This window comes from Pteropus medius, unplaced genomic scaffold, assembly GCF_902729225.1.
Source record: "Pteropus medius unplaced genomic scaffold, Ma_sr-lr_union100, whole genome shotgun sequence".
Classification (NCBI taxonomy): Eukaryota; Metazoa; Chordata; class Mammalia; order Chiroptera; family Pteropodidae; genus Pteropus; species Pteropus medius.
The window spans coordinates 67,719-135,579 of NW_024350919.1; the positions used below are offsets into that span (position 1 = coordinate 67,719).

Below are 67,861 nucleotides of genomic sequence, written 5' to 3' on the forward strand. Positions count from 1 at the left end.
TCTCGGCACCCAAGAGGCCCGGCCTCCACCGCAGCCCCACACTTCCCGCCTAGGAGAAGGAGGCCGCCACGCGCTCTGTGACTCCTGCTGGGCCGAGGCGCTGGCTGTGGGGTTCTGGGCTGTGGGGTGGGGACCCGTCATGGCAGACATGGCCAGTCTCCACAGGGAGCTTCCACCAATGGGCCGTGGGCCCTGCTTGGACGGCCACTCAGGGCTACAGGCCCCATAGGAACCAGACTGCACGCTGCCTGCAGCGCCCACCCTGCTGGCCTCGCTACACTCGGCACTCCCGGCCTCATCCTGACCACACCCACCGGGGGGCGCCGTGCCTGTTCCCCATTCCACCAACGGCTTCGAGAGATTCAGTGCCTTCCCCAAGCCACACAGCCAGGACAGGTGCTGCAATCAGCCTGACCCCGGGGCTGGCGCTCCTATACCTATGCCCGGCTGCTGAGTGGCTGCGGACAGGCCATCGCAGCCCTCTGAGCCTCAGTTTCCTCTCCTGTCCCAGAGCGCCAAGGACGCCAGGACGATGGAGTGCAAGCGCCAGCTTGGCCGGCACCAACGGGCCATGGCAGCCAGCTCCGTGCTCACACTCTGGTCTAGATGGTGCTGAGAAGGAATTTCCTAGCGACATTAACATTAACTTGGAAAGACTTAGATCACAGTGTGGGTGGGCCTCACTCGATCCGTCGAAGGCCTGAAGAGTAAAGACTGCGGTCCCCTGAGGCGGAAGGCGGAGTCCGTGTCCACACAGCTTTCCAGCTCCAGCTGCAGCCCCAACGCCTCCCTGGGCTCAGGCCCGCTCTGCAGAGTTTGGAGCTGCTGGCCCCCCGCAATCACATGAGGCAGCCAGCTGCTCAAATGAATCCGTTTCTGCATGCACACACGCGCGCACGCGCACACTCACACACGCATGTGTGCACACATGCACTCATGCACACACGTACACATGCACAGACACTTGCACACGTGTGTGCACATGTACACACGCCCACTCATGCACACACGAGTGCACACATGCACAGACACTTGCACACTCACGCACACACACTTGCACACGTGTGTGCACGTGCACTCATGCACAAGCGCGCACATGCACAGACACTTGTGCATGTGTGCGCACATGCACAGACACACAGCGCGCTCGTGCACACACATGTGCGTGCACACATGCACATGTGCACACATGCATGCACAGACACATGCACACGTGCACACACATGCACATGTGCACTCACTCACACGTACTCATACCATGTGTCTTGTTGCTCTGTTTCTTGGGAGGACCCTGACTCCGGGCTCAGGGAAACTCACTGGAGGTGTTTTTCATGGCCTGGGAGAGGAGGGGGCGGCCGCACCGCAGCTTCCTGCTCTGTGGCTCCAGAGGCCGCGAGGGCTCCACTGCATGCCACCCCACACCCCATGAGAGCCCTGGGTGGTGGCATCACACCTTCCCCAGAACCCGGATGACCCACATGACACCCTTCTCAGACCTAGGCCGTGTGAATTTTGTGCTGAGTGGGGACCCGCGTGAGGGGCTCGTTCAGAAGCTGGGCTCTGCCACCTGCTCCCTGACTCTCCCCAGCTCTGCCACTGGGCTGCTGGGAGGGGCAGTGGCCTAAACACCCTCAGCTTTCAGAGGTGGGGGCTCTGGGCCAAAGCAGAAAGGCCAGCCTAGGGCACAGGTGGCGCAGTTCCAGTCATTGGCTGTGCCTGCCAAGCCTTGACTCACCTGTGCCACCATGTCACCAAGACACCCACTTGCCAGCGATGGAAGCGACTGGAAACCACCAGCTTTGTCAAGGGCTGCTGCTCCGCCCACAGCCCGCCCTGCCCAGGAGAAAAGGGCTGGAGGGCTCTCTCCTGCCCCTGGGGGAACCCAGTGGCACCCCTCGCCCTTCCGCTGGCCGCCCGTGGGGCTCTGAGTGAGGCAGCTGGAGCCAAAAGCAGACTCCCAGCTTGGTGGGAAGCCCACGTCCAGGGACGAGGCCCAGCCCCAGCGGCCAGGGCAGTCACCAGTGGCCCGCATTGTCTGGGAAAAACGGGGTCTCAAGACCACAGGGCCTACCGAGACGTGGGGCCCCCGCCCCACCTCCCTTGGCAAGGCGGGGTTCAGCAGACGCCCTCCACCGGGACCCAGCAGACGCCCTCCACCGGGACCCAGCCCACGGGCACAGGTAGGGCCTGGGGTATGACGACGACAAATCCAACACCTCGTTTTAGGTGCAGCTTGTGCAAAAAAAGCAGTGAGCACCCTGACTGGGCCCACCTGGGCGGGGGTCACCTGGATGTCGCCAAGACACTGAAGGCCTCCCTGGAGCTGGGGGTTCTTAGCACGGCCAGGCCCCTGTCCTCTGGGCGGACACAAGTGTTATTAACCCCTTGCAGGCAGTGTCCTCATCTGTGAAACGAGCACGCCACCCCGTGACATCGCCCCCGGCGGACGCTCACAGAGTGACGGCTGTGCACAGAGGTGAGCCCCCTGGACTCGTTTCGCGGAGCTGGCCCGGGCCTGCACCATGCGGCTTCACCGCAGGCTCGTCACCACCCCGTCCACCACCCCGTCCACGGGCAGGCATCTGTCTGCAGCTCCGTTCCCTGTGGAGCTCGGCCTGGGCCTGAGCTGGGTCTATGGACCGCCGGCCAGCCGGACATGGACCCCGCGGCCCACACGCGCCCCTACATCTCCGCCCCAGGGAAGTAGGTTTTGAACTCTAATTATAGAGCCAGCGGGAGTTTAAAGCCCCTAACCCCCCTGGCCAGGCCCGGCCCCCCATTTCAGAGGAGGCAGGCTCCTGCGACACTCTCCCAGGGTGGGACGTGTGGATGGACAGCGGGCACATCCTCCACAGGGTGCTGGGCAGTCCCACCCCACGAAAGCTCCAGGTAACAGCTGTGCCCTGCTCCAGGCCTCTCCTCGCGGGCGAGCTGACAGCTGCAGGGCGGGGAGGCCCACCCGGACTCCTGTGGAGACGTGTCTGGTCACCCAGCTGCTCGCCTATTTCACTCACTGGCTAGAAAGACAAACGGCGTGTGGGGGCTGAGGTGACGCACTCCTAACGTGGCAGACCTGAGCCTTAACCTCACAGAAAGCCACGAGGCCTGGGCCAGCCCCTGGAGGCCCAGTGGCTGCAGAGTCCAGCCTGTGGTCCTGCTCAGGATGTGGCACTGAGGTGTGGGCTCAGCCCCTGCTGGGCGGGGCAGGGGCCGCACTGACGGACCCCCCAGCACTTCTCAGCAGCTGTTTCCTGCTGACCCCCAGCATCCGGCCTCCCCACTGGCCTCACTATACGCTGGATGCTGGACGGATGAGGCCCGGGAGGTCTCGCTGTCCCTCCCCCTTCACCCCCTGGGCTCAGAAGAGGGGCTTTCTGGGCACGGCCAGGTGCAGGGGGACCTGCCAGGCACAGCACTAGTGGTCCCAACACACGCACGCACACACACACACACACACACACATGCACACACACATGCACACGCGCACACACTCACTCACCGGGTCAGGGGAAGAGGACGGGGAGGCGAGGTGCCAGGGGGAGGTGGGCTGGACCAGGAGATAGCCGTGCGTGGGTGGTCTCGGTGGACCCCAGGCTGCAATCCCCCTGCTCCCAGGAGACCTTGAGACAGGCCTGGCCGTGAGAGGTTTAGGTCGCACACCTGATGCCTGTCCCCTAATTCTCTCCATCACCCAGTGCTTCCCCGGCCTCAGGCCTGAGCTCGTGAACCTTCAAGAACCCAGGAGAAGCAACAGACACCACCAGGAAAATGGACCGTGTACACACACACCTCACACATATTTACATACACACCACACATCCCTCACACACACACACACACACACACACACTAAACATACACACTCACACTCAGACACACACATATGCAGACTCTGCCAGGGGCAGACCGGCCCGGGCAGCTCTGGGGGCATGAGGAGAGGAGGGCCTCCTCGGGCAGAAAGAGGAAGGCACAGCTGGCCAGGCCCCCGCTACACCCATCGCGGCCGGCCCCGCCCAAACCCCCCGCGCTCGACAGCTGCGGGGACGGCTTGCCGACCCTCCAGCCTCCTCCTGGCTCTACCGGGCCTAGCGGCCACATGTCAGAGGCTCGGTAAGTGTTTGTGGGAGGCCCTAGACCTGGAAGCCGAGGCCCGGGGTCTATGCCACGTCCTCTGCCACTCCGGGCTCCGGTCCCCTGAGTTATGGATACTCCCATTATGCCATGCAGATCTCCCCTCGGTGGGCACAGCGCGCCCCTCACTGGGCCTCGGGAGAACGGGGCCTGGAGTGGACGACCCCAGGCTAGGGAAGTGGACCAGGGCCACCAGGGCCACAAGGGCCCTTAAGAAAGGAGGCAGCCACTCCCCAGGGAAGAGCCACAGAAACTTGTTCCCATTAGAAAGGCCAGCGTGGGCACAGGAGCCCCGGCCACTCACCATGCTTGACAGCCTGAGACCGCGGCAGGGGCGTCCGGCTGAGCTGACAGGGGCTTCTGCCCACTCTTCACCGGGCTGGGTCTGTGGCATGTCTGGGATGACACTGGCCCTCCGAGCCCTTGATGGTGAAGACACGATGCTTCCTGCTGTAAGGCGCACGGCAAGGGAGGAAGTAGTTACGAGTGGGTGATTGCACCACACGTGGCCCGGCAGCCCCAGCACTCCGCTCTACACGGACTCCCGAGGGGGTATGTCAGAGGGACACCTGGACCAGCCAGATGGGGTCCCACCATTCACTGTGCATGCCACAGCGAGAAGCAGAGCTGAGTGAACCGCTAGGAAGGGGGGCCCACGGCGACCCTGAGGGACTCACCCACATGCCAAGGGGGTGGCTGTGCCAGGGAACGGGGACTCATGGAGGGAGTGCCCGAGAGATGAGACCGGCCTTCAGCCTGATCGCCCGGACGGTGGAATGCACCCATCAGAGAAGCAGCAAACAGGGACCCTGGGGGCACGCACTCCTTCGTGGAGATGGAAAGGAGCAGAGGCCAACGGCTGGAGAGTGGGCTCGGGGCCGGCTCGGGGCAGGGAGCTGGGAGACCTGCAGGTGCCCATCAGCCCTGTGACCACGGGTGGCCTGGAGAGAGGAGGGCAGCCGGCAGAGGACACAGACCACGGAAGTGCCGGACCCCAGGCAGGACCCAGATGGAGTCCCGTGTGCCCTCAGGAAGGGGTGGGCCTGCAGCGAGGTCCCCCCTGTCCTGCCGCAGCACAGGAAAGGTAGCGAGGACGACAGGGAGAGGGGACGAGGGGGACAGGGGGACACTGCGCAGGTCGCATTTTAAAAGACTTAAGAGCCTTCTCCACCAGCCACATCATGGACTGCACGACATCGCTGTTACTTTTCTAGGTGTGACAAAGGTTTTCCGATTATGTTTAAGAGTCCCCAACCTTTAGAGTTACCTGTGGAGACACTGCAGTTGACATGGTATAACATTTCTGGTTTGGTCCAAGGACTGGCAGGTGGGGGTTAGGCGGGGAAGCGAGCAGGGCTGTGGATGAAACACCATCGGCCTTGAGCTGACCGTTGACGAAGCTGATGTTGGGGTGTTTGGACCAATTAAACTGTTCTGTGCACTTTCGTATACGCCCAAAATTTTCTGTAGTGAAAAAAAAAATGTTTAACTTTGAAAAGAAGTATAAAGGTGTTTAATGGGTATAGAGTTTCAGATTTGCAGGATGAGAAAGTTCTAGAGACTGGTTGCACAACAATGTGAGTGTCCTTGATACTGAACTGTACACTTTAAATAATAAGGATGGTCATTTATTTTATGTGTATTTTGTCACCATTCAAGAAAAAAGAAGTGTAAAAACGCTGTCTATCAGATGACCTGTTAGGGGAGACACAGGCTGGGGGCTGGGGCGGGGGCGGGGGCAGGGCAGGAGGACGGAGGCCAGAAAGCGGTGTGAGGCTCGGGGTGGGATGCTGGGAAAAACCTTCCCCACTTCAGCCAGGGAACTCCATTGGCCGTCTCCCAGAGTCCTTCGGAGCCGTGACCGCATCCTCGCCCGGCCTGACACTGAGATGCCCGCCCAGGGGCCTCCAGAACATGACGAGGCCTCCCCCAGAGCATCCCCCAGGTGTGGGGGTGCAGGGGCAGATGGGTGCAAGCGGAGGGCAGGAAGAGATGTGAGGGCGGCCGCTTCCTTCTCCTCGCTGTCCTGACGCTGGCCGGGCACCCCCAGCCCCGCCCTCATCCAGCCACGTCCCCACGACAGACAGCCTGAGACCCCAGAAGGGGCTCCTGTGTGACGGTCTGAAGAGGTGTCGTCATGGTAGGGAATGTGAGGCGAGGGGTCCCAGACGCACTTGACAGAGACTCCGGGGCAGGGGCTGCAGAGGTCACTGATGCCGGGGTGCCGGTCAGGGCTCTGGCCCTGCAGCCCAGGATGCTGTATGGGTGACCGAGCGAGGGGTCACCCATCCATCACTGGAGGGGCCTGGGGTCTGCCCCCAACAGGAGGCATTCAGTGAAAGCACTGCCCATCACTTGTCACCCAGAAGGAGAAAGCGATCTCACCCTAGGTGGCTCAAGGGCATCCGGGTGAAGGCGAGGCCGCTCTCTGCTCCCGGCTCTTCCCGGGCTCCCAGCTCCCCTCTCCCCCTCTCGCCCCCGGCCTCTGCCAGCTCCCCAGCACCCCAGCCCTCGTCTTCTCCCGACCCTCCCCCATCCTTTCTTTTTTTTTTAAATTTCTTTCTTCTCTGTAACTTCCGTGTACAGTGTTAATTCAGCTGTTGCTCCTATGTGGGAGGCAGGGTAGGAGGAGCTGTCAGAGGCAGCGGTGGGGGCGCAGGGGAGGCAGGTGGCTCTGCTGGGGGTGGGGAACAGAGCAGGAAACAGTGCCAGCCCGCCATCGGTGCTCCAAATAGCACTTTCTCGGCCACCCCCTGCAAATCCACAAGGTAGGCAGAAAGCCACCAGGGCCTGGGCGACAGAGGTCCCTAAGTGTAACCCAGGCCACAGGGGCAGCCAGGTGACCTAGAAGGGACGGATGAGATGCCGGAGGCCTGGGAGTTTCCAGCCGCCACCGTCCTGAATGCCCGCCTGGGCGCCCGGCCCCAGCTCCCACCAGCCACTACCCACACTTCACGCAGCTTCCTCTTTGCCTTCCGCTTTCTGGCTTCCGCCTCCACGGCAGGGAGCCGAAGGTGGTGCGTTCCCACCTCCCTGACCCACCCAAAGGAAGGCATCGGGCACCCCGGGAGACCGGGGGCTGGGGGCTGGCCTTGGACCTGAGCGGGGGTCGGTCCCTGGCCCTCATCAAAACTGGCTTGACCATGTGGAAGGTCACACTGAAAAGCCTCTTACAGACCCAGTCAGCGGGAGGAAGACGGCCTTTAAGTCCAAAGGGGATTCGTGAGCAGAAGTCAACTCCAGGAAGCTATGGAGGGGACTCAACGACCTCAGACTGGTCCACCCTGCTGGGCTGACCTCAGACTGGTCCACCCTGCTGGGCCACGCACAGCCCTGCCCGAGAGAGAAGCCACGGAACACGAGTCAAACGCCAGACCAGACACGGCTGCGGGGGCGGGGCAGGGGGTGGGGTGGGACCCATGCCTGCTCCCCAGGACGGAGAGGCCGATCCCTCCGCACACCGCGAAGGCCAGGCTGGCTCGCGGGACCCTGGCAGGTCAGCGGGGCCACCTAGCCCCGCCTCAGCCTCCTCTGGGCCATTCCCCCGGCACTTATCCAATGGGCATTTCCCGCTGGATTCCTGGTCATAGCAGTGCTGGACGTTGAGGGCCGCTCGGGCGATGGCTGCGCACTGAAGTCTGAGCCCCCTCTGTCAGAGCAGGTGTGCCCTTCCGACCCCAGGTTGCAGGGCGCGGTTTCTACGGGTGCTTTCTAAGCTGCTCTTGCCCCAGGGGCCTGGCTGGGGGTCAGAAGGCAGACGCTAGGACGGAGCTCACCAGGAGCGGTGGCACCCTGACCACTCCAGGCCCCTTTCTTTCTCTGCGCCCCAGTTTCCCTCCCTCCCACTCCCATCTTGAGAGGAAAAACGAGGACACGTGAAAAGATCCTGCCAAGCAGGTGCCAGAAATGTAAACATGTAAATAGAAAGAACGAGACGAGGTCACAGCTATCACGGAGTCTGGATCAAATCACAGACTTTCTCTGTTCCTCTCTCCCTCTCCCTCTCTCTGTCTCTGTCTCTGTCTCTGTCTCTGTCTCTGTCTCTGTCTCTCTCTCTCTCTCTCTCTCTGTCCTTTCCTTCCTCCATCCCTTCCTTTTGAGGGGAGGGTCTATGTCTAAGCTCACAGAGAAATTTCTTCTCATTGAATCTTCTGCTTCTACCTTTTAACTTTCAAACCTGGAGGAACGAGTTTTCCCACATCGGGCTCTTCCCGAGTCAGAATCGGATTCCCCCCACTTCCTCCCACAAACGCGGTCCTGAGCCCCGCCCCCCGCCTTCTCTGAGCGCTGAGAGCATAAGGTGGGAAGGCCAGGCGAGGCCTGGGCGCCAAGGCCTCCCGGGAGCGGGGAGGACCTGCCTGCCCACCGCAGCAGCAGGTTGGCTTGGGGCAGGCTGGGACTGCGGAGGAGAGCCTGAGAGATGCTCCGCGCATCGCTCCCCGCCTCCGCCCTGGCGAGGTCCACAGAGAGCCCACCCTTTCAACCTCCCTGTCCCTCACCCGCCTCATCCCTGAACACGCCTGTGTTGTCCCACTCAACAGACGACTCTGAAGCCTTTCCTACCCCCCCCTCCCACGTTTCCCTCCTGGAGGGTCTACCCAAATGCTGTGTCCCCGGGCCCAAGCTGAATTAGCAGATGGATCTGAGCCCGGGCTGTGCTGTGTAGTCTGGGAGAAGACGCAACCTTTTTCCACACTTAGGGACAACAAATATGGTTAAACCGGCTGCCTGTAGCAGGCAGCCAGCAGGCTGGCCCCTGCCACCAGCTTGACCCCACACTCGCGCTATCTTCGTGCCTGGCCCCTCCGATATGCACGGCCCAGCCACACCTCCCCCCCCCCCCCCCCCCCCCCCCCAAACCCAGGCTCCCATAGACCCGTGCACTGCGGGCATCTCTGAGCAATGGGATCAAAGGAGTTTTAACATTCAAAATAATTTTCTGTATTTTCTGAATCATCTACTACAGCCACGGATCAGTTCTACAATTACAAAAGGTGTTGCCATAAATCAAGTTAATCAAACACAAAACCAAACCAAATGGACCCAAACCCCAGAATCCCGCACAGTAAGGAGCTGGGAGAGCGTTGGGAGGACAGGAAAGAAACGCAGCCCAAGGAGGGGCGTGGGGCTCTGGGGCAGCCCCAGGACAGCGCACGGCCCGGTCACCCAGGACCCCGTGGAGACAGCCCATTAGGGCCTCGCCCCTGCCTTCCGCGGGCGGGCCGAGCGCAACCTCGGCTTAGGCAATCTCCTCCCAAGGCCTCGGCCCCGCCCGGCCCACTTCCCCCGGATCTCCCCGCGACGCCCCCACCATCGTGAGTCTGACGCATCGTTTTACCCGAAGAGTTTACTAATTCGGGGACTCCACACCCCCAAATGGTTTGCAGCTGCGCGGAGATGTGCAGGTTGGGTCCGTGCGCACTGTCCCAGGTGCCAAGGAAGCAACGTCTATGCCGGATTTTGGGAAATTTCTCTCACTTACGCAGGAGATTCGCAGGTGCCAAAAGGCCCCGTAGAGACCCAAGCAACCACTTTAAACCGCGGATGTCCCTGAACCAGCCAAAGGTCAAAGTCTTGGGGACGGAGGTGACTACTGGCCCAGCGGGCCAGGTCCCTGCTGCCAGAGCCCAGGGTCGCCAGGCCCAAGCCTCCTCCCTTGGGCAGTGCGATGAAGGCACGTGCGTCCAGGTGCCCATGCGCGCAAGAGGCGCGGCGACCGGCATCCCCCGCGGCCTGCATCCCCGCCCGCAGCCCCACCGGGTTTGGAGAAGCTGCGGGGGCGCCCGGGGCAGGCCGGCGGGGCTAGGCGCCTGCCTCTGTCTTCCTACCGGTGCGGGGGGATGGAGCCCACTGGGCGCTGAGGCTCTGGCGCGTCTCGCTGCGCCCTGAGGCAGGCGCCTCTTTCCCACGGTTGCTTTTTCTGAAAGCGCTGGAGGGGCCCTAAGAACAGGAGTGGGAGCCACCGCCCTTCCCCATGGCCCCCGGAACCGGGAGCCGGCAGGAAGGGCTGGGGCAGACTCAGGACTTGGAGCCTGCGGGACTCAGGCACCCCGAGGCCAGTGCTCTGAGCCTCCGCCTGCCGGGGGCGCACTGCACAGTGGCCACACCAACATTGCGACACCCAACCCGGATACCTGAACTGTCCACCTTTGCCCCTATCTACTCTGGGGTCCTGGACTCCCCTGAGCACGTGCTACCAGGTGTCTCTGGTGTTCCCCCTGTGAGCCCTCAAAGACCCCAAGGTAGAGGTGAGGAGATTGAGCCTCCGAAGTGCCTGCCTTGCCCAAGTCACATCCAAGGCTGGCCACCTCCCTGGGGACTGTGATCAGGGCCCCCCACCCAGAAATGAAGCTGGACTCAGGCCGGGCAGGGGCTGGGAGGAGAGGGGACTGGGGAGAGGGCTGATAGGATGCGTTCCCTGGGCTGAGGAAGGCTCATCTAAGCCGGGTTCAGGAGGCTCAGCGTGGCAGGGGTAGGGGGGCGGCTGGCGGCTGACCTCCATGACCAGTCTAGGAAAGCAAGCCTGCCGCCGGAAGCGCGGACGCCTGCGGGATTAGAGCTTTGGACCCGGGCCAGGCAGGGCTGGGATGCGGCGGGCCCTGGGGCTCCAGGTGCAGGGACGGTCTCTGGGGGCGCTGGGAGGAGCCCCCGTCCACTGTTCGCAGGTCGCCATCTGCTCTAATGCACATCCCGGGGGATTGGGTACCCAGAGCGCAGAGCCTGGCGCTTCACTAGGAAGTCCTGTTGGGGGGCCCCAGGATGGGGTGGAAGGCAATGTGCGGCGAGGGTGTTTGCTCATCCCGGAAGCCATCCTTCCCCCACTGTGCCAGACCCTGGGACCCGTGCGCTGAGGTCTTCCTGTGGCTCCCATGTGGGCTGGGCCGAGCGATGGCTGGACGTACTCGGGTTCCAGGAGAAGCACGCTCGCCGGAATCCTCCGTGCAGCCTGCGTCTGCCTTGTCCCCAGCCAGGCAGAGTAGCCTAGAGCGCCCTCGCTATCCGTGAGCGCCCTCCAGCGACAAAAGATTGAGCCAGAGGGAAAACGAAGAACTACCGTGAGCAGCCTCAGCCAGGTGTGGACGCCAGGGACCACTAGGCAGAGAGGTCTGGCGGGGAGTCGGATTGCGCAGACGACAGACCAAGGTGTGGTAAAGCGCCTGGAAGGCCAAGCGCCTGAGGGAGGAGGTCCAGGGAGGTCAAAGCCTGGGGGCATTTTCAGGGAGATCGCGGCCTGCGGGCCCCTCAGAGAGGCAGGGTGCTGTGGGGCGGGGGGCGGTCCACACTGGCCGGGGGCGGAGCCAGAGGCAGGGAGAAAGGAAGGAGACCAGGGCGGGAGCCCGGTGGGTCGTGGGATTTGGGGGAGCTGAACGGGGCCGTTGGGGTGGATGTGACAGAGAACCAAGGAAGATGACACCTCGATTTTGGGCCAGGGCAGCTACGAGGGGGACGGGGCCATTTCTCCTGAAGGGGACTATCTCACTGGGACACGGGGGCAGATGGGAGCAAGATTCCTTTCTGAGATCCCGAGAAACTCACTGGTGGAGAAGGCAAGAGACCCGCTGACGGAGGAGTCAGTAGCAGGGTGTGGCTTGGACGGGAGGCCGTGAGGGGGACGAGAAGAGGGACGCAGAGAGGGTGGCCCCGGGCTTCTATGAAGTTAAGACAGACCCGCTTTGAGGTAGTTGCACAGTCTCTTCCTTTTATTGAGACAGCGCTGACCGCACAGAGAGGCAAAGATAAACCCCGAAAAGGAGGCTGCCCTGCGGGCCCCTGGAGCTGCCGAGCTGCTGACATCACTGGCTGGGTCAGGCAGGGGACCCTGTGTCCCCCCCACCACTGCCAGGAGCCAAGCCGGGCTCCCTGCCACGGACGGCTCAGGAAAGGACGCAGAGGACACAGTGTGTTAAAGATCGGGTCTGCGCTGCTGGGCCGGGGGAGCTGCCTCTGGAATGCTCCCTGGTGTTTCTGCGTGGGCTGCGGGGGGACGTCCTCGGTGCCGGCTGAGCTTTGTCTGTGCGCCTGCGCGCTGTGCCCGAGCCTCGCCCGGCACTTGCACCTGTAGGAATTACCTCTGCAGTCTCGTTCTGTCTCGACATGCTGTTTCCTCTGATAACTCGTTGGAACCAGGCTTCTCTCACTTCTGTTGACACCACCTTAAGTCGTAGGTGCCACCAGATGGGTGGGGTCACGACTGGGGAGCAGGCACAGCATTCTTCATATTCCAGAAAGGCTACCTGCTAGGCCGATATCCTTTCTGCCCAGAGGTTCCACCAGTCCAGCTCCCAGCCTGGCCAGAGGTCCGCTGAAGGAGGCTGAGCTCTCCTTCAGGGCACCGACCACGGGTGGCCGCTCTGGAATGGAGTGCCTCACCCGGAGGTAGCTTCTGGAGTTCTTCCAGGAACATTTCTCTCTGGCCTCAGCCTGCATCTGCGCTGTGACTTGGCCCCTCCTACATTCTGGCCTGTTGTTTAGGGTCCTACATCATCTACAACTGTCCCTGTCCATGTTTGATATTCTAGAACTGGACAGGCCAGCTTCTGCAACCCCAAAATGACCTGTGACAATCAGAGTAGGGTATCGTCTTGCCATAGTGGGGGTCTACCGTCCAGGCCGAGCACCTGTTCATCCTTCCTGAGAAGTGGCACCCAGCTCTGTGTGGGGCCGGCTATTCCCGTCTGCAGCTCATGTCCTGTGGGTGGGTTTCCACTGGGCTCCCGGACAGTGCTGAGTCCTGAGTGCTGTCCCCCAGGGCCTCTCCGATGTGGGGGAAGGGGAGGTGTATCCCCTGTCCTGGCTGAGCCTGGATTCCTGTATGGCTCCTTGGGACATGGTGTCGCACACAGCCAGCTTGTTTTCCCGAATGTGCCTCTTGGGGCTGGTTGCACGGGAGCCTAGAGGCAAACTGCAGAGATCGGAAGAGCAGAGCTTGCTCGGGTCCTGGTCCTGCAGCTTCCCAGCATGCAACCCACCCCGGCAAGTTATTCCACCGGTCGTTTCTCAATCAAACGGGCCAATGAACCCAATTTCAAGGCGTTGTTTTGAAGAGTTAAGTGAAATAACTGTTAAAAAAAAATGGACACAAAGTAAAGGTTCGAGCACAGTTAATAAAACAAATGGACTCGCTCAGCCAAGAGTTGTTGGGCCTCCCCTTCGGCTCAACCACGTTCAGTGTCAGCTCTGTCATTGCAGACAGGACACCCCTTCTCATAGCACTAGGCCCACTGTCCCAGTTCTCCAATCTTTCTCTCCCCCAGAGCCCGTATGAAAGGCGCATGTGTGGTGTGACAAATACAATCGTGTGTTTTCACGAAACTGGGCCTCATCCAGCACCATATTCATCATTCTCCAAATCTTCGGGCGGAGGGCGCAGCTGGCTGCCTGGATGCCAGCAAGCAGCCCACACCTTTCCCGAGAGGCGGGGCCAGGAACGCGGCCCCGCCCCGCCGCGACGCATTCTCTGTGGCCCCGCCCCTCCGCCGGAACTGCCCGCCCCACCCCCGCGCGCCTGCGCAGTCACCGCCCGGAGGTTCGCGGAACCCCGCCGCTCGAGCCACAGTTTCCACCCGGCCCTCAGAGCGCGGTTCCCGCTTCCGGCAGGCCCCTTCCGTGCGCCCCGCGGGCCGGCCGTGGGTCTCCAGCCGGGACATGGGGAAAGTGAGGGGGCTGCGGGCCCGCGTGCACCAGGCTGCGGTGAGGCCCACCGGGCAGGCCGCGCCCATTCCCGCGCCTCCGGCCCGGGAGGCGGCCCCGCTGCAGGCCTTGTCCGGCGGAGTCGGGGAGAAGGTGAGTAGGGTGCGCGGGCGGCCGGGGTGCGGCGCCGCCTCGGGGCTCCCGGTGGGCTCGGCCCTGCTCCGGTCCTTGCCGAGCTCCCAGGAAAGGAAGTTCCCCAGGTTACAGAAAAAGCAAAGAGCGAACTGGAAAGGGACCCTGCGCCAGGTGGCAGTCACCCCTGCCCCATCTCCCCCACCTCTCAGCGGCCACTGGTCTACTTTCTGCCTGTAGTCTGGACATTTCACGCCCGGAGTCATGTCGCTGTGGTCTTTGCGTTGGGTTGCTTGGACTTCTCATAACGTCTCTGACGTTCATCCAGATTGTGTACTATGTGAGCAGGTCAGTGGTTTTTATGGCAGAATAGTGCTCTACGGCGTGGATAAGCCACGTTTTGTGGAACGAGGGCCAGGCCCTTCAGCTTCCCTGGAGGCATTTAGTGGCGTGTGTAACCAGGGGGCTAGCACGCAGCAGCAGCCAAGGCCCCGTCGGTCCATGGGACCATGCCTTTGGTTCAGTGATGCTCGTGGGAACAGCCACGTTTATTGAGCGCTTGCTATGTGCCAGGCACTTTACATCTTCCCAACAGCCCTAACCTTCATGGTGCAGGTGAAATAAATTACCCAGGACACACAGCTGCTGATGGCGGAGTCGGTGTTCTAACACAGGATTTGGCACAGCGTTCCGGCTTTCATGCAAACGATCGAGAGATCATTAACATGCCCTAAACTTCACCCACGTAACGTGTAACATTCAGTGGGTATTTTTTTAGTATATTCACAGAGTTGTGCAACTATTACTACAAATACAAGAACATTTTCATCATCCCCAAAAGAAATGCCATACTTATTATCAGTCATTCAGGCAAACACAAACCTGATAGATTTCCGTGTTCTGGACATTTTTATAAATGGAATCATTCAACATGCGGCCTTTGTCTCGGTTCTTTTACTTGGCATGTTTCTGAGGTTCCTCCTTATTGCATTGTTTCTGTCGCGTCATTTCTTTGTCGTCTTCGTGTTTGTGGCGGAAGAACCTTCCATTGTGTGAGAATACCACCCCACACCACATTTTGTGTATCCATTCTTAGGCTGATGGGCAGTGAGGCTGTTTCTCTTGGAGGAGATCCCTGAACAGCTTTTCCTGTTGAGGCTGTGACCGATGGCTCTTTCCCATGGAGGGTTCTTCTGCGGGGGGCGTACTTGACCGTACTTGCCGTCAGGTGGGCACTAGGCGCAGCTCCCCCGGGCCTAGCCGCTCCATTTCAGTGAAGTTTCCCTTTATTAATTTTCACATCTGCCAGGTTGTTCTGTAAGCTTTATTCTGTTCATTTTCCTGTCACGCTCTGTTCTTTTTCTTCTGCAATCGGCATCCTCTCTATTGGTCTTTCTTTAAATTTGCTGATTGTTTTCTCTGCCAGCTCAAATCTGGTTCTGAACCTCTCAAGTGAAATTATTCATTTCGATCATAGTACTTTTTGACCCCAGAATCTTATTTTGTTTTAGTAGTTTCTCTCTCCTGACATTCCATTTGATGAACCATCATGACACCTTCCAGCAGTTCCGTAGACACGATGCCTTTTCATTCTGGGGCCATATTGAAAATGGCTGCCTTGAAGTCTCACGAAGTCCAGCGTGTGGGCCCCTCAAAAGCAGCTACTGCTGCCTAGGTCACACGTTCCTGTTTCTTTGTGTGCGTCACACTCTTGTCGTGGGACATTGCACATCACGGGCCGTGCGTTGTGGCACCTGGGGCTGCTGGTGGTTTCCCAGGGCATTTTCCTGGTGTGCTGGGCTGGCGGTGAACTTACCACGTGAAATCTATGCTACTCGCCCGCCAGCGTGCAGTCTTCATCTTGCTCGTGTCTGCCACTGTGCCCTTGTTGACATGGGTTTGACCGGGTTCCCCCACCGCCCCAGCTTTTATTCCCTGTTCTGCCCAGGCCAGGCGGGATTTCCCACAGCAGCTAAAATCCTGCCAGAGTCAAGACTGCAGATCAACGTACAAGCAAACAACCCGCATTGCATGAGAGTCAGCGGGAAGAATAAACATCATAATTAGACTGCTGGGAAGTCAGAAAATAGAATTATTAGAGACTACAAAGTACGTGTGTCTAAAGTATGAAAAATATGAAGGGACCAAATGGGAGAAAGGAACAAAAGATGAGGCAGATTTGGAGGAAAAGAAGCAATAAATATTCTTTTCTTTCAAAGAATAGTCATTGAACTTTAACACAGAACGGACCGGTCAACGGAACTCTGATTTCTAGTCACGTAATGACACTGTACTTTGTAGAAATTCAGTGTGACATCGCCTCGCGTATTAAGCTGTGAGTGGAAAAGTAACGCGGTGCAGTGACCCTGTGCGAAACGCCTGAGGCAGCGGACGGGAGCGGAGGCTCAGTGCGCACGGACTCGCCCGCGGGCCCTGGGCTTCCCCGGCCTGGAGGTGTCGGCTGAGGCGGCCTTCCCGCCCAGCCCAGCGCCCTTAGGCTCCCGCACCGCTCGCGTGTGAGTTCCCTGAGGCCTCTTGTGTACTGACCACCTGTCCCTGGAGGTCCCTGAGAGCCAGGGCTTCTCCCGGAGGTCTCTGCCAGGCGCTCCGGGCGGTGCACTCAGCCCGGCACCTTCCTGGCACCCAGACTAGTTTCTGTATCACCCGGGTCCTGTCAGTGTGTGACTTCTCTGGGGGTGGGTCCTGCGGTCCCTCCCTCCCGAGGCCCCTGCTCTGGAGCCGCTCGGCCTGGGGGGCGGGTTCTGGGTGAGCACAGTGGGGTAGGTGGTGGGGTAGGCAGAGCGACTCCGACGGCTGTGGAGACCTTGATGTGGGGAAAGGACCTGGGAGAGACAGGGCTGCGGTGGCAGAGGGGCGTGCGGCGGGAGAGGGAGCGCCGTGGGAGTAGGGAGAGGCGGGCTCGGGGGGCCCTGAATCGGGTCTCAGAGGGCCCTTCAGCCGGAGCCGCCCGCCTGTCGATTTGGGGCCGACGGGAAGGTGCCGCCTCGGAGCCCCGGGGTTTTGGGGAGCGAGGGTGGCTTCCCCAGACCTGTTCCGTGGACAGGCCGGGCCTCCGCGCCGCGTGACGGGCCCCGCAGTACACGCCGAAGCTGCAGACGAGTGTTTGGGGCCCCGTCTCTCCCGTCCGTAGGAGCGGGCTTTCGTGAGCGCCGACCTCTTCGCCAGGACCAAGATCGAGCCCGGCGCCCTGGTGCAGACGCTGGACCTGGACGCGGCGAGCGGCACGTCCGCCGGGAGAGGTGAGCGTGAGCGCGAGTGCGGCGGGCCCCTGGGCCTGCGTGTTCACGGCGCCGGTGCCGACCTGTCTGAGCCGCTGGTGCGCACGGGCCAGAGCAAGGCTCAGTGCCCTGCATGCTTTTGGAAGGTCATTGTTCACGGGAAAAGTCAAAGATTTACTCAGATGGGAAGAAGGCCGTGAAGAAATCCCACGTGCCCGTCGCCGCCTCCGACACGCACCGCAGCTGCCGGCACACGGCGTTCCCTCGTGAATGCCACTGTGTATTTCCATGGCTTTCAGCAGAAAAGCGTGCCCGCGACGCCGTCCCCACGCCAAACACGAGCGGCCATCCGTCACCAAACACGGTGCACACTCTTTCACCGCCTTGTGCGGCGTCGCGGCCCCTCCGGCCGTCCCCGGGCGCGTGGTGGGGAGGGCACTGGCTGGCTGCCTCCTCGTCACGTCTTTGTCACGTTCCCCAACCCAGCCCAGCCCTTGGCCAGAGCTCCCGGCCAGCTGGCTCCCTCAAGCTGGGGCACCCCAGCACGCTGTCTGCAGACAGGCCTCAGTCTGGTCCTGTGGGCTAGCGCTGGGGTGGCAGGCAGGCCGTGTGTCCTCGTTGAGGCGCTCGGGCCTCTGGCGGGGCCATCGGCGCCAGTCCCCTTGCGACCGTGTTCCAGCTGGCGCTTGCGTCCGCAGGTCTAATGCTCCCGCACGTGTCCGTCTCAGAGCCGCAAGCAGCTGTCCGGTGCTGCAGCGCCGTCTCTGTGGTCCCGCGCTTCTCTGGGGACTCGACCCGCAGACTTTTCTTAATTATCTTCTCGGCTAACGAAGTGGCATCTGTGATTTCAGGACCACTTTCCGGGTTTCCATGCCCAGTTTGTACACAGCTCCTAGAGCTGTGAGTGGCTGTCTGACAGCCGCGACCTTCATCGAGCGTCTCCTGTTTCCGCGTCCGCTGTGGCTCTTCATTAGGTCGCTGCAGGGGGCCCTCGCCGTCTCCTGGCCACTGTGTGTGGCCACTGTGTGCGCGTTGAAAGCACAGGGAGCACACACGCCTCCCTGCCCTCCCAGGTGCCCGACGAGGAAGCTGCGAACAGAAAAGCAGTTTATTAACGTGTGTGGCGCCGGCCACGCGGGAGAAGCTGCAGCGATGAGACTCTCCAAGGGGCGGTGGGAACCTGGTCTCTGCAGTGTCCTAGCCACGAGCAGTGCGCCCGGCGGCTCCAGGGAGCCACCTGGCGGCCGGCGAGTGGTGGAAGGTGTCGTGCAGGCCCATCCCACGCCGGCCTCCCACGCCAGCTGCCCTGGCCTTCGCTGGCCCGGGGGCTCCTGGCCGTGCTCCTTCCTGAGCAGTGTCTTCGGCAGTCAGTGTGATCAAAGGTTTCCTGTGTTTGGGGCCGTTCCGGTCACCTTCCTTAACCGCAGACGGGTGCTTTACGGGTGATAGATGTTAGTTCTTTGACGCGTCGTGCAAAAGTCCTCATGTTTTCAGTGTGCTGAGTGAGGTACGCCCCAGAGAGCTGACGAAGGCTGCCTTCCCTGCCTGCCAGCCCGGGGCCTCTGCTTCCCACTGCCCCTGCTGGTCGTGGGGCTGAGTTTGTCTTTGGCCCTGGGACAGGCTCTGCCCTGTTGGTCCGGGTTGGCATGCTGCCCTGCCTCCTGGTGGTGCATCTGCCAGGAAGGAGAAGCCATCTGTGTTGCAGCAGGTGTCCCGAGCAGTTTGGGGAGTGGAGGGGACAGAGCGTTAGTCTGCAGTCACAGGACCGATGTTGGAGCCCCAGTGCTGTGCTTTGTTGGCTGCTGGATTTGGGGCATCTATGTCACTTTCCAGGACTGTTAGTTCCTCATGCCTTAGTGAGCCTGCCATCTGCTGGGTGAGTGTGCCATCTGCTGGGCAGGTGTGCCACTTGGTTCTGCCTCACGCCCTCCTGGGCTCCTTCAGCCGTGCTGGCCGGTGGCACTCCTGTGTCAGGAGCTAGCCCACTTTGTCCCCTTTCACAGACAAGGACGTGGTGCATCGTAGGGTCTGGCCCCTCCCTTTGCTGAGCTCAGGGCTGCAAGGCCCCTACTTGGGAGTGGGGGGCCATCAGGCTTCCCTCTGGCACCACTGGGTGGTTCCCTGGACAGCGTCACAGCGTCCCCCTTTCGTGCCCCCTGCACAGAGAGGGTGAGGCTGTGCACCACCGCAGGGTGAGCCCAGGCCCACACCAGCATCGCTGGGGCCCGTCTCAGACCTGCTGAGCCCGTTTTCACCCACCCGGGGATCTCAGATGTGGGCGTCATCTGCTCTCGTCTCTGTGCAGACCGTGGAGCCCACACTGGTCCCGGGTTCTGAGCTGTGGTCCGCCAGGCCTTCCTGGTCTCCAGATCCGGCCCTGCAGCCGCTGCAGCTCCTGCGGGCAGCCCTCTGCACTCCCGGGGAGCAGGCGTCTGTGTCGTGGCCTCTCCCCTCCCCCCGCCTCCTCCAGCAACGCTTCCGTTTAGGCCTGCGGCCTGACTCCCGACTGGCCAGTGCCTGGATCCCGCAGGAGGACAGTGGGCCTTGTGGTCCCAGACCTGAGCTGGGGCTGTGGCCCGGGGCAGGTGCAGGTCATGTGGAAAGTGGCATCCGATGACTCAGCCGCACTCAGCGACCTGCTGGGCCGTGAAGGCGAGGGCGTCTGTCTGCCTGGATTAGCACAGACACATCCGTCCTTCTGAGTCCTCACCCTTGGTTGAGTCACAAATAGAACTGCCCTCCGTGTCTCTGCCACTGTGCTGCTGCCGTGCTGCTGGGGTGCCCCCAGGGAGGCTGAGCCCGCTCAGGGGAGTGGGGCCTAGCTGTGGGTCTAGCACCTGCTGGATCATCTGCTGTGTCCTCCCACGGGCTCATGGGCACTGCCCTCCCCCACTCATTCCCGTGTCGCCAGCACGAGCAGGGAGCGGGCCCGTGTGACCCTGGGTGGCTGCGCTGCGGCGTCTTTCCTGGATTTCTGCACAGAGCTTTTGGAGCCCTGAGGCTGGGGGCCCAGTCTGCCCTTTGCTGCCTGCGCTCCTCAGGCCCACCTGATTCTAGGCAGGGGCCAGGCTTCCCGTGTGGGCCCCATTGGGCTCTGCCTGATAGGCTGAAGTGCAGTGCTAGAGACCCCCATCCCCACCCCCCTGCCCCCCTGCAGACGACCCCCACCCACCCTGCCCTCCCTCTGCAGATGCCCCCACCCGCCCTGCTCCCAGACCCGCACCCCACCCGACCCCACCCGCCCGGCTCCTGCCGCTGAGGATCTGCTACTGTGGGTCCCTCAGAAACGCCTCCTGAGAGGTGCAGGTGCGGGGCCTCCCAGCAGAGGGCGGCAGAGCTGCGTCCCCTTCTGGCCGAGCCCAGATGGGAGAGGTGGGTCCTAGTCCGGAGAGGAAGGCCGCTCTCCCCGCTCTTCAGGGGTCAGGGGTTTTCCGTAAAGCCAACTCGAAGACTCTTCCCGTCTGTCTTCCAGCCCTGAGTCAGTCACAGGGCAGACTCCTCTGCACCACGTCCCTCTCTCGCCTCCACCCTGCCCCCAGCCGTGAGAGGGGGACCGAGGAATGGGGGGGCGTGCCTCAGGATGCACCACTTGGTGATGCCTGCAGCCGCGTTGGGTCCCCTGAGGACAGCGGGGGTGGGGTGGCGTTCCCGATGTGGGAGCTGTGTGCTGTCCGTGGTGGAGGCGGTCGCAGGCTGCTGGCTGAGAGCTCCTGGCATGTCCCCTGGGCACCCGCCGTGGGGAGTAGGTCCTGGGCGGTAGTGCCTCCGCCAGGCCCTGGGAGGGGCGCCCACAGCCTCTGGGGCCATCTGGCCCACGGGGCCTGAAGTCCCGCGTGCTTGGCCGAGTGCAGGACAGGAGGCGTGGGCCTCCACTCTGGGTGTCTGGCAGCTGGGGTGCTGCTGAGCCCCCATGCTGTGGCTCTGGCCCTGCGGTGACATGGGGGACCCGCAGGTGGGCTGTTTTCACCTGGTCTCTGTGGAGCCGGGTCTCTTTAACGCACAGGCAGGGAAGGGCGAGGTCAAGGAGGCAGCCTGGGAGGACCCTGCTGGGCGTTTGAGAGGGAAGGGTTGGGGCAAGGTGTGTGGCTCGGGGCGTGGGGCTGGGTCGTGGGTCCCGGCCCTGCCTCGGCGAGGGAGTGGCCTGTGTCCCACTCTGCCTGCTCTGGGAGGTCGACGTGAGCGCACCTTGTGCTGTGCGTGAATTCCGTCCTCATTTCGGGACAGGATAAGCCGCAGCCGCTCCGTTCCAGCATGTCCTTCCTGGCTCTGGACAGTGGTATGTGGAGGACCTGGCCCGCGGCCTGTGGGCACGTGTGGGGACACATGCGCGTACACTGCTGGGAGAGAGGCTGCATGGCCGACCTGGTGTGCCCAGGAGCCCGTGCTCACAGTGCCCCGGAGTTGTCCACAGGTGCCTCGATCCTGTCCCTTCTGTGGTAGCCAGGGAGCTGACAGGAGTCATCCCCCATGGTGCAGGGGTGGGGCCCCAGGCCCTGGACCACCTGCCGAGGGCGGGGAGCATGGAAGCCCGGCCCTGCGCCCCCATCGGGCCCCCCTTCCCCTCCCTCCGTGGGAGCTGCTCCGCCCCCGCTCCACCCCCTCATTGGTTGCTGGGGCTGGTGGGGCCGCCCTGCTTCGGGGTGCAGTTCTGGAGAGCGCCCTGGGGCGCAGAACAGAAACCGCAGCCGCCCCCAGCGCCGAGGGCAGACCGTGGTGGTCTGTCGGTGGCCACGGGCCCTTAGGTTCGGACCGCATCCTCGGGCCGCGCCCAGCACCTTGGAGTGTGTCTCCCAGCGCGTCGTGGAGAGGCCTTCGTCGACAGAGGGCAGCTTGGGCACCCGAGCCTGGTGGCGTGCTCTGGAGGACACGGTGACGTGGGCGCGGGCCCTGTGATCCCACCAGGTGTCCTCCGGCACGCCGTCTGATTAGGGCAGTTTGTCCCCGCTGTGTTTATATCTTGGGGTTTGTAAACGGCCACCCAGTGACAAAGGTACCGTGTGACGAGTGAAGAAAACTTGGGAAACAGAACGGCGGGGCGCAGTGCCTGGAGCCACGCCCCTCCCAGGTGACGTCTGTTTCCGGGGGCCGTGCCCAGGCGGCAGTGCCGGCCTCCTGTGTTCTAGCCGCTTCTCCGGCTGCCTGGGGCTGGGCCGTCCCCTTCCCCTGGGGTGTCCCCGTGCAGCTCGCCCACCGTCGGCTCCGAGGGCGTGCTGCACCCCCTGAGCTGATCCCCAGCACTGCGTCCTCGTGAGTACGGCGGGAGCATGCCCTTCTCGTGGGCGTTGGCAGAAGAGGGTCCCACGTGGCCCGTTTACAGGGAGGCGAGGCTCAGGCCCGGCGGGTGGCGGGGAGCACAGTGCTCTGTCATTTGAGAGACTGGGTGGGTTGGTCAGCTCGATGGTCAGCTCAGCCGTGACACCGCAGACTAGGGGCTCAAGCCACAGACATTGTCCCCCCAGTTCTGGAGGCTGGTGTCAAGGTCACGGTGTGGCCAGATTGTTCCTCCCGAGGCCTCGCTCCTCGGGGTGCAGATGCCGTCTTCACCCTCCGTCCCCACGTGGTCGTCCCTCTGTTCGTGTCCTGATCTCTCACAAGGACACTGGTTGGATTCATCGGATTAGGGCCACCCTAACACCCTCGTTTCAACTTAATTACCTCATGAGAGACCCCCACCTCTATGCTTGCCACATTGTGAGGTGCTGGGATTAGGGCTTCAGCACCCGAATTTGGGGTGCAGAGGTCAGCCGGGCACAGTGGAGGGGTGCAGACAGGCTGTGGGGTGAGGACAGGCTCACGAGGGAGGGGAGGCCACAGACCTGGGCCGGGTGGACTCACCGTGGCCAGCCAGTGCTGGGGGCGTGGGACGGGAGCTGATGGCGAGCAGGGCGGGCACCGAGAGGGTGGGCGGGGTGGCCTGTGTTTCAGGGACGGAGGTGTCTTGGAATGCGTTGTACCCCACGTCCTGGTGGGGCAGGCGCGGTGGAAACGAGCGGGTGTTCTCGGTACCCCGGCAGAGGCAGTGCTGTGGCGCGGGGCTGCCCTGGCTGACCCCGGACTCGCTGGCCCCGTGGCCGTGGGTCCGCCCGCACAGAGGAGTTCAGCGTGGAGCCCGTGAGCCTCGGCTCCAGCGTGCCTGCGCCTGGGCCCGCGAGCTTCCCCCCCAGCCCTGGCTCCTCTCGCGTCCTTTGTGAGTGGTGCGGCCCTCGGCCCCGGTTATGCAGCCGCCTCCTGCTGGTCACCCCAGGGCCGGCCTGGGGCGTGCGTGTCGGAAGCCTGCCTGGGCAGCCGTGGGAAGTGCCAGGCTGTGGCCTCGGGGCTGCCACAGGGGCCCGCGGCTCCATCTTCACCTGGGGGCCGAGGGGCCGGGCCGGGCCTCGCACCGAGGCACAGCGTGAAGGTGGGCGTGGGCGAGGGCTCCAGGCTTTCGCTCCACTCACCTCCGGGGCCCGTCGTGTGCTCTGTCCTCCACTCGCCCACGGGGCCCGTCGTGTGCTCTGTCCTCCACTCACCTCCGGGGCCCGTCGTGTGCTCTGTCCTCTAGTCACCCACGGGGCCTGTCGTGTGCTCTGTCCTCAGGTGCGCAGGCGAAGGCTGTTTTGCCCAAGAAGGAGAAGCTGAAGCTGCGCCGTGAGAGGTGGCTGCACAGTGAGTTCACCCCGCGTCCCCCGGGCGGCGGCTTCCCGGCCTCTGTCCATCTCGCTGCGCCACGGCGAGGGCCGGGGAGCCACGCTCGCGCTGCCTGACCCCTACGATTAGTGTTCTGCCTTCTGTCCCTTTTCGGCTATTTTTAAGGGAATGATTAATACCTTGTTTTTGCCTTCTTCAGGTCTGTTTGAGTTGCTTATTTAGCTCTTTTATTTTTATGTTTTGTTGAGGAGTGAAAGGCTATAAATCACCCTCTGAGTGTTGCTTTAGTTACCATCTCCCAAGTTGATTTTACTTAAGTTTTTATCGTGAAAAATTTCATACAGAAAAGTAGGAGGGAACACCCTTTCACCTATTACCTGGATTTGACAGTGGACACTTTCCGTCACATACCTGTATACCTGTCCCTTCCTGTCGGCCCGCCCACCCCACCCCCGTTTTATCGACGCATTCCACAGGAAGCTGCAGATGTCAGTACACCTCCTCCCTACACCTTCTCCCAAACAGTTCTGCCGGAGTGTCTTTTTTGTTTTTATTTTGAAGTAAACTTTACATACAATGAAATGCAGGTCTCGAGTGTGCCATGCAGCGATTTATGACAAGTGCACACACCCGTGCAACCAAAGTCCCTTTCACCATGCAGCTCACCGTCCCAGGCACTCCCGCGAGCGCCCAGAGGTAGGCGCTGTCGGGTCGGTCCGGGTCCCAGAGTAGGCTCGCTCCTGCACGGCAGGTGTCGGTCACGGAGGGCGTGCGCTTTCTGGGTTCCTTGAACTCCCCCGTGCTCCTGTGGCCCCGCGCTTCTGTTGCTGAGAAGCGTTTCTTTATATGGACATGGAGCTTGGTGCCCAGTTCCCTGCTGACGGACACCTGGTCTTTTTTCTCTTTCGGCCGCTATGACTAAGGCCGCGCCGAGCGTTCCTTACCAGTCTTTTTGTGGACATGTGTTTTCATTTCTCTTGGGCAAATACTTGGGAATGGAATGCGGGGTCATAGGGTGGTTGTATGTTTAGTTTTACAAGCGGCTACCAGACGTTTCTCTACAGTGATGTGTTTCCACTCCCACCGACGCCGGCGGGGGCTCGCAGCCGCACGGCTGGGCCGGCGTGCGGTGGTGGCTGTCCGTCAAGCGCCAGGCGGTGGCTCGTGGAATGCTGCTCACTGCCACGAGCCGGCGTCACGAGCTCGTGGCCCGGTTGTGTGCCCCGGTTGTGTGCCCCGCACCCGAGCGCGTCCCGCGGCCGTGCCTCTGGTGCTGAGCTCTGAGTTCTTGTGCCCTGCACGACAGTCCTTGTCAGCGAGTGTTTTACAGGTGCTTTTCTCCCAGACAGTGACTGGCCTGGTCGTTTTCTTATTCATTTATTTTTTTGGCGAATAGAAGTTAAATTTTGAGGAGTCTAATTTATCTTTTTTTCTCTTACCTGGTCAGTGTATATGTGTTTGTCTTGTTTAAGAAAGCTTTGCCTCATCTCAGGTTACAAAGATGCCGTCTGTTCTTCTGCAGCTCTAGTTCTGGCTTTTATGTTTGAATCTCTGCTCCATCTCGAGTGACTCTGTGGTGTGAGGTGCTGGTCGAGGTTCTTCTTATTTACTCGCTGTGGATATTCAGTTGTCCCAGCACTGTTTATCGTGACGACTTTGTTTCCTCGTTCGATTGCTGTGGTGTCTGTGTGACAGGTCAGATGGCTGCCACTGCCGTCGCACCTCAGCAAGTGCCAGGCAGCCGGACAGCTGCAGTGCCCGGGTGGGCCTGGGACGCGGGGCCAGGGTCCTGCTCTCTGTGCTTCGTCCCTGGACCGCGCGGGCAGTGCAGGCCCCGGGCGTGTCCACGTAAACTGTCCCGTCGGCCGGTCCGCTCTGCCCTCGTGGCCACCGGCGCCGGGAGTCTGGCTGGCCGAGGATCAGGGTGCTTTAGGTCCGTAGGTCAGTTTTGGAGAATTGCCACTTTAGCAGCATCGACTCTTCGCGTCCATGGGCGTGGTACGCGTGTCCTCTAGTTTCTGTCATCGGTGTCTCGTGTGGCTTTTTTTTTTTAATTTAAATAAGCCTAACTGTTTTATAGTTTTTGAAGCTGTTGTAAATGGAATTCTCAAGAGCTGCACATTTCAGTTTCCTGCTAGTACATAAAAGTGTTTTTGTTTGGATGTTAACCTTGTGTTCGGTGGCCTTGCCGAGATGGCGCGTTAGTCCCGTAGTCACTCTGTAGCTTCCTTAGTGTCCTCTGCATAAATACTCACGCCACTTGAAACAGACCGTTTTCTGCCTCCCTTCTAAACTCAGGTTCGTGCAGCCTTTGGTGTGGTGTCGACAGAGGGCGTGAGGACCGTTCCGGCCTGGGGCCAGGAGTCGGGCCGGGCTAGTGTCCTACGAGCTGCCTCGTGCAGGAGGCGGAGCCCAGGCCTCAGTGCTGCGTGAAGCGGGTCAGGCTCATGCGTGCTGTTCTAGCCATTTATGAGGAGCTCCCCTTTGCCAGTCAGCACACATGGGCTGGGTGGTAGGGAGCGGACGACAGGGGTGCTTCTTACTGCCCGCCTTCTGATTTCAGTGACGGGACCGGGGTGGGCTTTGAGGGAGCTGGTGCCAGCCTTCTTGGCTCTGGATGGCAAGGCTGGTTTCAGCCCGCAAACATCTCTGAGGCCTAATTTGCATGTGAAATGCTTTCCTAATTGCAGACTCCAGCGAGTTTTAAGCTAAACACTTGGGGTGAAGAAGCCTCAGTCCGTATGGGCCTTCCTGAGCCCCGGCCAGGCCCCAACAGTCAGTGCTTCAGAACTTGCTGCTCGAGGCCCCGAAGTTGGCAGAAGGGACTTTTTGCTTGTCCCCTTTGCTCACTAGTGGGCTGGCTGTGAAAACCTGCTCCTCTTGGGACGGATGTCAGCGTGTGGGTCAGTCCAGCCCCGGCTCCCGTCCAGGCCACAGGGTTTCCTAGAGAGAAGTCAGGCATGGAGGCGCAGAGAGGCCTGCAGAGAGGTGGCATGGGGCTCAGTGTGCCTCCCCGGAAGAGGGCCTGGGCCTTAGGACATGTCCAGGAGTGAGGGGAGCAGTGCGTGCCCTAGCCCCCGTCCCCCCCACTGTCTCAGCAGGCACAGGGCGAGGGGAGATGGGGGGCAGCAGTGGAGGCGCTGAGAAGGCACCGAGGAAGCCCTGAGCTGAGCCCACTGGCATGGGACGGACACCCCTGAGATTCACTCCCTCACGCTGGCACTGCGCCCCAGGCCGAGGTGGAGGGCATCGTGTCTGAGGACAGTAATGTTTGAGCTGAGACTAAACAAGCCGCAGAGCTGTTTAGGTGACACATTCACTGCCAAATGCGCATGTGGCTTTCCTCTCAGGAGGTGGCAGGGGTGGCGACGGAGCCTGAGCCGAGCGGGGAGCCTGCCACTCCGTGCGTGGGGTGTGGGGGCTGTGCCCGTGCCCCTGCCTCCTGCTCCTGTGCACACGCGGCTCCTGCCCGGGGCCCACGTCCCCGCCCGGCCACCCCCACTCTCTCCGCCGCTCCGCCTTCGTTGTCTGTAGCGTGAGTGGGTAGCAAGCTCGCCCTATTCTGGGCACGTCTCCTGGTGACCGTGGCAGCCGCTGCCATTGACCTCCAGCAGACGTCCCCACGCGAACCGTCCTTGTGTGCCTGGACACTCCCTAGTTGGACACCGCACGTCACTTTAAAATGCTCGGCTCTGATTCACCCAGCGTTGGCGTGTCTCTGCTCTCCCCCACCCTGGCCACCCCAGCCCCCTGGCCCCCCAGGGTGCTCCAGCTCACTGGGCAAGGCGCCTGGCGTAGTGAGGTGCTGAGTAAACTGGTCGCCCTCGTCCTGACAGGATGGAAGGTCTCATGTCGTCACCCTGAAACCCAGTCACCCTGGGCTCTGAGAGGCGGCATGGGGCTCAGTGCACAAGGCCCCGGGAGGGAGGGTGGCCTGTCCCAGCTCTGTGGTGCAGGTGAAACTCACTGCACTGGGCCCTCTGGGACACTCCTAGCTGGGGACTGCGCTCAGGACCAAGTGCTCAGTCAGGATGGGCCTTTCCGAGCTTGCTCCGGGCTGACCAACTGGAGAGAAGCTGGCCCTGCCAGCAGTGATCAGTGGGCTGGCCTGAGTCTGTCCCCGTGTGTGGGCTTCCCATCCAGCTGCCCGGTTCCTCCCAGCCGGCCTGTGGATGCTGTGCCCATCATCGCCTCCTGCGCCCGCCCTGCGGGGCTGACAGGTGGCCATAGAGTCAGCACACTGCATGAGGGAGCGGCCCCTGTGGGTCCCGTGTGGGCCACTGGCTGCTCTTCTCCGGGGGCATCTTCTGAGCCCTGGCCATTTGTCAGGAAGGTGGCTTTTCGTTCCCTTGTAGACGTGATTCAGAGCCTGCACCGTTATTTATAGTGCAGCAAACGGGTCGTGCCGTGTTTGAGGGTGCGATGGGCGTCTCAGGCTCGGGTCTCAGCCCACACCCGTCACTGCCCTTGTTTGGAGCGGTTTTTAGTAGCGGAGCCTTTTTATATGTAAAAGACACAAGACACCTGCTGGCAGAGCGAGGGAGCAAGGCAGCTGCACAGGGGGTCGCCTCTGATGGCCTTTGAACCAGTGGCCTGGCCGCCTGTTGCCCTGGGTGTGTGTGGGGGGGAGGGGGCTTTGTCCAAGATGTGCACGCAAACCAGCGAGCCACGCTGGAAGCCACGTGTCCAAGTACGTATATTAGCAGTTTTGAAACAAATGTATTTTTAAATGGAAATTAAAGAGCAGGGCTGTGCCCCATCCAGGCTCTGTCGAACCCCTTCTGCAGGGCACTAGCCACAGCCTCACCCTCGGACCGTCCAGGCCCTGCCACCTCTCCCCTGTCCCGGCCCCTTCCCAGTGGCCGAGTGGAGGGAGGCCTTCTCCAAGACCCATCCCCCGGCACCCGTCCTGTCCCCTCTGACCAGTTCAGTGTCAGGGATCCGGCTCCCCGCCCCCTCCCAGGCTGTCCCCTCCTCCCATGGGGACTCTCCGTGTGCATCCCCAGGAGGCGCCTAGGAGGTGGAGGAGAATGATGTGCCCACCGCCCGTGTGCGCCTGGCCCCCCACGTGCCCGAGTCCTCAGCGCCTGCAGCGCCGGCCCTGCCGTCTGCCCTGTCATCAGAGCGGAGTGATGAGGGCAGAAAATAGCATAGAGGACCGCCCCGCCCTCGCCCCGTTTCCAGGCTTGAAGGTGTGGAGAGACCTGAGGCCCTCGGCCTTTGCCTCCCCTAACCCCCGTCCCCCTTCCTCAGAAATCGAAGCCATAAAACTGGCCGAGCAGAAGCGCCAGGCGGAGCGGAAGCGGCGGGCCACCGTGGTGGTCGGGGACCTCCAGCCCCTGCGGGATGCGCTCCCTGAGCTGCTGCAGCTAGAGGCCAGCTCCCGGCGGCCGCACACCAGAAGGTGAGTGTCCCCTGTGACACCAGGACGGGGCCGGCTTCCTGTGCTGCAGCCACGGCCCTGGTCAAGGCAGAGGAGGGTGACGGGGGCCGGGGCCAACGGGCACTGCGGCTGGTCCTGACACAAAGCCCTGGCTCCTGCGGCCCGAGCCACCAGGAGAGCAGGCGGCGACCCTCGAGGCGACAAGGACCGGGCCTCCCCGGTGAGGGCCCAGCCGGCATGGACTGCTGCACCCGCAGCCTCCGGCGTTCCCCCAGGAGGGCACTGCCGTTCGCGGCTCCTTCCGGCGCCACCCCTGGGCTCCATCCCCTCCCGTCCTGCAGCCTCTCCCAGGAGCCCGTGTCCTTCCAGGGCTCGCTCTGCCCCGCGTGACGTGGGTGCTGCAGGACGCCCGGACCTGGCCTCGGGAGGGCCTCCGGGAGGCCGGTCGCCAGAGTCGGGCCTCTGCTGTCCCCGTGCCCGCCTTCGCCATGTGCTGGCTCGTCTCCGATCTGCCTTTTAAAATGACGCTCCCGCTGCTGCTCCCTCTGAGAAGGAAGGGTCCCCCACCCCCACTCGCACAGTGAGCGTGGTGGGGACGTGCAGGGCCACCCAGGCCGGCTCCCAGGGCGGAAGTACCCAGGACATTCGGGCCAGACGAGGGGGCCACCGGAGCCGAGCCTGAGGTGTGGGTTCCATCCTGGCTTTTGACAAAGAGAGGCGGGCCAGGCGGCCTTCCCTGCTTCTGGCTTCTTGTCTGAGAGTTTGCCGGCCCCGAGGGGAGCTGGCCGCTGGGCCCCGGCCGTTCCGGCCACCCCTTGCTGCTGAGCTTGGGGCTGGCCTGGGGTCTCTGGTGCGGGATGGCTCCCAGCTGGCCCTTCAGCCACGGAGGCCCCCTTGGCTGGGGGTCACTGTCCCCACTCAGGTGCGTCTTGGTGCTGGGGAGCTGTTTGTTTGAGTAAATGTTCCTTTAGAACAGTTTTAGTTTTACAGGAAAATGGCAGAGATAGTGCCGTGAGTCCCCGTGTTTCCCTATCAAAAATAGTTATGTTACGGGTGTGTTTGTTTGTTACAGTTTAGGATCTAGCACGACACGTAACGATCGGTGTAAAATGATGACGCCCAACGCCCAAAGTTCGCTCAGCTCACCGCAGATTTGACTTAAGCTTTATGTGTCCAGGATCCCGTCCAGGAAGCCACGCAGCATCGCTCGTCACTCCCCTTGGGTCTCCTCTGGGCCGTGACAGTTTCTCAAGCTTTTCTCGATGACGGTCTTGAGGAGGGCTGCTCAGGCGTTTTGTAGGAAGCCCCTCAGCTGGGATTAGCTCGGAGACCTCTCCTGACTGGACAGTGGACGGGGAAGGGGCTGTCGGGGGAGACCACAGAGGGCCAGCACCCTGCTCGTCACACCCTGTGCAGGCCCCTGCGGTTGACGTGACCCGTCACCGTTGGCGCTGACCGCGGCCCCTGACGGAGGCGTGTCCGTCAGGCTCCTCCAGCCCGCCTTACCCTTCACCCCACACTGTCCTGTGCGAGGTCACCGGGCACAGCCCGCACCTAAGGAGTGTGGCGTGCTCCCCGCCTGAGGACGGGCGGCCTGGAAGCCACCGCACTGTCTACACGGAGGACTGACGGCTCCCCCGCCGCCAGCCACTCACTCGGGTCGGCGTCACCGTGGACGTTTAGACCTGGGGGCTGTCGTCCGGCACACTTCGTTCTCACGCTGGCCTTGCCCCAGCTCCAGCCTCTGGGGGCTTTCACTGGCCCCGCGCCCCCGACACAGCCTGCGGTGTGCGTGCTGCCTCTCGTGCGAGCATGTGCTGCCCGCTGACACGCCCGGCCCGGGCCACCGAGGGCTCTTCCTGGACGCCCTGGACTGAGTGTCTTCTCAGGGAGGCCGGTTCCTTTCGCTGGGAGCGGTGTCTGAAACCAGTGTGGACGCTGGCGTGCCAGGACTGGCGGGGGGGTGGGTTGTGTCTGGCCACTCCCAGCCGACAAGTCCGGGAGACACATGGCCTGCACTCGCCCTGTGCATTCCTGCTCGGTTAGGGGACAGGGTGCAGGGCCACCCTCACTCCTAACACCGGCTGTGATCTGGGGTCCCCAGCGTACTCTTCGGGCGATCATTCCTAGGACTCACAGAGGCCGTCACACTCGGCACTAAGGTTCGTTGTGGCCGAAGGGGACAGACTGACATCGCTGGGGCCGACGCCTGGGGCGAGGCCCAGGATAGTTCCAGGCTGTGAGTCGCCAGCCGCCCCTCCCCGTGGAGTCAGGACGGCCGTGTGCAGGGGTGCTGCCAGCCAGGCCCCCCGGGGCGCCCGGCCCCTTCACCCTGTCCCCGTGCCCTTCTGAGCCTCCTGCCTGGTGCCTAAGGGACCCCTGCCCCCTTTCACAAGCTGGGGGTTTCCGCCATCACCCCTCGGTCGCAGCTGGAGCAGGCCCAGCCCTGCATTTTTCTCACAGGAAGTGTTTGGCCTTTGTCCCGGGCAGCGCTTCCTGGAGCCAGGGAGAAAGTCGTGCCATTTGGGGGGTTCGCACCAGGGGGGGCTTTTATAGCACGTGGATGGGATGAGTGGGACCGTGCTCTGCTGGCTCCGTCACCACCGCCCCTCCAGGGGTGTCCTGAAGTCAGCACTGGATGTGGTGTGAGGACAGCCTTGTGGTCTTGGGCACCCAGACCCCGAGTGCCAGGCCGGGGTCCCCATTTACCACTGGGACACCCTGACCAAGGCCGCGGGCCCCTCGAGCTGGCTGCAGATCCAGGATGAGGCCTCGCGTGGCGGTGGCGGGGGAGCCCTCGGGGCCGGCCCTGCCCTCCGTCGGTCATGCTGCACAGGGCCGACTGGACGCTCCCACGGGGCCCGCGAGATGGCCACGCTGCCAGTGGGCTGTGCACCTCAGTCAGCGACGCGGTCGCCCGGAGGCTGGTCCTCTGGGCTGTGGTGCATCTGAGGAACAGGGCGAGCACCTCGTGCCGCTGAGCCCGGATCTCGGTGCAGTGGCCAGTGGGGGGCCGGCCCCAGGCAGCATCGGTGGGACCACTGCCCCCCCGCCTCACACCTGCTGGGTCTCGGGTCTGCCCGCAGGTGCCCTGGACTCAGATTCCGCGTCCTCCGACACGTGGTGCTTGGTGCCCGGGGACTCTGTCCCGGGATGGGGTGGGACACGTCGGCTCATTTGCATCAGCAGGGGTGGACGAGGCTGTTACACCCAGGGCTCCCTCGTTCCCGGGCTGCACTGGCCTGCTCGACGATTGGGACAGCAGCCCTCCCCAGGAACAGCAGTTCAGGCCGGTCACCTGCCCGGTGCTGGCGGGGCAGCGGTCCTCTTCTGCCCCAGAGCCTCTGTGGGCACCCGGCCAGCGGGCCGTGTGCTTGGGAGCTGCACAGCAGTCTCGGCAGGCGGGCTTCCACCCGCTGCCCATCCCACTCGGCCCTGCGGCCAGAGCCAGGCTCTCCAGCCAGAGCCAGGGCCTTCAGCGGTGGGGTGTCCAAGCAGGCTGGAGGCCAGGCCTGCCCGGACAGCGGGGGCAGCTTGGGGGTGGGCGCCGCATGGGAAAGCCCAGCCCCTGTGCCTCTGCTGAAGGGGGTTCGCCTGGCCTGGCTGTGAGTGCAGTGTCCTTGACTCGGGGGAGGCCCATCTGGGAGGACGTCGCGCCTGCGTGGGAAGCTGCTGACCGGGCCGGGAAGGCCCTGAGGCCGGGCGAGGAGGGCTCAGCCACTTGGCCCCGTGGGTGCTGAGGGGCCTCCCAGATGCGTCCTGGGGCCAGAGGGGCTGTGGGAGGCCTCAGTCGACCTGCCACTTGGTCTTTTAGTCTGGGGTGGAGCACCATAGCCCGAGGCCCTGGCCGTAGGGTGTGCTGGACCCCATTCTCACCTCCCAGCATGTGGCTGCTGTCTGGGGACACGGGCTGGCGGGAGGGGGGCCAAGCCCCGGTTCTGCAGGCATGCGCTCCGTGGGACCTGTGGGGGGTCAGCAAGGGACCCTCGTCCAGGTGGGGGCAGGAGCAGGGGCGGGAGGAGTGGAAGGAGTCGGGACCGAGTCCAGAGTCAGGGTGAAGGGAGGGTGGCCCACATGCCGTCCTGGGTGGCCCGGAAGTGCCTTCATTAGTATTTCTAAAGGACGTGAATGAAAGACGAGGCCTGGTTTGGGGGCCAAAGTAAGGAGTTGGCCAGGACAAGGCAGCTTCTCCTCTCCTGCCCCAGCCCGCATTCTCCCAGAGTCGTGCTCAGTGACAAGAGAGCTGGTCCCAGCGTGATCCAAAAGTCCTCTGTGGTCACGACCTTAGAGACGCGCTCCCAGGCCGGTCCAGGTGAAGCGGGTGGCGCTGACCAGCTTCTCTGTCCCCGCAGGGCAGGCAGCAGGCCCCGGCCGGCCGAGCTGAGCAGGATGAGCGCGGCTCAGAGGCTGCAGCTGCTGTGAGTACCGCCCACCGCCAGATGGGGCCCCCACCTCCCTCCTCGCCCACCCCCAGGACTGTCCCTGTCTGGCCAGGTGCCCCAACCCAGCTAGTTCCCTTGGGTGCTCTGGCCAGCTTGGCTGGGGGCAGCTCTGGGGCACAGCCAAGTTGGCGTGAAGCAGCCTATTCCCAGTGGGGCTAGGAAGCCCCTTCCCCCGGGGTGGTGAGGGGAGCTGCCACTGGGCTCAGGTCCTTGTTGGAACCTCCGCTGTCCCAGGAGGCTTGAGTGTGTCACATGGCTGGGACAGTCCAGTGGGGTTATTCTGCAGGAGCCCCTAGCCGGTGACCAGCAGCCACAGTTGGGCCTCAGGACCCGCAGAGCTCAAGCTGGGCCCAGCGTTTCCAGAGGCGGCATGACCACGCCCACTGCTGGCAGATGGCTGGGTTTAGGCGCAGAGAGCAGCAGGCACCACTGTGGACTGGGGGGAGGGTGCCCAGGGCCTCCTGCAGGAGGAAGAGTGCCCCTCCTGTCCCCTCTGGGGGCTGCAGCACCCCTCGGTGAGCAGAGCTGGCCTGGGCTGCGGGGTGCCGAGCTCTGGCCCTCTGGCCCTGCACTGTCCAGTTGGCTTAGGCAGCATGGAGGGCGGGCGCCTCTTACGTAAGGGCACACGTGTGCAGGGTGCGTGCAGGCTGCTGCCTTCAGCGTTGGCAGCCTGTTCCATTTAATAGCAGCTCCCCGTCAAGGTCAAGTTGGGGGCCTAGAACCCCCTCCCTGGGTGCCAGCACCCCCCACCCTCCTGGGTGGGCACAGTGTCTCCAGGGTCACTGGGACCATGAGGCAGTCTCAGGGCGGCCTCTCCCCTCCTGCCTGAAGCCCTGCTCAGCCCTCAGACCGCCTCAGACACCCAGCAGGGCTGCCTGCTCCAGGAGCTCGGGGCAGTCTCACAGGCCCTCACTCCCTACCCCACATCCAGCTGCTGCCAGTGTCCCTCCCTGTGCTGACCCCGGCCTGTCCTGTCCACTCCAGGGTCCAGCCTTCCCTCAGGCGCCAGGGCGTGGGGTGGCTCAGCCAAGGTGGGTCCGAGGTGCTGAATGCTCCTGTGCCCCCACCCGGGCTGTGGGGTCTGCTGACCTCTGACCTTGATTCTTTCAGCGAGGAAGAAAGGACGCGCTTTCAGGAGCTGCTGGCCAGTCCGGCCTACAGAGCCAGCCCCCTGCTGGCCATCGGGCAGCAGCTGGCTTGGCAGATGCAGCTGGGTGGCGGCGGGCTGCTCTGACCTGGCCCGGGGTGTGCCGTGCGGGCGAGGGCCACGTCCTCACCGTCGTGCAGGCAGCCCCCCCTCTGCGTGTTCACTGGTTTGGAGGTGGGTGGGGCCGCGCCCCGGGGCGTCAATAAACACCCTGCGAACTCAGGCCGAGGCTCGTGCTTCCCTCTGTGCCGACGCCCACCGTGGAGCAGGACGCATCATGAGCAGCGCCAGGCTGAAGGGTGCAGACGTGGACTTAGCACGTGGAAGGGCGTGGCTGCCTTTCCCGGATCACAGACGGGAGAGGGGCTCGTGCTGTGCCGGGGCAGTCGGGGACGTGTGGCTCAGAGGCCAGGGCTGCCACCAGCAGCAGCTCTGAGCCTGGGCAGGGCTCTGCAGGGTGACCGCTCGGTCACTTGCAGGACAGCCTGGAGAGCCAGCACTTTGCCCCGGGCTGCGTGGTGTGGGGGGTGGGCAGCAGCGTGGGCCATCACATTGGCATGTCCACGTGCCTGGTACTCCGGGCCTCCCGGCTGCAGTGCTGTCCAGCACGGGGGCGCCGAGCAGAGCTGGAGCCTGTGCCCCGGCCCCTTTCCTGGCAGAGACAGACGCGGTGCTGCACGCACAGTTGGACACGTCACAGGAGCCGGAAACGGAGAGATGGGAGCATGGAGGCTGCAGTAGGAGCCCCAGTCCCCGTGGCCAGAGGTCGGCACAGTGGCCCCACCAGGCACAGCCAGCCCCTAAGTGACACAAACTGTTGTCCTCGGCACAGATGGCATCTCTGAGAGAGAAGCAGTTTACAAAGTGTTACTTGTGACAACTCTGTGTCTGTAACAAGGTAAGCATAGGGGAAAGGCGGGATGTACCCGGGACACCGTGCTGGCCTCCACAGTGCAGCGCCGGCCCCTCGGCCTGTCTTTGTCGAGCTTTTCCATGTCGTGAGCCTGTCGTGGTGGCTGCGTGTTTACTGTGTCTGTCTTTAGAGGAACACATCTCTTCCTGGCCTCCGCTCCTCCAGTCTGACCGTGGCCAGGGCAGCTCGGGCCCCCCGTGGTGTCCCCTTCAGGGCCTCACTGCCCGGAACCAGGACCATCCCTCGGGGCCTGCGGTCACCACGCTCTGAGTTGTGAGGTGGCCCGGTGGGCCTGTCGCGAGAGGGCAAGGTACAAGCGCTGCTCGCCCACCAAGGGGGATGTCGGAGCCTGCCCCAGGAAATGGCCCGAGAAGCCGCAGACGTGGGGATGTCACCCCAGAGCAGAGAACTCGGGCCCCAGTGACGGCCGCCGCGCAGATAGGCTGGGGCTCCTGCGGGCGGTGACTGACGGCGTCCGGGCGTGATCGTGGGACATCCTCTGGGTGGGGTCCGAGCCCGCAGGCGCTCCCCAAACCCCAGCCCTGAGTGGGGCGGGGAGCGGTCTGGGCCGGCCCTGCCGTTGCGTGTGTGTCCTGGTCTGGAACGAGGGTGACTGCCTTGCTGGTGCGTCACACGTGCTTAACCCTGGCGCCCTCGGCGGGCGGCACAGGAGCAGGCGAAGGCCTCCTGCCAGGGGCCGGGGTGGGGGCAGGAGCCCCGGAGGAGTGAGGGCCCCCATGCACTGGACTGGACGGGTGCCTGCCCTGCCCCCGGCCCCCCCTGCGAGTGTCCTGGTAAGGAGGCCGAGGGACTGTAGCTTCCCCAGCACCTCATTGGTTTCCCACGTCACCTCTCGGGGTCTGGCAGCCCCGCCTGGGTCTGCCCTCCCTCTAGACTGCCCGCTCCCTCCCGGGCCCCTGGTCGCTCTTTCTACAGTCCGCTCTCCTGGTGGCTCGTGTGTCAGTGACGACACAGCTGCGTAATGAACACCCCATACTCACACAGCCAGGCGCCCCCCAGGTCTGGGCCGACCCGCCCACTGAGCGCCTCCTGGGTAGAAAATCACACAGGGGCGGGAAGAGCGGTGGAGGCGGAAGTCTGAGGTCGGGTGCTGGCGGGGCTGCCCGGGGCTCGAGGGCTGGGCCTCTCGGCCTGACCTGACCTGCGAGCATCTCTTCCGTCCCTCCCACCTCCGCCCCGTGAGGACGCCGGTCACCTGATGAGGGCCACCTGCCCCAGCGTGGTCTCTCCACTAACTCCGTCTGCAAAGGCCAGGTTCCAAGGATGGCCACGTCCCGAGCCTCCAGGCTCCGGGAGCTTTGGGGACGCACGTGCTCCATCTGGGGCTGGGCTGGGTTCGGGAGCTTTGCAAGGCTTGTGGGCTGGACCGATGCTCAGACGTGGGCGAGATCACGAGAGCCCAGTGCCGGTGAGGAGCCTGTCTGTGCAGAGCCGGGTGTCTCAAGGCTCCGGGCTGGAACGTTGACAGCTGCAGCAGAGGACAGGAAGGCGTGGTCAGCTGTGGACAGCAGAGGTCTTGGCAAGGGGGACACGGGGGACGGGGCCCCTCCCTGCACCCTATCCTTCCGCGGTCCCCCACCCCGCTCCCCCCGAGCTCTTCCTCAGGGTCTGCGCTCGGCCCGCACTGTGTGTCCGTCATCGTCCGCGTCTGCTTCCTTTCCCCGCGAGGCGGACGCTGCCACGGGCGGGTTCATCCCGTGCTGCGGGGTGGGCAACACCAGACCTGGCAAACAGGTGGCAGCAAGTGAGGGTGCCCCGGGGCCGGGCAGGGTGCAGGGGAGAGGCCCTAGTTAACCCCCCTCGCCCTTCTCTGTTGGTCCCAGGCCCACAGTCCCCCAGAGTGGGGCTCGGGGTGAGCTACGGGAGAGGGCCCCGGGGTCCACTGCATGAGGTACGGGCGGTGTGGTCACTGGCTGCTGGACGCGTTTGGGACGTGAAGCCCAGGCTCGTGAGTGGTGCCACCCTAGGACGGCTGGGTGATGGGCTGATGCTGTGTCTGCTCTGAGCTTTGTTGGGTCGGGGTTGCACGTGACCGCCTGCCCAGCGCCCACCCCAGCCCTGAAGCCTCCGTGCGCCCTGCCTGCAGAGGGCCTCTGCCCCGCCTCGCTCCCAGCACCAGCTGCCACCAGGTTTGTCTGGGACACAGAGCTTGGGCGGTGGCCGGGCAGCATCAGCCAGGCAGGCGAGTCATTCCTGTGCTGCTTGAAGCCACATGCGGTACAAACAACAGCCATGCTGCTTCTGGAACATTCCTCGTGGAGTGGTACTGCTGGGCTGGCAGCCTGGGCCGAGGTCGCTGTGCTGAGATGTGGGGGCCCGGCCCCTCCAGGCCTCCGTGGGCCTCCCGACAGGCCTGGGGCTTCACCGCTCCCTGACCCCTGCTCCCTGGCCTGCGGGGCGGGGAGGCGAGGGGGAGCCTGGCTGGGACCTTCTCTCCAGAAAGGGGAAACTGAGGACCTCCCGCCCTCCCCCAGGGGCTTTTCTCGACACATTCTCTGCTCCCTGCTGCCCTCAGGACCCTCGCTCACATGCTTGACCTCTGCCCCTGTTCCGGTCAGCGCCGGGCGAGCCTGGCACAGGGCGCCAGTGTCCTGGGAGCTGCACGCCGGGGTCACGGCCCCCCTCCCAGCCAGCTCTCTGCCGAGCTCCCGGGCCCCCTCTTGCTGCCCCCTGCAGGAGCCTCCCACCCCACCCCACCCCCACCCCCCACCCGCAGGCTCACCCTGGCCTGTCACCTGGCAGGACTTGCCTCACAGGGACCTGGGTTCCACCCACATGTGTTTGGGCCCCCGCCCTGGCGCGGGGCGGCCAGGCGCTGGGCCTTTTAGCTGGGCCTCAGTGGCACAGGGTCACACGCCACCTTTGCTGTGTCTCTTACCCGATGAGAAGGCATTTTATGGCCAAAAGCAATGACGTCCCCAGTCCCCCTCGCACACCCCGTCCCAGCGGAGGTCCAGACCGAGCCCGGCGCGTCAGCCGGGGCTGCTGGCCAGGTGCCTGACGCGTGGCGGTGCGCACGCACCCGCACGAGCACCCCACTTTCCTGAACGTCCTCTCCTCAGATGCAAAACGCAGCGAGTGCTGTTCTGTAGCCTCTGTCGTGCGAACGTTAAGCAGAGGGAACCGAGGTCGGGCGGTCCCACGTGTCCCCAGCCTGCAGCTCCGGCCCCACGCCGTGCCACCCAGGAGCGTTCCACAGGCGTGTCGGAAGGCAGGGCGCGAGCGCTACCAGCCCGACAGCACGGGCAGCGCGTCGTCGCGTGCCCCCGGCCTCCCGCCTCGCGCCTCGCCTGTGGCCCGTGCTCACGTGGCCCTTCGGCGGCGCTTCCCTGCGCCTGGTCTCAGAGCGCCTGCTGCCTCCGGCTGCCTGTTGGGCGCACGGCCAGCTTCCCTGGCTCCCGGGGTTCGGGGGTTGCTGCTTTTCGTCCTTTGACCACGTAAACGCTACACGGCGCCGAAGCGCCACGCCTGCACAGCGGGGCGCAAGCCTCTTCGTAATCGCGGTGCCGGACCGTGAGGACCGGCGGTTTGTCCTGTTCCGAGCAGTCCACGTTTAAGTGGCACCGGCCTCGCGCCCGTAGGGGTGTTGGTGAGCCCCCGAGGACGGGGCAGCCCCCCACACTGCACACGGGCTGGGCCGTGGGGGGCAGGAAACGGGTCCCCACGTGCCCCACTGGTGGTTCTGGCCTGTTGCTTCGGTGCCAGGTCCTCGGTTTGTATGGATGAGAAGAAACAGCCCCCTGGAGCACACGAGGCTGGGGTGCGGGATGCCAGACCCGGCTGTGTCCGGCACCCTGCCCCACCCACCAGTGCCCGTGGGGGGCCAGGCAGCCTGAGCCCCAAACAGGAACCAGGAGACTGGAGCTGCGGTTAACCGCGGGGGAGCATGGGAGTGGGGAGGACAGCACCCTGGGAAGGGGTAGGCTGCCGGCTGCCCTGAGGCCACCTCCCTCCCTGTCCCTGACGCTGACCACTCCTGGGGAACACATCAGCCGTGGCGAGAGTGCGTGTGCGTGTGCACGCCACGGGTACCGGTGCTGGGGTCGTGCACGCTCCCGTGCGCTCAGGTGTGTGTGCACAGCAAGTGTGCGTGCTCTTAGGGGCCAACCCCAGCACCCTCTCTGGGGACAGGGTGACATTCACTTCTGAGCAGGCGTGCTCTCAAACGGGGTGCACCGTCGCGCCCCGCCCTGGGCACCGCTGTCGAGAAGAGATGTCGAGTTCTGTGGCCCTCGTCTTGGCTCTCGTGGAGAAAGTCTCGCGTTGTTACTGTTTTTCCTGCAGCGGGGTGAACGACGTTAATTTTCCACGCGCCGTGAGGATTTGCATTCCTGGGCCCGTGGCGGGCTGCGCCCTGCGCTGTCCCCGGGGTCAGGCACAGCCATGGCTTGACGTGGCCACGAAAGCACACGTACGTCTCAGGAGACACTCTGGGGCCGCTCCCAGAGTTGGAGTCGGCCCCCGGCTCACGGGGTGACTGGCAGCGCGGCAGACGGTGGCCCGTCCGTCAGCCGGGGTCCGGGCACGAGGGCCACCGCATGGCGGGCTGTGAAGCGCGAGCCGGAGGGTGCCAGCGGTTGCCGAAGCCCCGGCCGGGGGTGTTGCTGCTGCGGGCCGACCCCCTCCGTGCTGACGGGTGCTCCCTCCCTCGCTCCCTCGGAGAAGTAGAAGGTCACTCTGTTCTGAGGTCGGCAAGTCCGGCCATAAAGACAGAAACAGCAGCAAAAGTGTCTCCCACCACAGTTCCCCCCCGACCACACGGCACAGATTGTCCCCTGCTGTCCCCCATGAAGGCAGCTCAGGGGTCGGCCACCTGCTGCAAGTGCTACATACACAGGCATGGGGCAGTGACCAGTCCCCCGCCACGCCTGGTGGGGCCAGAAGTGACCCTCTCAGCGCACTGAGGCTGGCGGGCAGCTTGGGGGAGAAACGCGCTCTGCAGGGACCGGTCTGAGAGGAAGCGGCCACGTGACGGCAGGGGACACTACGCAGGGACGCTTCTGGGCGGCAGCCAGGACCGCGCTTATAGGGAGCTCACGTCCGACACGCTTCACTGTGCACGGGAGTCAGCAGCGCGCGAGCCGAGGGTTCGTGCCAGACTGCAGAGGAGGGGACTGCATGGCGCCCGAGGAAATGGAGGGGGGACGCGTGAAAAAACGTTGAAAGACGGGGCAGGTTTGTCAAACGGGAAAATGACAGGACTTAGAATCGGTGAAGCTGAGACCTTACGTCCCCCGGGAGTTGTCTGTGTGGGACTCTGGTGACCTGATCTCGCTGACCCGGGTGGCTGTCAGGAGATGCTTTCCCCAGCTCCGCCAGGGCCTGCCTGGGACCAGGTGACCGCAGGCTCCAGCCTGTCCTCTCGCAGCTGGGCAATGCTTCTGTGCCTCACCCAGCCCCCCACAAGTGAGGACAGTGACAGGCTACAGATGTCATCCTTGGTCACGTGGCATTGTGCTGCTGTCTGAGTGCTCAGGAGCTGCAGGGGGGCCGCAGGCCAAAGGCGCCACATGCTGGCAGGGGGCCTGGGGTTGGGGGACCTGGGGTGGGGCCTGAGCCCTAGATGAGCCCCAGGGTGAGTCCTGGGACCCCACCTCCGCTGTCTGATCCAGGATAGCCGAGCACAGACGTCAGTTCAGGGGCCTCGGACGTCCACAGGCCACGCGGCAGCCACTGAAACGCGGGGACCTCAAACACCAAAGGAACCAGCGCACCTCCCTTCCTCCCAGGCCTAAGGACACAGCCTTGTGCCAAGCACCCCCTCCCCACCCCACACACCCCCCAAGAGGAAGCGGGGGTCTCTCCGAAGCCTTATGCCAAGCACTCCCTCCCCTCCACAGCCCCCTAGGAGGAAGCGGGGGTCTCTGGAGCCTCGAGCATCGCTGAGGAACACAGTGGCCGGGGGACTCTCCGTGCCCGCGGCTCCTCTCCTAGCTGGGCAGGTGGCCTGTGAGTGCCGCGGTCCTTCGGCTGCATCCAGCCCGAGGGCCCTGAGTAGAACGAGCAGCGGCCGGGGCGCAGGTTGTCGAGACGGAACCGGAACGGGCTCGGAGATGCGGCCCCTGCGAGCAGAACAGCCTCGGCACGTCTTGGTTCTGCTCCTGCTGCATGCACCTAGGACATGCGAGTGCGCCCCCAGCCCCGTGCAGCGTGACACCCCACGAGCCCCATGAGTGTTTCTGCTGCACCTGAGTCACGACTCGGCCCCGCGGCCCAGAAGCGCCTGTAGAGTTGCCGCTCACTGCACGGACCGTCACGGACGTGACCTCGTGGGACCCTCCCAGCCCCCACAGAGGGGGGCCAGTACTGCCCCGTGTTACAAGAGCAGACTGAGGCACGGGGGGCCGCGGCTCCTGACCCAGCGAGTGGAGCCTGAGGCCCAGGTCACGAGCTCACAAGAGCCAGCCTCCAACCCCGGGCTGCCCCACGTGGCACAGCCTGTGCACACGGCAATGACACAGGCCTTGGAGATCGCCAGGCGGGTCCTGCCTGAGCCTTGGCCGGATGGGGCCCGGCCTGCCCGAGCCCGGTGGTCCTGCTCGTGGCCTGTGTCCCCAAGGCCGTGGACTGTGGGGCGGGAGGGGAGGGGGCGTGTGGAGGCAGCTGGGGCGCGTATGTAGCAGGTCAGGATGGAGCCGCTTGCTGATGGATCCCGCATTCCTGCGCGTTGTAAACAATTCCCATTTGACGTCCGTTTGTGAGACCTCATTAAGATTCACGTTTCTGTCCAGCTATTAGCGTTTAGCCGATGTTTCCGTAAGTGCATTGTGGTGCCAAGACGGGCTCCCGCGTGTGTGCCCGTGTGCCCGTGTATACGTCCACGTGGCGCATTGTGCGTGCCCGTGTGTGTGCACACGTCCACGTGGTGCATTGTGTTCGTGCATATGCACACGTGTGTGTACATCCATGTGATGCATTGCGCGTGCCCCCGTGTGTGTGCACACCTGTGTATACGTCCGCGTGGTGTGTTGTGTGTGCTCATGTGCGTGTTCACACGTGTATATATCCACGGGGTGCGTTTGTGTGTGCCCGTGCATGTGCACATGTGTGTATGCATCCACATGGGTGCATGCATGTGTGCGTGCATGTCCACACGGGGGCGTTGTGTGTGCATGTGCGTGCATGTGCACACATATGTCCGCACTGGCGCGTTGTGTCTGCATGTGCATATGTGTGTGCACACGTCCATGTGGTGCGTTGTGTGTGCTTTGCGCACGTGGGCACTCTTCTGAACTCGCGCTCCTGGACCCTAGACACCCATTTGCTGGAGGGCCCTGAGCTGCAGAGTGAGCATCCGTGGCGGGTGGCTGGCGGAGGCCAGCGTGTACTCACTAAGAGAGGACCCCTGTTCTTCTGTCTCCCTGCTCAGATCCAGGTGTTGGCCTCTCCTCTCTGCCTCAGCCCGGGGCGCCCGGGGCCTCTGACTGGCCAGCAGGGGCACAGCCTGACTAATCAGATGGCGTTTCCAGGAGCCAAACAACAAACACGCTTATCGGAAGCAGCGGGAACAGCCTGTCTCCCAGGAGAGGAAGGAAAACAGGAAGCTGCCGGCGGCCACACTAGAGACAGCTGGAGGCCACCTGGGTGACAGGGGCCTGGGCTTGGCAGCTGGCACGTGGGAGGGCATCTCTGCCCGTGCAAAGGCCCTGCACCCTGCAGCCTGCAGCCTGCGGCCTTGGGCTCACAAAGCACCAGGAGGACCTGCGGTTCTGGTGGGGACAGAACCAGCTCTTTAGAGGGGACTCTGCCTCCATGGTCCCTCCCAGCCCAGGCTGCGGCCTCCGCCCTGGGCCCTGCCCATGGGCATGCGATGTCCGGCAGGCAGCGGGGTTCTCAGCCTGAGCCCTGTCAGGATTCACCTACACATTCTTGAGAAAAAACCTGCGTCTTCCTTCTAACCCTTGACCCTGCCGAGGGCTCCAGGAAGTTTGGTCCCCATGCCACTTGGCCGTCCCCGTTTTGCACACGAGTCACTGGTCTGACAAGCTGGCTGGCTCGGCTCACCCGCGTCTGTCCACTGAGGCCGCAGCCCTTGGCAGCTGGAAGCTGGCTGTGGAACCGGAGTCTGGCCCAGCTTGGAGACCTCCTGTGTGGACCCAGGTGGCAGCAGTGGGGAGGGTGAGCAAGGGGCTGCCCTGCCTGGTGCGTGGGTGCCGGCTGCAGCCCACTCCCCGTGCGCTCCTGGCCCTCGGGCCCCCACACACGGGGAACGGGGCTGTAGGCCCGGCCTCTGCAAGGCCCAGCTCCCGGCCGCAGGCTGCAGGCTCAGTCCTGATGTCCGGGTCCCCTGGGGCTGGGTTGGGGACGGGAACTCCTTTCCCGGTGAGTCTCCCGTGTGGTTACATTTGAGATCCCTCAGCCAAGGTTCGGGGAGGGAACCCGGAGCCCCTGTTAGCTCGACGCCCTGTGTCACCCAGGAGCTGGCTGTGCTGGGGGCGTCTTCACGAGCTTGGCGCTGGCCCCTCCCGGAGAAACACCTTTTATTTTTAGTCCGCGTCTCCGGCTGTGCTGGCGGGCGGGGGGCGGACGAGGCTCTGAGCTGTCGCCACATGTTTTGTCCCCTCAGCCGGAGTGTCCTTCCTGCCCCCCTCGCCGCCCAGGAACCCCCCTGGGGCCTCGGGGGCCTCTGCTCCCCAAGGACACGCCGTCCCCTCAGCCTCGCCTGGGGGCAGAGGGCCATCCAGTGGTCCCTGGGTGAGCTGGTGGTGGGGACAGTGGTTTGACAGCAACCAGGCAGACCCCTCTCGTAGGGGGACTGGGCCCTATGGGCTGTGCCTCTGTGCCGCCCCTAGCTCAGCAGCTGCATCCAGGGGGCCGCAGGGACACCCCCACAGGACCTACCAGCACCCCCATTCTCTGTGCGGGGCTGGGGACCCAGGGAGCTGCAGTGGTGGGTCTGCTGGCCTCTGCCCACGGGCACCTCCCTCCTGCCACGCTTCATCCCAGCGCCCCGGGACCAGGACCGGGACCCAGGTCACCCAGGTCACCCAGCCTACAGGGGAGGCCAGAGGCTGGCCCAGCCCCAGAAGCTGAGGAGGGAGCAGAGGCCCGGGCTGCAGAAGCCGGCTCGGGGGCAGGGCCTCGCCTCACAGGGACCACTTGGAGAAAGGCCCCTGCAAGGTGGCACTAAGGGGGCAAGGTGGGCCAGGTGCGAGGCGGGCCTGGGCGAGGCCTCGGGGGCAGGGGCGGTGAGCAGCTCCAGCGGGGCAGGATTTGGCTCTCAGCTGCACTCACTCCACCCCCGAGAAGGACAGGAGCTGCCCATTGTGACTCAGGAGCCCGAGGGCGGGCTGTGGTCCACCATGTCGCCCAGCTTGTCCCCAACCCCAAATGGCTAAATGGTTCAGGAAGCAGCCACCCCTGGTCGTCCTCCCTGTGTATTAAGAGAACCAGGCCCCTGGGCAATTTTTGTCTGTCACTTGCCAATTCATGGCCGTCTCAGTTGGCTCAGGCCAAGTAACAACTGCTACCGGCCAGGAGACTCAAGCAGCAGACGGTCTCCCAGCCCTGGAGGTCGGAGTCCAGATGCAGGTGACTCAGGGCAGTTCGGTTCCTCCCAAGGCCTCTGTCCTCGGGGTGCAGGCACCGTCTCCGCCCTGTGTCCCCACACAGTTGTCCCTCTGTGTGTGTGACCCAATCTCATAAGGACACCAGTGCTGCTGGATTGGCCCACCCCAGGGACTTCATTTTACCTTACCTCTGTAAAGGCCCCATTTCCAAACGCAGTCCCCTTCCACGGTCCTGGGGGTCAGGGCTTCAACATGGGAATGTGGGGGACATAGCTCAGCCCAAGAGAGGATCTTTAGCAGCTTTAGCCTTGGGGGGCTCTGACCACCCACTCATTTGGCCACTGGCATCTCTGGGCTCTAGGGATGAGCAGGACTCTCACCTGGGCAGAGGCCAAGTGTCTGATTTGAGGAGGAGCCAGACCATGCGGGGGTCTTGACCACGGGGCCTGTCCCCACGGGGTCCACCCAGTGCCCCAGGCCTCGTCCTAAGGGCAGCTGTGTCCTCGGTGGGGCCAGCCTGGGAGGCCCCCAGTGGAGTGAGGCCTCCCGCGTGGTGGCTGTGCCCTGCCCGCCCCGGGCGGAGCCCAGTGGAGGCAGCTTAGGGACCAGCCATTGCCGTTGTCCTCACAGCTCGGTGCCATCAAGGCCAGCTCAGCCCGGCGGGGCCATGCGTCCCGCCTCTGATGGTCTCTGCTCTACACGTCAGGGCTCTGCATCGTGGCTGCCAAACCCTCGTCTCCCCGAGAGGAGGAGGGTGGCGACCTGCCTGGGAGCCCTGAGGACAGGGGCCCTCACAGCCCTTTGCTCAGCAGAAGCCCCTGTCCGCGGGCCAGATCCGCCCGACTCACCCTCGGTGCTGCTGGGGCAGCTCTGCCAAGGTCAGGTGTGTGAGCTCCTGGTCAGTATCCGCTAGGAGGTGAGCAGGAGGTTCTGCGTCCAGAACCGTTTGGGAGATGCAGGGTTATGCGAGGTTGAAAACTGGCCCTGCAGCAGGACTTATCAGAGCATTAGTGAACCAATGTGAACTCTGACCCTCCAGAGAGGGTGAATTGGCGTTTTTTGTTTGTTATGAAGCTTCTGGGATCACTGCCTTATGAGCACAGTTTGAGAATGCTGCTTTAGAATAGCCAGCAACAAAAAATGTAGAATGTGATGGATAGAGATTTTTATTAAACAAAACAAAACACAAACCTTTACTGTTCCTCGCTTTCTCCTTGTTGTTTAAAACCGAAGGATGCCTTTTGCGCTTGCTTTGATTTTAACAGACTCGAATGCTTTAAGAACCTCAAATGCTTTTTTCTTTTAAAAAGTCAAAGACACAGGGCTGTGGGGTTTTAGAACGGCGGTGTGTCAGGATCCTGGGGCGTCTGGCCGCTTTCTCCAGTGCGATGCGGGCGGGGGCCCGGGCATTGTGCGGGTGCAGACTGCCGTGTGACCTCGTTTCTTGCAGAGTGGGCCCCGGTCTCTCTGATTCTAATTGTGTGTGGCTTTCTGGATTCCAGGCCTGGGGTTTCCCTGGCGACTGACATGCGGGGTGGCCGTGACGGGCCTTTGCAGGCCAGTGCACCGGGAGGGGCTGTGAGACGTCGGGTGGCTGTGCTCGAGGAGCTGGTGACAGCCAGGCCCTTTTGGTCCCGTTGCCCTAGGGACGCGGTGCCGACAGGCGTCAGCCTCGCTGGAGGTGGGGCAGCCTAGTCTCGGGTTGGCATTGAAGCTGGAGACAGGGGAGATGAGAAGCCAGGCGGAGTGGGGCAGCCTGGCACTCCGGGCCCTGGCGATGTCACTGCCAGGACCCTGCGCTGTGGGCAGTGGGACAGGCCTGGGCTTCCTGGGGGAGAGGCCAAGCCCAGGACAGCACCCCGGAGTGGGGGCTCTGGACCGACGGTGTCGCCCAGTGGTCCTGGTACCAGCTGCCTGGGACCTTGGCCCTCATGACACTCACCCTTCCCGAGCTCCCGCAGTCCCTGCCTGGTCCTGGCCTGGCGCAGACAGGTGCTCGGAGGAGTTTGTTGAATGACCGGACCAACGCGGTCGAGGCGAGCAGCTTGGCGAGTTCCGGTCTGTGTTTTAATGCGGCTGCATTTAAATTGCATTTTGATGGTTTATCATCGATTTGTTGGAATTTCAGGAACTCTTTTTCATTCATGGTTACATTTCCCAGGTGACAGTCTGCACGTGTTTGTGGCACGTATGCCCCACGTGTGACACCCAGAGAAGGCGGTCACAGGGCTTTCATAAAGCAGGGGGCGTCGGGTTGGGGCCAGACCCGTGGGGACCTGTAAGGCCTGGGGGGCCTGGGGGACTGTGGGGACCGTGGGGACGTGGGGATGCCATGGGGACCTGCGGGGACTGTGGGGACTGTGTTCGAGGGCCGGGTTGGCCACGACCAAGCAGGCTGCTGCTGGGCAAACTGGGCCCTGGCCCAGTTAGGGCGCAGTGTTTGGAGGCAGCCTGCGCGTGAGGAGTGGACCCCGGGGCTGGAGGGGACACAGGGCTTGAGACCCCACTTCTGTCCAGCCAGCCTCACAGCCACCTCCGTCCCCGGCCCGCCGCGGCCCCGACCCCCGCTCAGTCGTCCTGGTAGCATCTGGCCCTCTCGGCTGGAGCTGCTCGGCCCCCAGGCCCCCACCTCTGTCATTGCCAGTCCTGGCGGGCCATCCCCCCCGGCAGCAGTGGTCAGGGCCGATCACAGTGCCCCGTGCTCCCTCCCGCCAAGGCACAGGTGGGCCGCACTGCCTGTCCGCCCTGGCGTCACCACGCACCTGCCCGTGGCGCGGTGTGGGGGAGGGGGTCGCTTCTGGGCAGAGGCACCAGGGCCCCTGCTGTCTTGCACCCGGTCCCGTCTCGCTGGCCCGTGCGCCGCACAGTCCTGCTCTGGCTGCCTGGGCCCGGGCAGGCAGGGCCGGGCGGGAGTGTGACCCAGCCTGCCTGACTGACTCAAGGACACTCGGGGCTCAGGGAGATGGCGGGGAGGGGGTGCTGGCTCCCCCGCATCAAGGCCCAGGGGCTGGCATTTGCAAACGCGGGGGAACGAGCTGCGGTCCCTCGGGCCTGGGGGCCTGTGGAAGGGCACGACTGGACTCTCCTGTGCCCTCTCGCCAGAGTTCTCGGCTGGCGGATCGGTTGTGTGAAATGTTTGCCAGGCCGGGACAGTCTCCGAAGGCTCTGTGGTATTTGCAGACTGCGGCAAGCAGAGCTTCACCGTGCTGTTTTGAAGAGAAATACTCACTCCGAGCAGCCCACGCTGCTTCTGGCAGCGCCGCGGGGGCCGGGGCCTCCGTCTGCTGCGCTTGCCCGGCACCCGCCCGCGGGCAGTGGCGTGGCCCGGCTGGCGCGGTCACAGCCCTGGGAACGCAGAACCAGAAGGTCCAGTGCAACCGCACCACTGCCCACCTGCCCGGGGTCAGCGCGGCCGGGTCCCTGCCCCCTGGGCCCTGCGGGCGTCCCCACGCAGGCTCGTTAACCAGTCGGCCAGCTCTGTGGCCACCTCTTCCTCTCCTGGCGGACACCCACACCCGGGCCGCACCCCAGCTGCCTCTGCAGACGCGGCCCCTCGTGAGATTACTGGCCCCCACATTTGTCGTTCTCCAAGTAGAAAGCAATGTTTAGGCCCCGCTGGCGGGAATCATCCTCAACCTGACGGGGGATCCACAATTTTCTCCAGAATTCAGTGAGCATTAATTTTGTGTTTGTGCAAATAGAGGGCTCGTTCTGGGGCTCCTCCCTGCTAAAGAGACTCCCTGTCCTAATCATTCAGTTGCTTTAAAAAAATCTTAGAGAATCAGGCATGGAGAGACACCCTTCAGGAGAATTAGCCGTGAGCCTTTAGCCTGCGGCGTAGCGACATTCAAAGCTCCGCGTCCAGGTGGGACACAGGCCGGGGACCTGCGCTGCCACGGGCAGAGGACACTCGGGAGGCGGTCACCGCTGCGGGCGGGGCTGCTGCTTCCTCCGAGTGCCCGCGCCGAGGCCGACAAAGGCTAGAGGACAAAAGATGAGTACGATGTCTCATCGCAACGGTGTCACCGAGTCCCCCGCAGCGCAGAGGGCCACGTTTGGAAGATGCAGCGTAGGAGCCGCCGCGTGCAGCTGAACGGTGCCCTCCAAGGGCACGTCGCGTCCTCCTTGCGGGGTCTGAATGTTGGACGTGGTTAAATTAAAGATCAAAATATAAGGTTCTCCCGGAGCGTCCGGGTGGGCCCTCAGCGCCCTCGGCGTCCTCACGGGGGAGGCAGCGGCTGGCTGACGCCGGCGCCCAGGGCACAGGGGCGGCCTCGGATGCAGCCCGGGCCGGGGTGCCAGGCACGCGCTTCTGGCCGCGCTGTCCGCGTGCACACCGTGTCCTCTCCCTGTGAAAGGCTCCTCAGTGACAGCCCGGTGGGGGCTCACTGTCCCGTCGCGTCACGTGCTGCTCGCGTCTGCCCGGGTCCCAAGCACAGGACCCGAAGGAGCTGCCTGCCCGCCCTCACCCCACAGTCTCAGACCCCTGTGCCCCCGTACCCGAGCGGTGGGGATGACCGCGGTACCCGTGTCGCTGACGCGTGTCTGCCACACCTGAAACGCCCTGCAGTCACGCGTGCTGGGGGGCTGTGCCAGGTCACGCCCTCCCCCTGGGGGCCCTGCCCAGCAGGTGGGTGCGGGGTTCCAGTGCGGGCTGCCCCACAGGCCCGGGGAGGGGTGCTGGTGCCTGAGCCCATGGACGGTGCCAGAGCACCCTTGTTCAGGCATCCTGGGAACCCTCCTGCGTGGCCGCCCGCCCTCGGCCCCCTGGCTGGGCAGTGGTCCCCTCTGGGCGAACGGAAAGCTCGCGTCCACGGCCAGTTCACAACTGCCCAGCTCACAAAGGACTCGACGGCTTCGGGGCGGTCACCGGACCACACGTCCTGAGAGGCCACAACGGGAGCGGCACAGGTACCTGGAGCCTCTCCATAGGGCCGGGACCGAGGTCAGGCGCCCAGGCTGGGGCACAGCGAGTTGCCCAGGGCGGGGGGATACCTGCTCTCCCTCACCGAGGGCCGGCTCTGGGGTCCCCTGCAGGAGCACACTGGTCTCGCTGCGCCGTAAACGCAGCAGGAGAGGGCTGGACGCGGCCAGACAGCGGGCCGTGCTCCTGGCACAAGCGTCTCCAGGCTTAGGACCAGGCCAGGCTGCTCCAGGGGAGACCCGCTCCGTGGGCGCCTCTGTGCCCCAGGGGAGCCCCCCGCGCTGGCCCTCGCCTGGCCGCACAGCTGGCTTGCTCCCCGACCCCCGGGGCCCGGCACCCACCCCCGGGAGCACACGGCGCCCTTCACCGTGGTCACCGCGTGTTTCAGGGGCCTCTTGCAGAATTTTTAACAGTTGGGGTATATTTACCCATCCTGACACTCACCTTGTAGCGCGCGCTTCTGTATCACTCCATGTCACTTCGTCCGTTCACACGGTGCAGCCGTCACCCATGGCCCCTCCCAGAGACTTTTCATCGCCCCAGACGGAAACCCTGCGGCCACCGGCACCCCCTCCTCCCTGTCCGTTTCTGCAGGCCCCTCCCCGCCCCTCCGTGGGTGCTCGACTCCGGAGGCTGCACGAATGGAGGCGCGTGGCGCGTGCAGCTCCTTTCACTTGGCGTAGCGTCTGGGGCTCACGCACATCACAGCGTGTGTCACATCACTCCTGCCCCGTCGTACGCGAGGCCACGTTGCGTTCACCCAGCCATCACTCGGGGGTATTGACCATAAGCAAATAGATGTTTCTCCCGCAAAATGGGGACGATAAATAGTTGCAATTTAAGACCTGAGATCTAACGCGATCCACGCCAGGTCCCAAGAACGGAGGAGAGGAACGCGTTTGGAAAGGGGGCGTTCCGGGGGGCTGTTGTAGACACAGAGACCATTGGAGCAAGCCGGGCGTTTGTCCGAAGCGTCGTGGCTGCGGCGGAGAAGCTCCTCCTCCCTGCTGGAGGGAAAAGCTCCCTCCAGTTTGGGGCGATCGACCCCGGGCGCCCCTCGCTTTCTCGCTCGTGCTCTCGGTGCCCGCCCTCTCCCGGCTCCGCCCCCTCCCGGCTCCGCCCACTTTCCCTCGTCCTGTTCTGTTCCGTTCCTCAGGCTGGATGGGCCGACTTACCCTAAGGTTTGCTAATTCTTTCTTCACCCTGCTCAGATCTGGTGAGTGCCCAGCGGCTTTTTGAGTATCAGTTATTGTACTTTTCAGCTCCAGACTTTCTGTTCGGTTCTTTTTGTAATTTCTCTTTGTTGATTGTCGTCATTTGGCAATACATTGTTCTCATACATTCTTTCAGTTCTGTATACAAGGTTTCCTTCAGGTCTTTAAACATATTTAAAATAGCTGATTAAAGTCTTCGTCTGGTAAGTTTAACGTCTGGGCTGCCCCGGCGACAGTCTCTATTGATGGCTTTCTTCCCAGTGTATACGGGACACACTTCCTCATTTGTTTGCATATCTCTATTTTTTAAAGACTAGACACTTTAAGTGATATAATGTGGCAGCTCTTGGAAATCGGATTCTCTCCCCTCGAGGTTTTTTGTTGTTGCCACTTGTTTTGTTGTTGCTTGTTTAGGGATTTTCTGAACTAGTGCTATACTTATTTGTCACGTATCCTCTGTCATGCGTGGCCACTGAAGTCTTTCTTCAGTTAGCTCAGTGGTCAGCTAATGACCAAACAGAATTTTCCTTAAATTCCTGGAACCAGCAGGTCTCTCAGTCTTTGCACGTTCACTATGCGGCCGGCAGTTGACAGCCTGCCCCAGCTTTCAGTTCCAGCCTGCGGCTCGGCCAGAGGCGGGGGCTCAGGTCTCCCCGGTCGTTACTGAGCGTGTGCAGCAAGGGGGGTGGGTAGGAGCGCCCCAGCCTCCCTGAGCGGTCTCCTTCCCCAGCGTTCCCGTGAAGCTCATTTGTCCTTAGCCTGTTTTTCGCCCGACTCTTATCCGCCGCCTCAGGCAGCGTCAGTATTAAGCTGTGGCCTCTGGTATTTTTAAACGAATGCCCTCGGAGAAATGAGAGTTCCTTCTCGTGAGCTCTGACTCGGGTCAGATGGAGACAGACTTGCAAGTGGGGTGTCAGGGACCACCAGGCGGGGCGGGCGGCGCCAGCTCTCTGGGAACGGGGCTGGGCGGCTCCACCCCCGTTCTGCCCCCGCCACGAGCTGCCGTGCTGTCACTCATCAGGGCTGCTGTGGAGATGGGGCTGGCAGATGGGAGCAGGGCATGTTAAAAGCCACAGAGCTCACTGTTCTCACCAAGATTCAGCTGCTTCTCTCGAATAAACATTTCTCATTTCACGTGTTTGGTTAATTTCCAGAGCTCTAAAAAAGTTGATTCTGCCCAGTGTTGCCCGCGTTCCCACTGCTTTTAGAGATAAGAGTCTTTTCGGACACTCTTTTTCTGCCATGTCACGGATGTCGTTACTCAGAACTTTAAAAACAGCTTTATAGATGTAAAGCTGATAAATAGTAAACCACACACATTCAAAGTGCAAATTTGACGTTGTCACTTATGCGTATACCTAGGAAAGCATCACCACACTCAAAATAATGGCCGATTGTCCATCACCCCCAGCATCTCCCCTCCCCGTGCCCCTCCCCATCCCTGCGCCCCATGCCCCGTCCCCAGGCAGCCGCCCATCTGCCTTCTGTCCCTGCAGCCTGGCGTGCATTCTCTGCAGCCCCGTCCAAGCGCACGGGCACCGGCTCTCGGCGTCACTGTTTGGTGACCATCCGTGTCGCCGTGTGACTCTGCGAGTCACTCCTGTTCGTTGCTGGTTAGGGTGCGGCGTGTGGACACACACAACACAGCTGCTTTATCCGTTGCTCGGTCCGTGGGCCTTTGGGTTGTCTCTAGTTTTGGGCTGTTATAAATAAAATTGCTACGGACCGCATATCGGTCTTTGTGTGGATGTGTGCTGTCACTTCCCTTGGGAGTAAAATGGCTGGATCATATGGGAGGTTTATGTTTAACATTTTAAGAAACTGTCAGACTGTTTTCAAAAGGTGTGCGAATTGCGCCACATCCTCAGGAACATTTGAGACTACCGGTTCTTTTATTTTTAGCCATTCTAAGAGCTGTGTGGTGGCAACTCATTGTGGTTTTAATTTCCCCGATGACTAATGTGGTGAGTGTGTGTGTGTGTGTGTGTGTGTGTGTGTTCTAATTTACTGTCTGTAAACCTTTGGTGAATTGTCTATTCAAATCCTTTGCCCGTTTTTAAAAGGGGTTGTTCGTTTTATTATTGAGTTTCGAGAGTTCTTTATATATTGGATACAAGTCTCATCAGACAAGTAGCTTCAGATAGTCCCTTCCAGGCTGTGGTGTGTCTTTTCATTCTCTTAATAGTGTCTTTTGAAGAGCAGACGTTTTAAATTTTGATGAAGTTTAGTTTACTAATTTGTTCTTTTGTGGATCATGCTTTTGGTGTTGAATCTAAGAAATCTTTGCCTAACCCAAAGCCACGACAGTTTCCTCCCATGTTTTCTTCTGGAAATCACAGTTTTAGGTTTGACCTTTAGCCCTGTGATCCAGTTTGAGTCAGTTTTTGTACGCGGCGCAGGGTGTCGATAAATGTTTGCTTTTTCTCCGTATGGCTAGCCAGTCGTTCTTACACCATTTGTCCAAAAGATTCTCTCTTCCCCACTGAGGTGGCTTTGCATGTTCGCCACGACTCCGTGGTCCACGTGCGTGGGGGTCCGTTTCTGGGCTTCTTGTGCGGCTGCCCTGTCGGTTACTGTCACGCCGTCTTGCAGTCAGGCAGTGTGGCGTCCGAGTCTGTCCCCTCCTCACCCTCGTTCTGTCTGTTCCAGGCCCTTGGCCTTTCCTTGTGGTTCTAGAATGAGTTTTCCAAACCCTACTAGAAAGCGGGCTGGGGTAGCTTCCGGGGATTTGATTGGCATTTTGTTGAGTCTATAGATCGATTTGGGGAGAATCGATATTGAAGAACGCTGAGTCCACCGACCCCTGAGGACAGAAAAACTTCCCATTCCTTCAGGTTCTCTTTGATTGTTTCCGGCAGTCGCGCTGTTTTATGTGTACAGGTCTGTCACATCTTTTGTCTGGTTTATCCTTCGATATTTGATTTGTAATTTAATAACAAATGGCCATATTCTTTCCACTTTGATTTTTAGTTGTTCGTCGCTAGCACAGACACGTACGGTTGTGCTATCGATGAATCTCGATCCTGGGGCCTGCCCAGCTCGCTCGCTAGTTCTAGTAGCATTTGCGTAGATGCCGCTGAACCATGTGCAGGGATGAGCTTGTCGCCCACCAGTAAAGAAGGTTTCACTTCTCCCTTGCAGTCAGGGCACCTTTCACCGCCTCTTCGTGCCGCGTCGCCCTGGCTAGAATGCGGGACGGGACGGGAGTGGCGAGAGCGGACGTGCTTTTCCTGCTCCCGGCCCGTGGTGGGAAGGGTTTTTGTCACCAGTCAGTGCGACGTCAGCTGGAGGTCTTCTGTGGGCGCCCTTATCGAGAGCAGGAAGTTCCCTTCTCTTCCCGGTTTGCTGAGAGTTTTTATCAGAACGGATGTTGGATTTTGTCAAATGCTTTTTTGGTCTGTCGAGAATATCTATTATTTGTTTGTTTGTTGGTTTTGGTGAGCTAGTTTGGTGAATGCCATTGATTGAATTTTGAGTGTGAATCAACCTTGAATTCTTGGGCTACACGCCACTTGGTTACGATGTATCATCTTTTTTGCATAGTGTTGGATTTTGCATATTGTTGTTTAGAATTTTTCATCTTTGTTCATGGGGGATATTTGTCTGCATTTTTTCCTTGTAATATCTTGTCTGATTTTTGTGTCAGGATAATGCCGGTCCCACAGAACGACTTGGGAACAATTCCTTCTTTTTCCATTGAGAGGAAGTGTTTATGTGGAGGGGCTACTGGTCCTTCCTTAGCTGCCTGACAGAATTTCCCAGACGCCCGCAGTTTCTCTGTGGGACGCATTTGAACTAAAAATGGATTTGCCGACGGGCCCCCTGCCGCAGGCTCGGGGAACCCCGCGTCTCCCCGCGAGCAGCCGCTTCCCTCCGGGTCCCGGGATCCTCAGCGCCCTCAGTCGGGGTGTCCCCCAGGCTCCCCCCCTGGTCTTCGCCCTGCGCTAGGGCACTCACCTCGTCTGCCCCCACCTCTCAGGCTTTGTGGCTCTTTGTCGCCTGATGTCTGGCACCTCGAATGAAAACCCTGGTTGTATCGGTTCTGTGGGTTTTTCGGTTTTTCAGGCAGGAAGATAGTCCCGTCCCTGCCAGTCCACGGCGGCCGGGGGTGGAAGCCGACCGCCCCTTTGCCTTCTACTAGGAAGCTCTGCGCTTTCCTCACGGGGGATCTGGAGGACGCAGAGGCGCGTGGGGGGAAGAGGAAGAGCCGCGGCCGGTTTGCTGGGCGCTCCTGGCGCCTGGTGTCCGGCCCCGCTGCGCGCCCCGCGGCCGGCGCCCCCGACCCAGAGAAGCGGGACCCAGGGCTGGCACTCACCAGGGTCCCGCTGTGCGGCCACGGCCCAGCCGCTCCTGCCCAGTAGCCCCCGACCTCCATTCAGATACGTGGCGGGGGGTGTCTCCAAGTCCAGTCCCCACAAATGCAGCTGTGACACCGTGACGCGGTGGGGCGCAGCTGGCGTGCACGCGCGTGCGCACGCACGGGGCCCGGCCGGGACGTCCGCGGAGACGAGGACCCAGCACCGCGTGGGGCTGGCGACGTTTCGCATTTGGACCCGGCTGCTGGTTTAAGGGGTGCGCTCAGTTTGTGCAAGCTCGGTTGTCCTGAGGCTGGGCGGGAGACGCCACCTGCAGAAGCCGTAGAAGCAGATGCCAGCGTCCCCTGCATGGGTCACCGACGTGGGGCTGAGTCCCCACGCAGCGTGGCGGTGACATCCGTCTGTGGCAGAGTGCGCCCCTGTTTGTCCTTTGTCGGCAGGCCGCAGGACTCAGCCCGCTGTCAGGAGTCAACCCCTCCCCGTCGCCCTGCGAGGCCAAGAGGCTGGGTGTTGGGGGACACACCGCAGACTTGGCCTCGGTCACTCACAGTCCCCCGAACCCCAGGAGTCGCCGGCCAGGGGCCGGGAGCTCCGAGCAGGTCGCCAGTGCCAGCACTTGCTCTTCGTCAGATTAAGTGTTTCCATCCGTCTGTTCGCTGGACGTTTGGCCAGAGGGACCCACGTCTTAGGTGCAAGCGGTGAATTGTTCATCAGGAGGCGGACGGGGCCTCCCGGGAGGTCGGTACCGGCAAGTTGGTGTTTCCTGAAGCACTGGCTGAGTGCGTGAACCGTGTGGCCATGACAGCCGCGGTGGCCTCCTCTTTGCCTGGTGTGTGGGTGAGGTGGGGGGGGGCGCTCCTCGAACCCCGCGCGGCTGCCCCATCAGGCAGCGGCAGAGCGAGCCTCCTGCCCTGCCGCTGGGTTTTGGACGTGACCCAGGGGCTTACCAAGGCCAGGACCGCTGGCCACTTCCTGCAGCCTTCCAGCCACGTTGGCCCAGCTGTGCTCAGGCAGCTGCAGCCGGAAGCAGCGCAGCGAGCAGAAGCCCCTTCAGAGGACGGGGGTGTCCCTCCTCACACTGCTCCCGACACCGCCGTGAGCCGGGCCCCCTCCAAGCACACCCCGCCCCCCAGTCCCTTACTGTTTCCTGTCTCGCGTCATTTCACCGGAGGCAGCCGGGGGACTGAGGGGCCTCCCCTCCAGCCCGTGGCCCCTGTACTCTGGGCTGGGGGCCTGGGCAGGGCCTTGGGGCCTGTCCTGAGACAGGGAGCCCCAGCTGCTTCCTTCCGTCAGAGGTCGGATGCCGTTTTCTCCTGCCCCAACCTCACCCACTGACGGTCTGTCTACCCACAGGAGCCCGAGCTCTGCAAACAAAGGCCAGAGGGCTGCAGCCGCTCCCGCCCGGGAAGCCCCCGCCCCACCATGGGACGTGGACGGCTCACGTACTGCAGCCCCCGGACCCGCTGTGCCCGCCTGGCACGTGGCCCCTGAGATAACGAGGCAGAGATGTTGGAGACCTGTCCTCGGACCTCCCAGCCACTGCCCGTCAAGGCCCCGATCCCTCCTCCCCGCTCTGTGGCCAGTCACGCACTCAGGCCTTGGCTGCTGCGTCCTGGGTGCCTGGCTCCAGGCCGGGGTGGGTTGGGGAGCTGGAGGGAGCGCTTAGTGGGGCTCAGCCTCCTTGTGTGGCGCGGTGGGCTGGACTCTGTGGTCAGCGCCCCTGTGACCCAGGTGAAGGCTCAGGCCAGGAGGAAGGCGTGAGGCCGGGGAGCACGGGCCTAGGTGGCCGGAAGGCAGGGAGGGCAGAGGGGGCGTCCGTGGGGGCTGGGCGGGGCCACTTGCTTTCTCCCTCGTGCGTTCAGACTTCTGCGCTGTGTGCGGGTCACACTCTGGCGAAGACGCAGCGGAAGCAGATGCAGACCCCACACGAGGCCCCGCCGGCCGCGCTGCAGCGGCTGAGCCCCACGCCGGCCCTGCCAGGTCCCCGTCGTCCACTGCCCAGGCCGTCACTCGTCGGCAAGCCCTTTACTACCCGGCAGGCGTCAGTGTCCCCTCGTGGTGTGCTGGGAGCAGGGGGACTGGACTGGGGACCGGGTTGTGTGCAGCCCCACGGGACCCCGGGCCCTCCCTGTGAGTTGGACTTGGACGTGACAGTTCAAGCTCCCTGCAGCCCCGAGTCCCCACCTTCCCCCATGCCAGTCCCTGTGAGGGGCACGGCGGTGCCGGAGTCAGCAGCAGGACCGGAAGGCGAGCGCCGGCCTTATCTGCGCCCCGCCCCCCCATTTTCCTGGAGCTGGCTGCACCCAGGCCGGCCAGACCCCCCGCGTTATCGGGCATTCCCAGACATTCCTGGGTCGCTGAGCCCCTGGCGTCCTGCTGGGCGTTGCTGGGAAGCGCCTGGCTCTGGCTTCCACACGCCCAGCTCTGTCACCACTGACGCCATCGGCCACCGCTCTGTGTGGGCAGCACACCAGGGGCTCCGTCCAGACGCTGTGTCCTGGCTCTCGGGCTGACCCGAGGGGCCCTGTGTGCGGGCCACTGCTGCCGTGGACAGGCAGGGGACAGGCTCGGAGGAGGCAGCAGCTCCCCGAGGTGGCCTAGGGGCCCCAGCAGGCAGAGTGGATCGCATGGGGTGACCCCCACGGCTCAGGGGTGTGGTTCGCCCAGCACCGTGCACTCAGGCAGGTGGGCCGGTGGCCAGCCCTGTCCGGTGCCCTCTGATGGCCCGACCCCAGAGACGAGGAGGCTGAGGCTGCCGGGGAGGCCGTGGCTGGTGGCCTCGTGCACTCGTGTGGCCTGTGTGAGGAGTCTGAGGTCCTAGTGCGACATTAGGAAAAACACAGCCACGCGCTGTGCTCTGGGCGGGAATACTCAGTAAAGCAGAGCTCGGTTCTCCCCAGACCGCAGCGGTCCACCGGGCCAGCCCAGGAGAAGTCGGCACTGGGTGCTCCATGTCACTACGGCCTCCAGAGGACACCCCCAGCCTCACACCTGCATGTCCGGCAGCGACCATTCTGACCAGCTCAGTCCATGGACACTTGGCCTGTGACGTCAGCACCAGGCCATGGGGCTGGACCGTGGGACAGAGCGTTGCAAACATGCTGCCCGTCCGGGGCCGGGCTGACTCCCTGCGGGCGGTTTGTGTGGTCACCGATGGGTAATTAGCAGTGTGCCCTCCCTGAAGGGCCTGCTGAGGGTGGGACGCTCAGCTCACATGGCTCACTGGTCACCACCCGTGCCAGCCCCCTCCTCAGAGCTGGTCATTCCCATGGCCCCATTGTGGGTCACTCACAGAACCCAGGGGTCCGGGCCAGGGCTTGGGGGCTGCAGAGAGGAGCCTGGCGCTTAGGGAAGGGGTCCCGGGCGAGGAGGGATCCCTGAGCAGGGGTCAGTCCCCCTCCTCCGAGCTCCCCGCCGCAGCCTGAGCAGGCAGGGGCACCTGGCGGTGTGGGCGGCCAGCAGCCAGGTCGCGCCGCCGGGCTGCCGTCGAGGTTGGGCGGGGCAGGCCCCTTCCGGAGGCTCCAGAATCCCCGCCACCCCCGCCGGCTCCTGCGGCTTCCAGAGGCTGCCGTGTTCCTTGGCTCCTGGCCCGTCCTCCATCTCAAGGCCAGTCACGCAGGGTCAGTCCTCCTCACCTCACGTCACTGTCCTGCCCGGCCTCCCTCCTCCACGCTCAGGGCAATCGCCAGCCGCACGCCCCAGTCCAGGACGGTCTCCGTCCAAGGCTGGCTGACGGCAGCCTTCACTCCCCTTCGCCACGTGACCTGAGGCGGTCACCGTGTCAGGGGTTTGGACGTGCCGTCTTTGGGAACATCCTGCTGACCGTTCTGCCAGCCGCCTTCACTGAAGTGTGACAGGTGCCCTGGACCTGGCCAGGAGTGCCAGCCTTGGGACCCGGCAGAGGACGCGGGCCTCTGGGAAAGGCCGAGGCCTCACCTGTGGGCCCCAGGAGGGTGGGGGAGGGGCCTTAGCAAGAGCCCGAAGGGCCATTCCTGCCCCTCCGAGGGTGGGTCCTCGCCCACCTGTGTCAGGTCACCTGAGTGTTTGTCGGCGGTGCTGGCGGTTCTTAGTGGCGGGGGGCGGGGTGGTGATGCGGAGGGAGCGTCTCTGGGTGACACAGTCTTTGGGCGCCACGTGGGCTGATGCAGGGGGTTGGGGCGGCCGGCAGGCAGCATTTCCAGCCAGCCCCGGTGATGCTGCCCAGACACCTCACTGTGAGTAGGGAGGGGAGGCAGCAAGGCGCGTCCAGAAAGGCCGGCGGTCATAGCCAGGGACAGTGCCATGCGGTGTCCAGAGCACGCCCGAGGCTCGGCCTCAAGCATGGCGGGCACAGCCAGGCGCGAGCCAGTTACGGAGCTGTGCAGCCGAGCCTGCCTGCCACCAGCTGTCTGTTCGCACGAGCCCCACGCATGGCATGGCCCGGCCCAGCCCCCGGCCCCTGTCCTCTCGGCAGGCCCTTTCCACCAGTGACCTGTCTGCTCACCCGCTGTCTGTCCCTGGCCATCGCCGTCCTCCCTGGGCGGGAACGTGGCGACCCCCTTTGTGGCAGACCCTCCGCAGAGCGTTTCCAGAAGCCGAAAGCACTGACAGGAATCTGCTCCAGCGGAACAGGTGACAGCGCGCCATGCTGATGGGGTGTGACATCCGCCCTGGAGCGACAGGCGGGCGCCGACTGCGGCGCAGAAGGCCCCACGCCGTGGCCCACGGAGACGCGGCGTGCATGAGAAGCCGCGAGGGGCTGGCAGGGCCCCAGGGGGCCACAGAGCACGGGCCCTGGGGAGAGGACACGGGAGGACGCGTCAATGCGCCCGTGAAGGCGGTGACAGGCTGGCCGCAGCCCACGACATGGCTCCTGCAGTTAGAGGTGAGGAGGCAGCGGGCGCTAGTCCACCGGGGACAGCGAGCAGACGGAGGCTGCACCGAGAGCGGCCGTGGGTCCTCGAGGGACCAGCCACGGGCCGGGTCTGCACGGCCTCTGTCCCTGGAGGGACAGGAAAACCCCAGACCCCTCCCCACCCAGGTCTGCACTGGAGGAGGAGGCTCCACCCCCCTTCCTGTCCTAGGTGGTGGAGTGCGGGTAGGGGAGGGTGGTGACAAAGCTTGTGCTCTGAGCTCTCCAGGGAGAGGTGACGCCATGTTCTGGAAGTAGCCTGAGGGGCCGAGTCTGCCACCCGCTGATGTGACCTTCCCTGAGTGTCTGAACCCTTGAGGCATCTGCAGTCCGTGCACGGACGGACAGGGGCCTGGTGACGTCCACTCGGAGGTCAGGCCTGCGGCTCCCAAGGCTCCTTCTATGAGCTGTTTGGGGAGTGGGGACAGACCCCTCAAGTCTCTCAGGCCTGGGCTCTCCCTGGAAAGGAACGGGGTGAGAGGCCACACTCGGTCCATTATCCCGTGAAAGCTACGTGACATTCAGATTCCGTGTCCGTCGGTTTTACTGGCACACAGCCACTGTCACTCACACGGGGACCGTCTGTGCTGCTTCTGTGCCGCAGCCACGCCGTTGAGAAGCTTCGAGAGACTGCAAGGCCCAAGCGACTTTCCGCCGCTCGGAGGACGTCTCCAAACCAGGGTGGCAGCAGTTTCTGCAGTGGGACCAGCACGTCCCCCCCACCCCGGCTGTTTGTGGAATAGTCCCGGGCATCGCCCCGGCCTCACCCCGAAAGGGCCGGATCCTGTCAGGGCAGCGTCGGCCGTGTCTTGCCCTTCACCCCCACGAAGGTGATGCGGAGCTGGGCCTCGGCCCCCACCCCCAGGCCTGGAGGCCACCTCCCCCGGGTGCAGGCAGGTGGCCAGGGGAGGAAGGGCGACCTGCAAGAGGAAGTGGACCATGGTGGAAACGTTCGCTGCCGTTTGCCGAAGGGACTGCTCATTCCATTGCTCTTGGTCCAGACTTACCTCATCTGATTCATGTACTAAATCAAAATTGGGCCATTCGGGGTCCAGAATGCCCCCTGCCTCACAGCACTGCGCGCATGCCTTCCCAACCACTCCCCCAAACACCAGCAAGGACTCGAAAGGCTAAGTTCCTGATGATCGATTTATTTATTATTTGTTTGTTTGTTTATTTATTTATTTTAGGCGAGGCAACCCTTGGTTGACCTCACAGATTGCAAGGACCTGGTCAGCTTACAATCCCTTATTTTTTTATTTTTCACGCCTACAGCACCTGGTCTTCCTAGGTGGTCTCCCATCCAAGGACTAACCAGGCCCGACCCTGCTTAGCTTCCAAGATCAGACGGGGTCGGGCGCGTTCAGGGTGGCAGGCCATAGACGGCTGATTTATTTTTGAAGCAAAATGGTTAAAGTACAAGAAATAAATGAGCACAATGTTTATATTTTCTCAGAGTGAAGAGGTATTCTCTATGCATAGCATAAAGGCAGAAACTATACGGATTAGGAATTAAGAATTAAAATTTTTGCATGACAAACTATTCCATGAACAAAACAGAATGGCACATGATTTTGGTGGAGGAATTTCAGCCTTTATGACATAATACGGTGATGTAACCATCGGCCTGAACTATAAAGAGAGTTTTCAAATGACCGAGAGCAAGACAGGCACCTGGGCCGATCCTGTCAGGTGCCCCCCCCACGCCCACTTAGCACCAGCCCCCGAGCCTCTCATCTGGGCCTGCCCGCTCCTGGCCTGTGTCCTGGGCCTTTGTGCCCGCATCCCCACCTCCCACCAGCAGCCTTAGCAGTGCCTCACGGAGCTGGGGGTCAATTCATTAGCTTTGTCACTCTTGGGAGGGGTACCCTATCCTGGGAGACAGGAGCAAGTGGCTTAAAAAGCCCCCCTCGGGCTGCCTCCTCTCTCCAGATTGCAAGGTCCTGTCCCCCGGTGACTTCTCGCCGGCCTCACTCCCGGTGGCCCCTGCCCGCCCCAGGGTCCTGTCCCCCGGGTGGGAAGCCTCCTCAGAGAGCGCCTTTTCCCTCCTGGGTCCAGCTCACGTCCCAGGGAGGATGCTAACTGGCCGGGACTGAGTCATCCTGAGCCAATCACAGCGGCAGGCACTGATTGGCCAGGCCGTCTGTCCCTTGAGCAGAGGAGGCGGGGTCGGCCCAGGAGAGCCTGCCAGGTGAGCACGGGTGTTGGGACTCACTGGAGCACGCCCTGGGCTCCTCGCACCGGCAGGAGGTCCTGTCCATGTAGCCTGCTGAGCGTTCCAGCAACCTGTCCTCCCACAGCAGGGAGGAGGGGCTGCTGCTGCTCCCAGCCCCGGAGGGCAGGTGACCTTCAGAGCCCAGGCCGGGTGCTGGACCCGGGCCAGGCCCCTGCCCTTCCTCTGCCACCTAGGGAAGCCCAGGCCAAAGGCAGGAGGGACCCCTCAGCCAGGTCAGGCTTAGGGGCGGGCCTGGGGAAAGAGGGAGGACCCTCTGCCCCATCCCGGGCCTGGCTGATGGCCCTGGAGCACCAAGGTCCAGCACCAGCATCTGGGGAGAGCTGGGATGGGTTTCTCGCCAACATGACAAAAGGGCCAGAGGCCAGCCCAGGGGACACTGGAGGCCAGTGCTGAAAGAACTCAAAGGCCCTGCTCCCCACACCCGGTCCCTGGCCTAGCCAGCTGGGGGGGGTGGTCTCCTGTTCCCCCAGACCCCACCACACTCCACTGGGGGCAGCAGAAAGGTGTCCAAAAATTATAAAGCCACAGCCAACAATCCGTGCCAGCCTAGACCAGTGACCCTGGATGCATAGGACACTGAGGGCAGGACAGACGAGTGGCTGGCTGGACCTGGCAGGCAGCCCTTGCCCAAGACAGGCCAGACACACGCAGCCTCTTCGAGCCCGACCCCAGCCAACGGGCTCCCTCCCTGAGACCTCGGGGGGCCAGGAGAAGGGAGGTACTCCCCTCTGGGGAGCCCACGTGGGGGACAGTTTCCTGGGGCTGCCGGGGCTCCGGGTGCGTGGGTGCCCCGGGGCGTCTGCAGAGCCGCGCGGGAGGCGGTAAAGCTCGCAGACAGCGAGGGCGGAGATGGGGCAGCGCGGGAAACGCCCGAGAACCGGCTGTGCCGTGTGTCCGGCATGGCCTCATTGTCATCGCCCCGCGCCCGGCTGCACTGGCTGTGCCTCTCAGCTCTCTCAGGGCGCGAGGCCCGGGGCGGCTGGAGCCCCTCTGCTCACCCAGTCACCTCTCAGCACGTGGCGGCCCTCTGTCCAGCTGTCTTTGCTGATGACACGAGGTCATCTCATTACTTATTAGGCTGTCTGAGGAACAGAGAGGCTGGGACTGGCTGAGCATCTGTCCCCACCGAGTGGGACCCCAGCAGCGGGCGTGCAGCCTGTCCAGGACCCAGGGCAAGGCCACCCAAACGCTGTGAGCTGGGAACCATGACAGAAGTGCCCCACAGCAAACAGAGGCGGAGACAGCACGGGCTCCATCAAGCAGAGTTGGCCGGGCGCCGTGCACACGCCTGTGACAGACGCCTTTCCATTCTCTCCCGAGGCAACAGCAGCGTTTGTCTGGGGGACACCCTTGATTCAGCCAGCCCCTGCCGGGCGTTGGTGCACAGGTCAGCGTGCAGAGGCGTCCCCCTGCCTCCCCTCACCCACCGCGGGCCCGGGCGGGGCAGCCCTCCTAGCACCGAGGATCTTAAACATGACACAGAGGCCGCTATTTCTGGCAGGCCCGGGCACTTGGTTCCCTGCCCACACTCCCGCTAGAAGCAGAAGTGCTGCATAAAACATGAGCGGTGTTTACTCAGACGCTGAGCGAGCGGGCAGGTGAGGAAGGAACACTCACGGGCTGAACCTGGAGTGTGCGCAGGTGCCTGGGGAGCTGGGGGCAGGCTGCGTGCCTGCGGGGCACTCGCTAGATGGCAAACTCGAGTTGAGCTTGGCCTGGAGGCGCAGGCGGGAGAGGACATGCTGAGGGCAGTCTAGTGGGAGAACCCTGCCCCCCACGCGGGGGTGGGCCGGAACAGCACCCCGCCCCCACCCCCGGGGACTGTCGGTCTCTAGTTGTGGCACTGAGTGGAGGAGAAAACCTCTCTCTTGAGACTCGTGACCACCAGCCGCCCTCATGATATTGGCATCCCAAATTCATACCACCTGAGGGTCCAAAGCCCAGAACATCGATGGAAGTGGCTTCAGGTGGGTGGTGACTGCAACCCGACCTCAGGGGCTCCCACAGGGAAGAGTCACAAAGCACACAGGCAATGAGGGGCCACATGTGAGCCAGAAAAGCCATGGGCAGCAGAAAATGACTCACAAATGCTCTACTGTGGGGTTCTCAGGGCAGAAGACCATCTGGTAAGCTTGGGATACGTAGGTATATTGAAAGAGATTTAACATATGAATAAAAGGTGCGTGGCCATAAAAAGTGACCAAGCCAAACTGAGAAAAACCAAATGGAATTTGGTCAGGTGGAGTTAAAGAAAGAATCAGTGAAATGGAAGATAGGGCTGAAGAAATTATCTCTAATTCAGCAGAAACAAAAACTTGGAAAACAAGAAGAGTTCACAAGAAAAAGGAAAGAAAGACTCACATGTGTGCAGTGAAGCCTAAAAAGTAGACTAAGAAAACACACGTGACAAATATCAAGCAAGATAAAGCGAATGTAGACTATGCAGATGGCAGGGCAGGGCTGACTCAGACCTGGCAGCTTGAGCAGGCGACTTACACAACCAGTGAGACGCGGGACACAGAGCACACAGCTTGACACTCGAGGCGGAAGGGGCGAGGACCGTCTCCTCTATTCAAAGACGGTAAAAAGGAGAGAGAAAGAAACGGGAAGGGAGGTGAACATCAAGTTTAAAACAGAGCAGTGCGGCGCCAGCAATGTCGAAAGCCAGTCTTTGAGGATGATGGATGGAGTCAGCAAGATCCTGGTCCCGATCAAGGCAAAGGGAGGCACAGACAGCTGGTGCTGGCGCTGGGGACAGAAGACGGGACCGCACCAACCCCAGGGAGTGCAGAGGGGTGCCGCGAATCATTTTATGCTGACATAAAACAAAATTCTAGGGAACTATGGAAACCAAAGCAAACGAAGAAGAAATAAGTCGTGTTGTTCTATAAACATTAGGTAAATGGGATCAGTGGATAAAACCTTTCAGAGAACACCTAGATGGCAAGGTATACCAAGAGTTAGAAAGAAAGAATTCTAATCTAAAAATGTTATTTCAGGGTATATAAAAAGGATATTTTTAAAAAGCTTATATCATAATGGTAAACTTTGAAGGCCTCCCTTAAGATCAGACAAGGCGGAGGTGCCCGCTGTCACAATTCTAGCTGACACCGCGAGACCTAGGAGAGGCTCACGGGAAGAGACAAAAGATGGCTTCAACACATAGGGTTTTCATTTCTCGTGTAAATGTAGGCATCCCAGGGCTGGAATGGGGCTCCCTCCCCTTTTTATCCTGCTGCACAGTCTCCTCAGCCCTTGGTTGCTAACTCAGAGGCTCAGGGGGCTGCCCACATGCCGGCCATCATATCTGTATTCCAGCCGCCTGGAGAAAGGGAAGTGAAAAGGAAGTATGTCTGCTCTGTTTGGCCACTTCCACCCCACTGGCCAGCGTCATCTTGTCAGACTTACCTGTCACCTGGATTCTGCAGAATGGGCCCAGAGGCCCAGCGACGATCACTCAGGACAGAGGGGAGGGCCCAGGCCAGGACCAGAGGTCACCCAGCTAGGAGCCATCCTGTGCCACCGCCATCCACAGCCTGCCCAGCCTCCAGCTCCTTTGCAGGACAGGGGAAGGAGGCCAGGGCAGGCGTGGGCCCAGAGCTGATGGTCCGGAATCTGGCTCAGGACGCAAGATGCTGTGTGACCTTTCAATGTCGCCAGAAGAGCAGATGCTTCGAGCAGCTGTTTTGCCTCCGGATGTATCGGCAGGAGAGCTTTTAACAAATCTGCAGAGCACGGCCGTGCTCCGTCATGGTTTCAGCGGCCGTATTTTTAGCTCGAGGACCCAGGAGCAGCCTGACCTGCAGACCGTGGCCTCGGGGGTGTCGCCAGGAAGTGGCACCCGCCCCGGGCACCACCGAGGCCAGACAGGCCCCGTCAGAAGGGCCCCGACCAAGGGCCTCAGGGGTCACATGCACCCTGGAACGGGGAAGGGCCTGCTGCACGGAGGAGCCTGCGCATACCCAGGCCGGCCTCGTGCTCCAGCACGTGGGGCCGTGTCTGCTGCGCAGAGCTGGAGGACCGAGATGCCGCTTGGGGATGGAGGAGGGTGGGGGAGAGGGGGGACGCCCCAAGGTGGAGGTCAGGCAGAGGGGGTGGGGCAGACGGGCCTGGCCTTTGTCTCCTTTCCATAGAACCCTCTGCCCCCACTGCCCCCACTGCAGTCCCAGCGGGAAGGGCCTGTGGCGGGAGCCCGCGGGCCATACCCCTGTGCATGCCCCGTCGAGGGCGGTTCTGAGTGGGGGCGTGGCCGGGGCGGGCCATAGATGGTCGGGGCTCCGGCGGCAGGATAGGCGTGGCTTTTCCCGGCGGCGGGGTGGGCGGGGCTCCGGCGGCGGGGTGGGCGTGGCTTTCCGGCGGCGGGATGGGCTTAGGTCGCTCGTGCAGGCGGGCCCTGAGCAGGGGAACCCGAGCGCCGCGTCCTGCGGGGTCCAGACTCCTGCTCCGGCTGGTGAGGGTTTGGTCCCCGCTGGCAGGCCGCCCTTGAGGGTCGGGCTGTCCCCCACCCACCAGTCCTTGTGGAAGGGCCCAGGGCACCACCGCTGGAGAGCAGGGTGCACGTGTGACGGCTCAGAGCCCAGGCCGTCGGAGGGAGAGCGGCTGCACAGACGACGGGGCGTGGGGAGCAGCACGAATCTGACCAAGCCGCCCGCCCGCTGCGGGACCGTCTGCGGGGTCTGCCAGCCTCGGAGGCCTGGCGTGGGGTCTGCCCACCCCTGCAGCACGGCCCCCCGCAGCTCGGGGGCGCTCGGCGTCTGTGGGCCCATTTCGCTGGGTCAGGACTCACCGGGTTAAGGCCAAACTGCGTTTCGTCTCCTGTCCAAGGACAAAGCTCTTGTCCTCAAGAACGAGTGTGATGGGCAGCCCCTCAACTCTACTGTCACCCAACCGTGGGACGCCTGTCCCCCAGTCTCTCTCCTCAGTGTGTGCCCAGGAGGGGAGCCCACCCGGCCTCCCTCCATCCCCACGAGTGTAATGAGGCCCCAGACGGGCGGGGAGCACTGCGTGTGACAGCTCGGAAAATGGAACTAACGAGGTGGCACTGCTGGACAAAGGCAGCGTTCGGCATCCCGGTCCCCGGCTCTGCGAGGTCGCCCCCTCCCCAGC

The 67,861-nt window shown here is 62.7% G+C and overlaps 2 protein-coding genes, 2 long non-coding RNA genes and 1 pseudogene across 4 annotated transcripts in view; 2 read left to right on the top strand and 3 right to left on the bottom strand.

Annotated features, from left to right (window-relative positions):
• ITGB2 (integrin subunit beta 2) overlaps window positions 1-5,447 on the bottom strand; it is a 25,177-nt gene extending 19,730 nt beyond the window's left edge. The window contains exons 1-2 of the mRNA XM_039840060.1: window positions 5,399-5,447; window positions 4,436-4,581 (exon numbers count right to left, since the gene is read on the bottom strand). Coding sequence (XP_039695994.1) covers window positions 4,436-4,581; window positions 5,399-5,432 — 180 coding nt within the window. The 5' untranslated portion in view covers window positions 5,433-5,447. The remainder of the gene's footprint in view (window positions 1-4,435; window positions 4,582-5,398) is intronic.
• Window positions 5,448-13,647: 8,200 nt separating this feature from the next.
• Window positions 13,648-34,954, top strand: SLX9 (SLX9 ribosome biogenesis factor). The gene is made up of 6 exons (XM_039840061.1): window positions 13,648-13,914; window positions 17,045-17,153; window positions 23,709-23,777; window positions 29,013-29,163; window positions 33,495-33,560; window positions 34,695-34,954. The coding sequence occupies exons 1-6, from the start codon at window positions 13,777-13,779 to the stop codon at window positions 34,816-34,818; spliced, it is 657 nt and encodes a 218-aa protein (XP_039695995.1). The 5' UTR covers window positions 13,648-13,776; the 3' UTR covers window positions 34,819-34,954.
• Window positions 34,955-39,020: 4,066 nt separating this feature from the next.
• Window positions 39,021-46,368, top strand: LOC120584405 (uncharacterized). Its single transcript, XR_005648021.1, has 2 exons — window positions 39,021-42,421; window positions 43,035-46,368. It is a non-coding gene; the product is annotated as an uncharacterized LOC120584405 (long non-coding RNA).
• Window positions 46,369-53,708: 7,340 nt separating this feature from the next.
• Window positions 53,709-54,687, bottom strand: LOC120584406 (uncharacterized). Its single transcript, XR_005648022.1, has 3 exons — window positions 54,510-54,687; window positions 54,470-54,472; window positions 53,709-54,328 (listed from the first exon to the last, which is right to left on the bottom strand). It is a non-coding gene; the product is annotated as an uncharacterized LOC120584406 (long non-coding RNA).
• A 7,098-nt stretch (window positions 54,688-61,785) lies between these two features.
• Window positions 61,786-61,903, bottom strand: LOC120584415 (uncharacterized; annotated as a pseudogene).
• Between the last annotated feature and the right edge of the window lie 5,958 nt (window positions 61,904-67,861).

What these genes read in the sequence shown, in the direction of transcription:
- SLX9 (XM_039840061.1), top strand. Translation starts at nt 13,777, where the DNA reads ATGGGGAAAGTGAGGGGGCTGCGGGCCCGCGTGCACCAGGCTGCGGTG. An exon ending in CGGCACGTCCGCCGGGAGAG is followed by an intron (nt 17,154 to 23,708) that starts GTGAGCGTGAGC and finishes CTCTGTCCTCAG; the next exon opens with GTGCGCAGGCGAAGGCTGTT. An exon ending in CCGTGAGAGGTGGCTGCACA is followed by an intron (nt 23,778 to 29,012) that starts GTGAGTTCACCC and finishes CCCCTTCCTCAG; the next exon opens with AAATCGAAGCCATAAAACTG.